We start from the raw sequence: 72,089 nt of genomic DNA, 5'->3' as shown, positions 1-72,089 counted from the left end.
CGCTCGATGTGCGATTATCCACCGTCATCATCACCACCTCCATCACCTCCGAGGATATAATCATATGGGTATGGGCACTCCCCTTGGCAACGACCAAGCTTGGGGGAGGTGCCCTGGTATCGTATCACCATCACAACTCCTATCTTTACCGTTTTTCTTAGTTCGATCCTTTTAGTAGTATCTTGATTTAGTAGAATAAAGTCATGGCATGATCTAGTTTTGAGTTTTGCTTTATGATCCTTCTTTGTAATTGAGTCCGTGAGCTATATAATAAAGATTAGTGTTGAGTCAAGGGCTTGATTATTTTGCCATGATCTTGGGTGAATAGAAGAAAAAGAATAAAAAGAATCAAAGAGTTCATATTGATCTTATTGAAAGTAATGACTTCACATAGAAAGAGTATGATGATTAAAGGTTGTTGGGAGTTGGCAAATATAGCTTTGGTCATCATTGCAATTAATAGGAAGTAATAAGGAAAGAGAGGTTTCACATATAGATATATTATCATTGACATCTTTTATGATTGGGAGCACTCACTAAAATATGACATGCTAAAGAGTTGAGGTTGGACAAGGAAGACAACATAATGAGTTATGTTTTCTTATATCTGAGATAAACTATGTTGTCATGGATCCTCTAACGTGTTGACCTTGCCTTTCCCCCTCATGCCAGCCAAATTCTCAGCACCAAGTAGAAATACTACTTGTGCTTCCAAATACCCTTAAACCAGTTTTGCCATGAGAGTCCACCATATCTACCTATGGATTGAGTAAGATCCTTCCAGCAAGTTGTCATCGGTGCAAGCAATAAAAATTGCTCTCTAAATATGCATGACTTATTAGTGTGGAGAAATAAACTTTGTACGAACTTGTTGTGGACGTAATAAAAGCGACGGACTGCATAATAAAGGTCCACATACAAGGGGCAATATAAAGTGACGTTCTTTTGCATTAAGATTTTGTGCATCAACCCGAAATGCACATGACAACCTCTGCTTCCCTCTGCGAAGGGCCTGTCTTTCATTATTATCCTCTACCTTATGCAAGAGTCACGGTGATCTTCACCTTTCCTTTTTCATTTTATCCTTTGGCAAGCTCAGCATGTTGGAAAGAACATGATATATATATCTAATTGGATGTAGGGGAGCATGGATTATTATTGTTGACATTACCCTTGAGGTAAAAGGTTGTGGGGCAAAACTATAAGCCCCTATCTTTCTTTATGTCCGATTAAAACTTCGTAACCACAAGTATCGCGTGAGTGTTAGCAATTATGAAGGACTAAGTGATACTTGAGTATGTGGACTTGCTTTTAAGCTCTGACATAGACTCTTTCCGATGTTATGATAAATTGCAATTGCTTCAGTGACTGAGGTTATAATTTGTTGGTGCTCAATAATGTTTCTGATTCATGCTTTTGGCTTTGTGAAAAGATCATCACTTGAACATAACTAATCATATGACAAAATCTATATATGTTGCTATTATGGAAATAATCATGATGCCTTCATGCCCGTATTTTATTTTTATCGACGCCTCTACCTCTAAACATGAGGACATATGTATTGTTATCGGCTTTTCGCCAGAGGACAAGCGAGGTCTAAGCTTGGGGGAGTTGATACGTCCATTTTGCATCATGCTTGTATACCAATATTTATTGCATTATGGCTTGTTATTTCACGTTATGTCACAATACTTATGGCTATTCTCTCTTATTTTACAAGGTTTACATGAAGAGGGAGAATGCCGGCAGCTGGAATTCTGGGCTGGAAAAGGAGCAAATATTGGAGGCCTATTCTGCGCAACTAAAAAAGTACTGAAACTCCAGGAATATCTTAAAATAAATAAAGAAAAATCATCGCCAAAGATGAAGGCCAGGGGGCCCACACCCTGCTCATGAGGGTGGGGCGCCCCACCCCCCTAGGGCACGCCCCCCTACCTCGTGGGCCCCCTGGTGGCTCTCCGACGCCCATCTTCTCCTATATGAAGTCTTTCAATGAGAAAAAATAGAAGGCAACCTTTCGGGACGAGACTCCGCCGCCACGAGGCGGAACCTTGGCGGAACCAATCTAGGGCTCCTGCAGAGCTGTTCTGCCGGGGACACTTCCCTCCGGGAGGGGGAAATCATCACCATCATCATCACCAACGCTCCTCTCATCGGGAGAGGGAAATCTCCATCAACATCTTCACCAGCACCATCTCATCTCCAAACCCTAGTTCATCTCTTGTATCCAATTCTTGTCTCCAAGTCCGGGATTGGTACTAGTAGGTTGCTAGTAGTGTTGATTACTCCTTGTAGTTGATGCTAGTTGGTTTATTTGGTGGAAGATCATATGTTCAGATCCTTTATGCACATTATTACCCCTCTGATTATGAACATGAATATACTTTGTGAGTAGTTATGTTTTTTCCTGAGGACAAGGGAGAAGTCTTGCTATTAGTAGTCATGTGAATTTGGTATTCGTTCGATATTTTGATAAGATGTATGTTGTCTAGCCTCTAGTGGTGTTATATGAACGTCGACTACATAACACTTCACCATTATTTGGGCCTAGAGGAAGGCATTGGGATGTAATAAGTAGATGATGGGTTGCTAGAGTAACAGAAGCTTAAACCCTAGTTTATGCGTTGCTTCGTAAGGGGCTGATTTGGATCCATATGTTTCATGCTATGGTTAGGTTTACCTTAATACTTTTGTTGTAGTTGCGGATGCTTGCAATAGAGGTTAATCATAAGTGGGATGCTTGTCCAAGTAAGGGCAGTACCCAAGCACCGGTCCACCCACATATCAAATTATCAAAGTACCGAACGCGAATCATATGAGCGTGATGAAAACTATATAGCTTGATGATATTCCCATGTGTCCTCGGGAGCGTTTTTCCTATTATAAGAGCTTGTCCAGGCTTGTCCTTTGCTACAAAAAGGATTGGGCCACCTTGCTGCACCTTATTTACTTTTGTTACTTGTTGCTCGTTACAATTTATCTTATCACAAAACTATCTGTTACCACTTATTTCAGTACTTGCAGAGAATACCTTGCTGAAAACTACTTATCATTTCCTTCTACTCTTCGTTGGGTTCGACACTCTTACTTATCGAAAGGACTACGATAGATCCCCTACACTTGTGGGTCATCACAATTGCCTTGGCAAAGGAATCCAGACTTCACAAGAGAACCAAGCACATCAAGAGACACTTCAATTCCATCCGCGATCAAGTCAAGGAGGGAGACATAGAGATTTGCAAGATACATACGGATCTGAATGTTGCAGACCCATTGACTAAGCCTCTCTCACGAGAAAAACATGATCAGCAGCAAGACTCCATGGGTGTTAGAATCATTACTATGTAATCTAGATTAGTCACTCTAGTGCAAGTGGCGGACTAAAGGAAATATGCCCCAGAGGCAATAATAAAGTTGTTATTTATATTTCCTTATATCATGATAAATGTTTATTATTCATGATAGAATTGTATTAACCGGAAACTTAGTACATGTGTGAATACATAGACAAACAGAGTGTCACTAGTATGCCTCTACTTGACTAGCTAGTTGAATCAAAGATGGTTAAGTTTCCTAGCCATAGACATGAGTTTTCATTTGATTAACGGGATCACATCATTAGAGAATGATGTGATTGACTTGACCCATTCCGTTAGCTTAGCACTTGATCGTTTAGTAAATTGCTATTGCTTTCTTCATGACTTATACATGTTCCTATGACTATGAGATTATGCAACTCCCGAATACCAGAGGAACACTTTGTGTGCTATCAAACGTCACAACGTAATTGGGTGATTATAAAGATGCTCTACAGGTATCTCCGATGGTGTTTGTTGAGTTGGCATAGATCGAGATTAGGATTTGTCACTCCGATTGTCGAAGAGGTATCTCTGGGCCCTCTCGGTAATGCACATCACTATAAGCCTTGCAAGCAATGTAACTAATGAGTTAGTTGTGGGATGATACATTACGGAACGAGTAAATACACTTTCCGGTAACGAGATTGAACTAGGTATTGAGATGCCGACGATCGAATCTTGGGCAAGTAACATACCGTTGACAAAGGGAACAACATATGTTGTTATGCGGTTTGACCGACAAAGATCTTCGTAGAATATGTAGGAACCAATATGAGCATCCAGGTTCCGCTATTGGTTATTGACCGGAGATGAGTCTCGGTCATGTCTACATAGTTCTCGAACCCGTAGGGTCCGCACGCTTAATGTTCGGTGACGATCGGTATTATGAGTTTATGTGTTTTGATGTACCGAATGTAGTTCGGAGTCCCGGATATGATCACGGACATGACGAGGAGTCTCGAAATGGTTGAGACATAAAGATCGATATATTGGACGACTATATTTGGACATCGGAATGGTTTCGGATGAGTTCGAGAATATACCAGAGTACCGGGAGGTTACCGGAACCCCCCGGGAGGTATATGGGCCTTATTGGGCCATAGTGGGAGAGAGGAGAAGGGAGCAAAGGAGGGGGCGCCCCCCCCCCCAAGCCCAATCCGAATTGGGAGGGCCCCCCCCCCTTCCTTCCTCCTTCCTCCCCCTTCCTTCTCTCCTAATCCAACTAGGGAAGGGGGGAATCCTACTCCCCCCGGTGGGAGTAGGACTCTCCTTGGGCCGCGCCTAGGAGGTCGGCCTCCTCCCCCTCCTCCACTCCCTTATATACGGAGGGGGGGCACCCCATAGACACACAAGTTGATCATTGGTCTCTTAGCCGTGTACGGTGCCCCCTCCACCATAATCCACCTCGATCATATCGTTGCAGTTCTAGGCGAAGCCCTACGCCGGTAGCTTCATCATCACCATCATCACGTCGTCGTGCTGACGAAGCTCTCCCTTGAAGCTCTACTGGATCGTGAGTTCGTGGGACGTCACCGAGCCAAACGTGTGCAGATCGCGGAGGTGCCGTACATTCGGTACTAGGATTGGTCGATCGTGAAGATGCACGACTACATCAACCGCATTGTCATAACGCTTCCGCTTACGGTCTACGAGGGTACGTGGACAACACTCTCCCCTCTCGTTGCTATGCATCACCATGATCTTGCATGTGCGTAGGATTTTTTTTTTGAAATTACTACGTTCCCCAATAGGGTATTCATATTACCTTTGTAGATTACAGCAACTTGATGACGATCTCTTCGTAGCAAGAACGGGCTGGAGACCGTTCAAAGCTTCATCCCCGGCGGAGTCGCCAAAAAGTGTGTTCTCACACGAACACGTCACTGTGTACCTCCAACACCGAGGGTGATGCACCGCAGCTCACGTCGAAGGAGACCAGACCGAAAGCGCGGTACGCAAGCAATCCGGCGGGTGCTTTTCAGGACCCGAAACCCCGCACGCCCGGGAGGGACCCCGTCAGGGCGCGCGGCGGCTATGGGCTGCTCTAGGTCGACCTGATCGCCCCTAGGGCCTCGAGGTTCGCCGCCCTTCAACAAGAAGAACAGACGAAGAACGAGGAAGAAGAAGAACTAGGGTTAAGGAGAAAAGATAAAAGATAAAAAGTCGTAGATGATTTGATCGATTGTGTGTTGTTCAATCGGCCATCACCCCTTAGGTATATAAGAGGCGGCTAGACTTCCTGTGCAAGGAAAAGGCTTGGATCCACGTCCAAAACCCTAGTCAAATTCGGAATCCGAACTTTCCAAAACTGTTTGGTTTACAACCTGGCTGCACATTGCGAGCCATGTTTGAGGCAGTAAACGACTTCGGATGGAAACAAGCCCAAAAGCAATCTTGACCGTTTCGACGAGACAAACAACTTTCATGTTGAAAGTTTTTTATCAAAGGCCATGTTGAGGGAGTTTTCAGCTGTTTTCCGAAGTCTGCGGTAGAAAAATCCAAAACCCGGACAAACATCCTCGGAGTGTCCGGCCATCCTCGGAGAAATCCAAAACCCGGCTGATCATCCCGGAGTGTCCGGCCATCCTGATGAAGCCGTGCATTTTGGGCTGTAACTTTTGCATATGAACTCTGATTGAGACGTTTCTTATATCAAAATCAACCGCTTCAACGAGACGCACAATTTTCATGTTGAAACTTTTTCCATCTGAGGCCATCTTAATTGGGTTTCAAGCCATTCCTTAATCTGGTGTCAACATGAGCATCTCTGAACTTGTCATAACTTTTGCATCCGAACTCCGTTTTAGGCCATTTTCATATCCATCTTGATCTTCTCGAAGAGAGCCATCCCATGGTGACTTTCAACAATATGTTTGAATTAATCTTGACATAGCTTCAAGCTACTCTTTATGATCATGCCACTTTTGAACGTCAACACAACTAATACTCAACTTTCTAGGACTTGATACATCATGGTCTTCTTGTGCTTTGTTGTTAGGTTGGTGTAGAATCCGTCAGCACTAACCAAAGAGGCTCTAGCTTCGAACCTTGCTCTTTTAGTAGTTGGATTGTTGCACGCGTGGAATTGATCGTAGGTACTTCTTCTAAAGATCGCAAGATCCGAATTTTATTGCCCTATGTCGAGACCTGCATTTTGGTTATAGTATATAATATAAGAGTTGAACATAAATGGGCATAAGATATTATTATGCACTTTTACAAAGTAGGTGCTGAACATGTACTATGCCCGCGATGTACAGTCAATGGTCTATGATGCTCAGCATGCATGAATGTAGAGTTTTGATAATGTACACTATTTGTTTGCTTTGATACATAATTTAGCTGCAGTGGCATTGTATATTTGTATTGATAAATGACGAGACTGCTCCAGTCACATATGTGCAATGGCCATGGCACAGGTAGACAGGCAAAGAAGCCGCCCGCCGAGGAGGCGGCTCCCGCTGCAGCGCCGGAGAGGTGATCCGTCCATCAGATGACGAGGTTCCTCAGTTACACCTGCAGCTTAAAAGTTGTTCCTTTCTGTTTTTGCAGATCTTAAATTCAGTGTAGTACAGAACACCCACAAAATCATCACAATGATGCATTGCTCTAATGTATCATCTGTTCATGAACTGACTGCCAAATGGGAAGAAATGTGATGTTCAATTGCCATTGATAATGATCCAGACTTGAGTTTGCACCACCCTTGTGTTACTGAATAGTTTGTCCTTTTTCACTTGTTATTATGCACTAGAGATTTGCAAGGATGCATTGCATTGTTTTTATACTGATTTGATGCACTCTGACTTTGGAATGTGAACAAACGAAAAGATGTGGTAGCACCCGGAGTCCCGACCCTCGGTCATCCTGTGCGTCGAGCATCGCCAAGATTTGTGCTCTGTTCTGACAAACCACAATGAATTTGCAGTTGAAGCATGCATGTCCAGGCCATTTCATGATTTTAATAGAGGTGCTCAGCTCCGACAGCGGTACCGGCTGGTTTCTGTTGACAAGACAAGTCACATCTCTTTTCATCTCTCCCCCACGTCATGTCTCACATGCAGATTCTGCATGCACCTTTGAGCATGCACTAGCGAAACTCTCTCACGGTGTAACAAAGTATCTCCCACTTGCAGACAAAAGTATTTTTTTACCAAGAAATAACCTCTCCCTCTCACACAGGTTCTCTTTCCCACTTGAGTAAAAAACGTTCTTTCTTTCACTTCTCTGAAAAAGACGAGTTCTCTCTCACAGTCACATCCTATCTCTCTCTTTAGATTTTGAAAGAAACATTTTTCTTTCTGTAAATATCCCATGCAGCTTCTCTCTTGGATTTCGATCTGTCTTTCTCTCAGCGCCAGCAGCTGCAGTGGCCGGGTGAGGCTCGTTGTACAAGAAATCCCTGCTCCCATAATTACTATTCACACAGACCTGCTAATGCAACTGGCGGTCAAGACAGGACACAGATCTCAAAGTTTAGTATTCTTGGTGAACGCTCAGATAAGCGGGAGTCTAGACCCCCGGGTCCTGAAAATACATTCTCACAACCTGCGAACAAATGGGATTTTCAATTGGCATTGATGATTCAGACTTTAGTTTGCTAATACTGTAACTGACATAACTTTGAGTGTTACTCGGCTATACCAAGTGGATTGAGATTTTTGTTATCCTGATGTCATGAAAGCAAACTCTGTTCAAGGTTCCTTCTTTATCTTAGGCTCAATATAGTGCTCATAATCTCAATTGAATAGAAAGCTTATGGTTGGAGTGTATTTTAGTTGACCAACATGGCAACAGAGATATCCAGTCTCATGCTTTATTCTTCATGTAATAATTAAGTTTGTTTGTAGCTAACTTAGTCCACTCTGACGCTCATGCTTGATACAAAGGTATGAACATGACGTACACTGACCATGGAAAACGTTTGGACCTCATTTAGAAAGTACATGTCATTGAGGTAGCTGAAAAATAATTTGTTGGCCAAGAACCATCGAACCTATGGTGCACTTCTGAACTGTTATTGCTCATCTAAAAAAGAAGAGAAAGCAACATACCTTTATCACAAGATGGACGAGCTCGGCATCAATCAACAATCTGATGTCCCTTTACATGAAGTAAGGCCAATCAAAAGAAACTTAATGGCCTTGATATAGAAGGTCACATAAATATCTAGATTGATCATTAGTGGTCCTGGGGCTGTTTGGTAGAGTTCACTCCATAATACTCAATTTCCTCCTGCTTGTATCATCACCATCGTGTAATGTAGCATAGTACTCCCTCCGTAAAAAAATGTAAGAGCATTTAATTCACTATTTTACTGACCTAAACGCTCTTATATATTTTTATAGAGGGATTTTGGTGACCTAAACGCTCTTATATTTTTTTACAGAGGGAGTACTATGCACAAAGACACGTCAGCAGTAAGCTCAGCACCTAAATTACATGAATGTTGGCTCAGGGTTTTTTACTTCTTAAAAAGGTGATTTTGTTTCTCCTGGTGCATTGTTATTTGTACGGATAATTATTCTATAATTTCTGACCTTATGCAGGTTAACAGAAATGTCACGCATAATTGGTATCGAACTACAAAATATTTATGTCTCCGTTGCAACTCACGACCTTTGCTAGTTAGTAACAAAACACTTTGCTGAGCTAGGAGAGATTACCAAGGAACTGAACCAAGCTATCGAGGACAAGAAGCTCCTCGAGTAAATGAGGAAAGAAGCCAGCACTGACTCTGAAAGGAAAAGCCTGAACAAGGAAATTCTTGAGCTCACAAAAGCCCTCACTGTCATGAGGAAAAATAAGATTGAATGGCACTCACGGCTGAAGTTGGATGTTTCTGAGATGTGTGATCGAAGGAATGATGAGATCAAACGTCAGGCAGATCTTGCTCGACGAAGATTAAAGGAAGAAAAGCGCCAGAAAGGCATTGGCAAAAGCTAGCAAACCAAAGGCAATCTCAGATCACCGTGTTCAGAGTACAGAAATTGATGCTCCCATTGATTCAAGTGCTCCTCTACAGCAGATACCACCATCCCCTTGTCACGAGGAAGATACCATGCAACAAGTTGAGCTTGCGGTAGTCATCATTCCTACAACTGCTGCTCAAAAATCTGATGTGATGGATGTCTTTTTGAACAAGACTGGCAAAGAAAATGTCGTGCCCGAGCAACAAGCCCCAGAAGAGAAAATTGATAAAGAGATTGAGATGGAGAAGGCAGTTTCATCCCCGCTGAAAGAAATGCAAGTTGAGCGCTTCAGATCCAACGAGGATGACAAGATTGAGGGGGAGCAAATTGCTACCCAAGGAAATACCACCCCCGGTCACTTCATCTGGTGCCCCCACCCAGATGGAAGTTGATCCTGCTCCTGCTTCTACTGCTTCACAACTAGAAGAGGAAGAAAAGAAAGCTGAAGAGCCCATGGCTCACGAACAAGTCGTACCACCAGTTGGGCCCCAAGAAATCAAAAAAGAAGATGTTAAGACCCAAGTGTCCGAAGAGGTTGTCGTGCCTCCCACCATTGAGAGTTCACCGAAAGAAAAGGCCCTAGTGCCCGAGAGCTAGAAAGCCGTTGAAGGAGTTCCAGCGAAAGAAATTGAAGGCCAGACTAGTGCTCAAATGCCATCAGGACCAGAGAAGATGAAAATTCCTCTTGCTCCACTAAAGCCAATCAATGAAAATGTGCTAGCATCTGATGATGTTCAGCTGATGGAAATTAGCGATGAACAAAATCGAAAGAATCCCCAGGAGTCATTTCCTCTATATCCGGTTGAGTATGGCCCAAATGGTCCTGCATTCAATCAAGAGCTTCAGTTTTCGAAGCTAGCTTTCTTTGGGGTCAGCCCATACGAAGGAGAACGAACCTCACTATCACCCAGGTTTTGGACTGAAAAGCTGATACGTCTCCAACGTATCTATAATTTATGAAGTATTCATGCTGTTATATTATCATTCTTGGATGTTCTACAATCATTTTATAGCAACTTTATATCATTTTTTGGACTAACATATTGACCCAGTGCCCAATGCCAGTTGCTGTTTTTTGCTTGTTTTTTACATTGCAGGAAATCAATATCAAACGGAGTCCAAACACCGTGAAACTTTTTGTGGATTTTTTATGGACCAGAAGACATCCAGTGGACCAGAGAAGCACCTGGGAGTGCCCTTGTTGGGGATCGTAGTAATTTCAAAAAAAATCCTACGCACATGCAAGATCATGGTGATGCATAGCAACGAGAGGGGAGAGTGTTGTCTACGTACCCTCGTAGACCGTAAGCACAAGCGTTTATCAACGTGGTTGATGTAGTCGTACACCTCCATGATTCATCCCAATCAAGTACCGAACGTATGGCACCTCCGTGTTCAGCACACCTTCAGCTCGATGACGTCCTCGCCTTCTTGATCCAGCAAGAGGGGCAAAGTAGTAGATGAGTTCCGGCAGCACGACGACATGGTGACGGTGTTGGTGAAGAACAATCTCCGTAGGGCTTCCCCTAAGCACTACGAAAACTATGACGGAGAATAAACTAGAGGGTACAGGGTTGCCGGCACACGGCTTGGTGTTTCTTGATGTGTCTTGGGTGCTAGCCCTACCCCTCTATTTATATGTTGAGCCTTGGGGTCGAAACTTGGAGTAAAAGCCTCTGTCGGCATATCCGTATCGCCAAGCTTGCCTTACACACCAAGGAAAGTCCCATCCGGACACGGGACGAAGTCTTCAATCTTGTATCTTCATAGTCTAGGAGTCCGGCCAAAGGTCATAGTCCGGCCATCCGGACACCCCCCAATCCGGGACTCCCTCAGTAGCCCCTGAACCAGGCTTCAATGACGACGAGTCCGGCGCGCAGATTGTCTTCGGCATTGCAAGGCGGGTTCCTCCTCCGAATACTTCATAGAAGATTTTGAACACAAGGATAGTGTCCGGCTCTGCAAAATAAGTTCCACATACCACCGTAGAGAGAATAATATTTGTACAAATCTAATATGCTGACGTATTCCGTAGCGTGACATCATGCCATGGCCAAGCCTTTATTCGAGTCGTTTTACTGTCCCACCTCAGCGCGTTTAGCGAGGGGGTTTCCTTGGCACGTCTTGTCGAAGCAGAGATCGTGTCCCCTTATTCCGGGATTCTCATCAATACGGGCGTGGGTAACCCAACCGTGCCATTAATCACAGTGCTTGGGAGATAAGCGAGTTTTACCAGGCTGGTGGGGGCACACAGTTTCGTCCGCCCATATAAGGGGATAAGGATCCACCTTTTCCATCTACGCCTTCTTCCTCCTTTTCTTATCCATCTCTGCGCACTCGAGCTCCAGCGCCCAAGTCCGCACTTCCCACCTCAACCTCCTCCAGCCATGTCTGGAGCGGGAGGCAGGTGGATGGCTTCCTCCGTCACGGAGGGGCACATCAAAAAGTTAAGGAAAGCCGGATACTTGTCCAACCACATCACGCACCGGCTCCCAAATGAGGGGCAGCTCATCCCCACCCCCAGGCCCCATGAGAGGGTGGTGTTCCTCCCCCATTTCCTCCACGGACTGGGCTTCCCACTCCAACCATTTGTCCGGGGGCTCATGTTCTACTATGGCCTGGATTTCCACGATCTGGCCCCGAACTTCATCCTCAACATCTCGGCGTTTATCGTCGTGTGCGAGGTCTTCCTCCGCACCAAACCCCACTTCGGCTTATGGCTGAAGACCTTCAATGTCAAGCCGAAGGTAGTGGGTGGCCGGCAAGCGGAGTGCGGAGGCGCCATGGTGGGCAAGATGCCCAACGTCATATGGCTCGAGGGCTCCTTTGTGGAAACCATCAAAGGGTGGCAATCGGGGTGGTTCTACATCACCGAGCCGCGTGACCCTGAATGGGCAGCGGCCCCCGAATTCCAATCTGGCATCCCCACGCGGCTCACCTCCTGGAAAGAGACGGGCCTGTTGTGGGGTAATTCGGAAGAGGTGACCGAACTCCAAACCTGCGTCCAAAACCTGGTGGACAAGAAGGTCAAACTTGTCAACGTAGTCCAGGTCATGCTCTTCCGCCGGATCCTCCCATGTCAACGACGGCCTTTTAACTTGTGGGAGTTCAACCCAGCCCAGCACCAAACTTTGTCCAGGCTCTTTGACACAACGCATGAAGACGCCTGGAAGGTGCTATTCAAGGGCTCCGAGGTTTCCCCTCCCATTACCGAGGATCGCGGATTCTGCGCGAAGCGCCAAGCCAGTGCAGTAAGCTTGTTCTACCCTTTACAGGATACTTGTTTTTCATAGTTTGACTCTATGCGGGATCTAAGCTCCCGCTCCTTTGGCAGGACTGGAAGAAAACGTCCGGACAGATTGACTGTCCGGCTCCTTTTCCCGAAGGCCCAGCGGATGCACGCTTGGCGAAGCTGCTGGTCCCGGCACCTCACGTGGTGCCGAAGAAGAAGGCCAAGAAGAAGGCCACGAGAACTCGAAAGAGTTCCCGGCGCCTGGTGGTGTCGGATTCATCGCCCGACGACCCCAAAGCGCACTCCTCCTCCGAAGACGAGGAGGAGGAAGAAGAAGCCTCTCCCCCTCCAACGGGGAGAGGAAAGAAAAGGAAGGCCGCCCCAACTGGGGAGGACGGAGGGTCCAAGAAGGGAAAGACCCTTCTTCCGGACTACTCCACCAGCGCCGATGACGGCGGAGAGGAGTGGCCATCCAGGGCCAAGCCCCTGGCGAAATCGTAAGTATCCGGATACCAGAATAACTCATGGTGTTCCTTTATTGCACAGTATCTTCTGACGCCGAATATAATCATGCAGTCCGCCCCAGGCCCGGCTCGACGCTTCGTCGAGCGGCTCCCTGGACTCATCGGATGTGAATAGTCTTTCACTCCCGACTGCTACCTCCCCTCGCCCTACGGACGAGGCCGAGGTGGAGTCCCAAAAGAGGCCAAGCCAGGAGGAGGTGGTCCTGGAGGCGCCGCAAGGCGACCTCCCGGACTCCAGGCGCAAAGGGGATAAAACCCCAAAGGGCTCTAAGTCCGGCCCTGGGCCGGACACCGCACCGGAACCTTCAGTGGTTCCGGAGTCCGGCAGGCGGCCCTGTAGTAAGAAGGGCAAGCCTACGACGCCGGTGACCTCCGTCCAACCGGAGGCACCGGATAATTTGCTGGAGGTGCTTAACAGCGCCTCCATCGACGAGGAGCACCACACTATTATGAGTGCGGTGATCCAGAAGGTTCAGTCCACCAAGAGCGGGTTGACGGAAGCCTATGCTAGCCTTCTAACAGGCTTTGATGTATGCATTTAAGATATGTAAAAATATTACCGCATAGACAGTAGCCCCTGATGCTCAGTTTGGTGTTTGGAAAGAAAAGCCGGACTGAGGATCTAAAAAGATATACGCAGGAGTCTAACATAAATATGTCAATATGGGAATGTAGGCTGCGCTGCTGGCCTCTACCGCACTGACTGCGGAGGTCGATGCATTGAAGCAGAGCCTCGAGCGGTCCGAGAACGAGCTCGGCCTTGCCAAGAAGCAGCTCGAGGACAAGGAAGGCAAGTAGTACCTTATGTAAATATATAAAAATATTTGGTTGCAAATAATGACAGGACCAACGTGAGTGTTACAGGGGCCACAACCGAGGTGGCGACCCTGAAGGAAGCGTTGTCCAAGGCCGAAGACAATGCGGCCATGGAGCGCATCGAGCGAGAAAAGCAAGAGGCGCGGGTGGCGATGGTGCATCAAGAGCTCCACGCTCTTGAGAAGAAACACGAGAGTTTGGAGCTTGACTCAAAGACTCGAGAGTCCGAGCTTTCCTTGGCACTTGAAAGCGCCAAATCTGCCAAGGCCGAAGCCTAAAAAGCCCTCCAGGAAATTGAGGCGATGAAAAAGATAGCGGTGGGTAAGGCATTCTTTATGCAAAGCAAGCACGTGAAAGTGAATTACTTGTTACTTACCCGAGTCCGGAGCTCTCCAGGAGCATTCGCAGATCTGCCCCGCAGTGTGTCCGACGCTGCCGCATTCCACCGAGCCGAGGAAGGGAGCTCGACGGAGAAGGTGTTCTGGTCCCAGTATGCTGAGGCCGGACACCTGGTGCCCTTGAGCGACCAGCTGAAGCAGTTGGTCGAACTCCATAAGGCAGCCGAACAGGCCATGAAGGGCCTTATAGGCCGGCTATGGCCTGGGGAGGCCATGCCTGGGAGTTACTTTGGGCTGGTGAGGCGGCTGGTGGATGCCTGTCCATGGCTTGAAATCATCAAGCGCTCCGTGTGCATGGAAGGCGCCCGTAGGGCCCTTGCCCGTGTTAAAGTGCACTGGGGCAAGATGGATGCTGAGAAGCTGGTGACAGATGGGCCACCAGAGGGGAAGGAGCATCGCAAGCCCGAATTGTATTATGAGGGCGTCCTAAAGGGTGCCTGCCTTATGGCGAATGAGTGCTCCAAGGATGTAATTTTTGAGTAAACTCGCTCGTGTTATCCTGTGCGCTGAAAACTTGTTCATATGCGCTAAGCAACGCTTTTTGAATTTAAAATATTACCTTCTGTGCGGCCGTTTATTAAATCTGAGAGATGCGAGTCATCGGCTTCTACCCCCATGCCACGAGTGCTAGGGTGTTCAGGATAAACCTGAGCGCTCTTGTTCCCATTCTTGGGTCCTTCGAGGGAGGCGCTCAGCACAACGAACAAGGCAATCGGACTATAATGCTTTATCACTCTCACTTAGCCATAGAATTCTATAATTTTAAATTTCAGCGAAGCCCCTAGTATTCGGAAGACCGAGTTCGGGGCGCTATCCACGCCTAGGCCGGACAAAGCCAGCTCCTCTCTCTAAGCGGCATAAGTCTTTAGGGACTCAAAAACCTCTCGAACTATCATGACGGTCAGTTTTAGCTTTCTCTACTGAGGTGCTTAACCCATCTCAACTGGGGCACAATCGCAGTAGTTCTCCCAGCGCTACCTTAGCCGATATAGCGGAACGTAAGGTACCAAAACATGGGAGCCGGGAAAACCCAACTATTGACCCAAGACATGATTCGGAGCCGATGCATATAATGCTATAAGTTCGGGGTGCCGCACTCGTGAGAGTTTTCGGACTTCTCACACCATTTTCTGGGATACTTGAGCCCCTGGTGTATCGGCCGTACCAAAGTGTACGGTTGCATAATGTCATAACTGAACATATTTACATAAAAAGTGAATAGACAAGAGCTATGTATTGTTTATTAAAAGGCTGCTATGAAAGCAGAACGATACAAATAGTGTGATAAGCAAGAGATGGGATTATTTGACATGTCCCCCTCTAGAGGCAAGCTGTGAGACTTTAAGTAAGACAGGTATTTAGCTCGTTATAGAGACCACCTGGACATTCGACGTGGCTTGCTGTCTCCCTGGCTGTTGCATCGTGTGTTCGGCGATTGTACTGCCGGACAGGCCTTCCGGAGAGTGGAGTCCTGAAAGTAAGAAAAGAGAAATGACAAAATCGGGAGCCCCTAGTGCGGTTGAGCCGCATTTTGGGCATGCAGTGGTTGTGCCCCTCCCCTTATGCCCATGGTATTTCCAGAGCGTAATTATGTATGTGTGGTACTGGTTTCGCAATCTCGCGAGGGCTAGGGTTGGGGCCACACTGCTATGCTTGCTCGGAACGTGCCAGACGGTCTTGTTGTAGGTTACTCCGGGCGCACTTGATGGTGTCCGGACGTTTGACAGCCGGACTGGAGAATTGCCTTGAGAGGCTACTTTGTACTTCCGCCGCGAGGGCCGCCGTATGCTCCTCCGTTCAGAGAGAGCGTTCGGTGTTTCCATTGACCATAATGACTCCTCGAGGGCCTGGCATCTTGAGCTTGAGGTATGTGTAGTGTGGCACCGCATTGAACTTTGCAAATGCGGTTCGTCCGAGCAGGGCATGATAGCCACTGCGGAATGGGACTATGTCGAAGATTAACTCCTCGCTTCGGAAATTATCCGGGGATCCAAAGACCACTTCGAGTGTAACTGAGCCTGTACAGTTGGCCTCTACACCTGGTATGACACCTTTAAAGGTCGTCTTTGTGGGTTTAATCCTTGAGGGATCTATGCCCATTTTTCGCACTGTATCCTGATAAAGCAGGTTCAGGCTACTGCCGCCATCCATGAGGACTCTAGTGAGGTGAAATCCGTCAATGATTGGGTCTAGAACCAATGCGGCGAATCCGCCATGACGGATGCTAGTGGGGTGGTCCCTTCGATCAAAAGTGATCGGGCAGGAGGACCATGGGTTGAACTTTGGGGGGACTGGCTCCAACGCATATACGTCCCTGAGTGCACGCTTCCGCTCCCTTTTGGGGATGTGGGTTGCGTATATCATGTTCACCGTCCGCACTTGTGGGGGAAAACCCTTCTGTCCCCTATTGTTCGGCGGCCGGGGCTCCTCCTCGTCATCGCTATGCAGCCCCTTGTCCCTGTTTTCGGCACTTAACTTCCCTGCCTGCTTGAACACCCAACAATCCCTGTTGGTGTGATTGGCTGGTTGTTCGGGGGTGTCGTGTATCTGGCACGAGCGATCGAGTATTCAGTCCAAACTGGACGGGCCCGGAGTATTTCTTTTGAATGGCTTTTTCCGTTGACCGGGTTTAGAGCCTCTGAATCCAGCATTAACTGTTGTATCCTCTGCGTTGTCGCCGTTAATGCGGCGCTTGTGCTTGTTGCGACACGACCTGCCATTGTTGTCCTTGGTATCCGAATTACCAGGGCTCTTGTTCATGTTATTACTACGAGCTAGCCAGCTATCTTCTCCCGCGCAAAAGCGGTTCATGAGTGTTGTGAGGGCTGTCATGGAATTCTGCTTTTCCTGTCCTAGGTGCCGGGCAAGCCATTCGTCACGGATGTTATGTTTGAAGGCTGCAAGGGCCTCTGCATCCGGACAGTCGACTATTTAATTTTTCTTGATTAGGAACCGTGTCCAAAATTGTCTGGTTGATTCCTCTGGCTGCTGAATTATGTGGCTTAGGTCATCGGTGTCTGGTGGTCGCACATGGGTGCCCTGGAAATTGTCGAGGAATGCGGATTCCAGGTCCTCCCAGCAACCAATTGACTCTGCTGGCAAGCTGTTAAGCCAATGCCGAGCTGGTCCTTTAAGCTTGAGTGGGAGGTATTTGATAGCGTGTAGATCATCGCCGCGGGCCATGTGGATATGAAGGAGATAATCCTCGATCCATACCACAGGATCTGTTGTGCCATTGTATGATTCGATGTTTACGGGTTTAAAACCCTCGGGGATTTGATGATCCATTACTTCGTCTGTGAAGCATAGTGGGTGTGCGGCGCCTCTGTACTGGGCTATATCACGACTTAGCTCATATGAGATTTGCCTGATGTGTTCGGCCTGGCCGTATTTGCCATATCCGGCGTGACGGTTATCGTCACGTGTCGTGGGGCGCCCACGCGATCCATAGATCGATCTTGTTTGCCTTACCTTGTCCTCCAATATGTCTCGCAGGTCTGGCGCATTTCCCCGTGCCTTAATATTTTTTGAGCAACGCCGGGGTGTGGCTTGAGTGGATGGCCGAGAGGCCTCTCCGCCGCGGCCACGAGGTGGCCGGTCGGCCGCATCGTGCGCTGGTGATGCAGGTTTAAGTGCTTCCTCCTCTAATCGGGGTAGCAGCCTGCGCTTTGGGTAGCTCTTGGAGGGGCGTTCGAGTCTGTACTCTTCGGCCGCAAGGACTTCAGTCCATCTGTCGGCTAGCAAATCTTGGTCAGCTCTAAGTTGCTGCTGTTTTTTCTTGAGGCTGCTTGCCGTGGCCATAAGCCTGCGTTGGAAACGCTCTTGTTCGACGGGATCCTCAGGTACGACAAATTCGTCGTCGTCGAGGCTTGCCTCGTCTTCGGAGGGAGGCATGTAATTATCGTCCTCCACCTCTTTGTCTGCCGCTCTCTCACGAGGGATGGCTTCTCCATCCTCCTGTGCTGAATCCTGCTGGAGGGGGTTGTCTTTGGCACTGTCCGGGGTGTTATTATCGAATTTCTTTGTTGTCCGCATCCCAACCTTGCTGACGATAGTTCGTCCAGGGCTCTCCTGATAAAGAGAGAGACTTTAGTGAATTCAGGATGTCGCCGAAGGGCGAGTGCTGAAAGATGTCCGCGGCGGTAAACTCCATGATCGGCGCCCAATCGGGTTCGATCGGCAGGGGCGCAAAAGGTTTGGAGTCCGCAAAGGAGTCCGGCACCTTGGAGTCACGGACTTCGCAAAGGACAAGGCTGGTATTCGGCTAGATCGCCGTAGAGATTGCAGCCCCCAAGGCAGTGTCCAATCATCCATCCTCGATTGGCGCGGTCGGCTCCGAGCTAAAGGTCAGAGCGGACACTGGGGCGGCCTCCGGGGCATTGTTCGGCGGCAGAGCTAGATCATGCCCATCGCGACAGTGCGGCGCGCTTGGCTGTGGCTCGAACCCGTCGAAGATCAAGTATCCGCGGACGTCGGCCGTGTAGTTCAAACTTCCGAATCTGACCTGATGGCCAGGGGTGTAGCTTTCGATCTGCTCTAGATGGCCAAGCGAATTGGCCCGCAGTGCAAAGTCACCGAATACGAAGATCTGTCCAGGGAGAAAAGTCTCACCCTGGACTGCATCATTGTTGATGATCGGAGGAGCCATCGGGCCTAAAGGTGACGGCACAGATGAACTCTCAATGAAAGCACCAATGTCGGTGTCAAAACCAGCGGATCTCGGGTAGGGGGTCCCGAACTATGCGTCTAGGCGGATGGTAACAGGAGACAAGGGACACGATGTTTTTATCCAGGTTCGGGCCCTCTCGATGGAGGTAAAACCCTACTCCTACTTGATTAATATTGATGATATGGGTAGTACAAGAGTAGATCTACCATGAGATCAGAGAGGCTAAACCCTGGAAGCTAGCCTATGGTATGATTGTTGTTCGTCCTACGGACTAAAACCCTCCGATTTATATAGACACCGGAGAGGGCTAGGGTTACACAGAGTCGGTTACAATGGGAGGAGATCTACATATCCGTATCGCCAAGCTTGCCTTCCACGCCAAGGAAAGTCCCATCCAGACACGGGACGAAGTCTTCAATCTTGTATCTTCATAGTCCAGGAGTCCGGCCAAAGGTCATAGTCAGGCCATCCGGACACCCCCTAATCCGGGACTCCCTCAGCCTCCACAAAGTCGGTTTCACCCGAAAGGCAAGAGTCCTTCTCGGACTCCAGGGCCAGATGCCAGGGATCCCGGCGTCTGGACCCAGACGCCAAGGACCCTGGTGTCTGGCCCATGGACTCCGCAAAACTTCCTTTTGCGCTTTCCAAAAACCTTGTGGGCTTTCCCCTTTGGCCCAAATAAAGTGTTCTTGTACCCAAACATTTTGGGAAACATCCGGAACCCCTTCCGGTGAATTCCGAAACCTTTCCGAAGACCAAACACTATTATCCCATATATCAATCTTTATCTCCGGACCATTCTGGAGTTCCTCGTCATGTCCGTGATCTCATCCGGGACTCCGAACAATATTCGGTTGCCAACATACATAACTGATATAATACTATGTTGTCAACGAACGTTAAGCGTGCGGACCCTACGGGTTCAAGAACTATGTAGACATGACCGAGACACCTCTCTGGTCAATAACCAATAGCGAAACCTGGATGCCCATCTTGGCTCCTACATATTCTATGAAGATCTTTATCGGTCGAACTGCATAACAATATACGTTGTTCCCTTTGTCATCGGTATGTTACTTGCCCGAGATCCGATCGTCGGTATCACTATACCTAGTTCAATCTCGTTACCAGCAAGTCTCTTTACTCGTTCTGTAATGCATCATCCCGTAACTAACTCATTAGTTACATTGCTTGCAAGGCTTATAGTGATGTGCATTACCAAGAGGGCCCAGAGATACCTCTCTAACAATCGGAGTGACAAATCCTAATCTCGATCTATGCCAACTCAACAAACACCATTGGAGACACCTGTAGAGCATCTTTATAATCACCCAGTTACGTTGTGACATTTGATAGCACACAAAGTGTTCCTCCGGTATTTGGGAGTTGCATAATCTCATAGTCATAGGAACATGTATAAGTCATGAAGAAAGCAATAGAAATTTACTAAATGATCAAGTGCTAAGGTAATGGAATGGGTCAAGTCAATCACATCATTATCTAATTATGTGACCCCGTTAATCAAATGACAACTCATGTCTATGGCTAGGAAACATAACCATCTTTGATTCAACGAGCTAGTCAAGTAGAGGCATACTAGTGACACTCTGTTTGTCTATGTATTTACACATGTACTAAGTTTCTGGTTAATACAATTCTAGCATGAATAATAAACATTTATCATGATATAAGGAAATACAAATAACAACTTTATTATTGCCTCTAGGGCATATTTCCTTCATCCCCGAGGGGGGCACAACCCACCAGGGCGTGCGTGGGAGCCCAGGCGCGCCCAGGTGGGTTGTGCCCACCTCGATGGCCTCCCGCGCCCCCTCTTTGCCCTATAAATCACCAAATATTCCAAAAACCCTGGGGGTAACTCTAGATAAGAAGTTCCGTCGCCGCAAGCCTCTGTAGCCATGAGAAACCAATCTATAACCCGTTTCGGCACCCTACCGGAGGGGAAGATCGTCACCGGTGGCCATCTTCATCATCCCGGCGGCCACCATGATGAGGAGGGAGTAGTCCACTCTCGGGGCTGAGGGTTTGTACCAGTAGCTATGTGTTTAATCTCTCTCTTTCGTGTTCTTGATGGCACGATCTTTATTTATCGGGGGCTTTATTAATGTAGTTGGATCATATGGTGTTTTCCCCTCTCTATCTTGTTGTGATGAATTGAGTTTTCCCTTTGAGATTTCGTTTTATTGGATTGAATACTTTTATGGAGTTGAGAGCACTTGATATATGTCTTGCATATGAATACTCGTGGTGACAATGGGGTATCATATTGATTCACTTGATATGTGTTTTGGCACTCAACTCACGGATTCCCGAGGTGACATTGGGGTAATCTATGCATAAGGGTTGATGCACGTTCTCGTCTTTGTTTCTCCGATAGAAATCTTGGGGCACTCTTTGAAGTTCTTTGTGTTGGATTGAGTATTATGAATCTGAAATTATTTGGTGTTATTTTAGTATGAACTCTTGGATAGATCGATCGAAAAGAATAGCTTTGAGGTGGTTTTGTACCCTACAAACGATTTCTTCTTATGTTCTCCACTAGATAGGAACTCTGGAGTGATTCTTCATCGCACGTTGAGGGAAGGTTATGTGATCCAATTAGATTAGCATTTTTGACAGATTGCACTAGCGTAAGTACGGACCCTAGTGTTGGGAAACGTAGTAATTTCAAAAAAAATCCTACGCACACGCAAGATCATGGTGATGCATAGCAACGAGAGGGAAGAGTGTTGTCCATGTACCCTCGAAGACCGAAAGCAGAAGCATTAGCACAACGCGGTTGATGTAGTCGTACGTCTTCACGATCCGACCGATCAAGTACCCAACGCACAGCACCTCCGAGTTCAGCACATGTTCATCTCAATGACGTCCCTTGAACTCCGATCCAGCCGAGCATTGAGGGAGAGTTCGATCAGCACGACGGTGTGGTGACCATGATGATGCTCTACCGACGCAGGGCTTTGCCTAAGCACCACTATGATATTATAGAGGTAGAATATGGTGGAGGGGGCACCGCACACGGCTAATAGATCTCAAGGATCAATTGTTGTGTCTAGAGGTACCCCCCGCCCCCGTATATAAAGGAGCAAGGGGGAGGGGGCGGCCGGCCAGGAGGAGGCACGCCAGGGAGGAGTCTTACTCCCACCGGGAGTAGGACTCCCTCCTTTCCTTGTCCAAGTAGGAGAGAGGGAAGGAAGAGAGAGAGGAGAGGAAGGAAAGGGGGGCGCCGCCCCCCTCCTTGTCCTATTCGGACTAGAGGGGGCGGGGGCACGTGGCCTACCCTGGCCGCCCCTCCTCTGCTCCACTTTGGGCCCATGTGGCCCATTAATCCCCTAGGGGGGTTCCGGTAACCCTCGGTACTCCGATATACATCTGATAACTCCCGGAACCATTCCGGTGTTCGAATATAGTCGTACAATATATCAATTTTCATGTCTCGACCATTTTGAGACTCCTCGTCATGTCCGTGATCACATCCGGGACTCCGAACTATCTTTGGTACATCAAAACATATAAACTCATAATATAACCGTCATCTAACTTTAAGCGCGCGGACCCTATGGGTTCGAGAACTATGTAGACATGACCGAGACACGTCTCCGGTCAATAACCAATAGCGGAACCTGGATGCTCATATTGTCTCCCACATATTCTACGAAGATCTTTATCAATCAAACCGCAAAACAACATACGTTGTTCCCTTTGTCATCGGTATGTTACTTGCCCGAGATTCGATCATCGGTATCTCAATACCTAGTTCAATCTCGTTACCGGGAAGTCTCTTTACTTGTTACGTAATGCATCATTCCATAACTAACTCATTAGATACATTGCTTGCAAGGCTTATAGTGATGTGCATTACCGAGAGGGCCAAGAGATACCTCTCCGACAATTGGAGTGACAAATCCTAATCTCGAAATACGCCAACTCAACATGTACCTTTGGAGACACCTGCAGAGCTCCTTTATAATCACCTAGTTACGTTGTGATGTTTGGTAGCACACAAAGTGTTCCTCCGGTAAACGGAAGTTGCATAATCTCACAGTTGTAGGAACATGTATAAGTCATGAAGAAAGCAATAGCAACATACTAAACGATCAAGTGCTAAGCTAAGGAATGGGTCAAGTCAATCACATCATTCTCCTAATGATGTGATCCCGTTAATCAAATGACAACTCATGTCTATGGTTAGGAAACTCAACCATCTTTGATCAACAAGGTAGTCAAGTAGAGGCATACTAGTGACACTATGTTTGTCTATGTATTCACACATGTATTATGTTTCCGGTTAATACAATTCTAGCATGAATAATAAACATTTATCATGATATAAGGAAATAAATAATAACTTTATTGTTGCCTCTAGGGCATATTTCCTTCAGTCTCCCACTTGCACTAGAGTCAATAATCTATATTACACAGTAATGATTCTAACACCCATGGAGCCTTGGTGCTGATCATGTTTTGCTCATGGAAGAGGCTTAGTCAAAGGGTCTGCAACATTCAGATCCGTATGTATCTTGCAAATATTTATGTCTCCCACCTGAACTTGGTCCCGGATGGAATTGAAGCGTCTCTTGATGTGCTTGGTCCTCTTGTGAAATCTGGATTCCTTTGCCAAGGCAATTGCACCAGTATTGTCATAGAAGATTTTCATTGGACCCGATGCACTAGGTATGACACCTAATCGGATATGAACTCCTTCATCCAGACTCCTTCATTTGCTGCTTCTGAAGCAGCTATGTACTCCGCTTCACATGTAGATCCCGCCACAATGCTTTGTTTAGAACTGCACCAACTGACAGCTGCACTGCCATGTAGAAAGTCTCATCGTAGTCAACCCCTTGAACTTGTCGAAAACCTTTTGCAACAAGTCGAGCTTTGTAGACAGTAACATTACCATCAGCGTCAGTCTTCTTCTTGAAGATGCATTTATTCTCAATGGCTTGCCGATCATCGGGCAAGTCAACCAAAGTCCATACTTTGTTCTCATACATGGATCCCATCGCAGATTTCATGGCCTCAAGCCATTTTGCGGAATCTGGGCTCATCATCGCTTCCTCATAGTTTGTAGGTTCGCCATGGTCAAGTAACATGACCTCCAGAATAGTATTATCGTACCACTCTGGTGTGGATCTTACTCTGGTTGACCTATGAGATTCGGTAGTAACTTGATCTGAAGTTTCATGATCAATATCATTAGCTTCCTCACTAATTGGTGTGGTTCTCACAGGAACCGGTTTTTGTGTTGAACTACTTTCCAATAAGGGAGCAGGTACAGTTACCTCATCAAGTTCTACTTTCCTCCCACTCACTTCTTTCGAGAGAAACTCCTTCTCTAGAAAGGATCCAAATTTAGCAACAAAAGTCTTGCCTTCAGATTTGTGATAGAAGGTGTACCCAATAGTCTCCTTTGGGTATCCTATGAAGACACATTTCTCCGATTTGGGTTCGAGCTTATCTGGTTGAATTTTCTTCACATAAGCATCGCAGCCCCAAACTTTAAGAAACGACAACTTTGGTTCCTTGCCAAACCATAGTTCATAAGGCATCGTCTCAACGGATTTTGATGGTGCCCTATTTAACGTGAATGTAGTCGTCTCTAAAGCATAACCCCAAAACGATAGCAATAAATCAGTAAGAGACATCATAGATCGCAGCATATCTAGTAAAGTACGATTACGACATTCAGACACACCATTACGTTGTGGTGTTTCGGGTGGCGTGAGTTGCGAAACTATTCCGCATTGCTTCAAATGTAAACCAAACTCGTAACTCAAATATTCTCCTCCATGATCAGATCGTAGAAACTTTATTTTTTTGTTATGATAATTTTCCACTTCACTCTGAAATTCTTTAAACTTTTCAAATGTTTCAGACTTATGTTTCATTAAGTAGATATACCCATATCTGCTCAAATCATCTGTGAAGGTGAGAAAATAACGATACCCGCCGTGAGCCTCAATGTTCATTGGACCACATACATCAGTATGTATGATTTCCAACAAATCTGTTGCTCGCTCCATAGTTCCGGAGAATGGTGCTTTAGTCATCTTGCCCATGAGGCATGGTTCGCAAGTACCAAGTGATTCATAATCAAGTGATTCCAGAAGTCCATCAGTATGGAGTTTCTTCATGCGCTTTACACCAATATGACCCAAATGGGAGTGCCACAAATAAGTTGCACTATCATTATCAACTCTGCATCTTTTGGCTTCAACATTATGAATATGTGTATCACTACTATCAAGATTCAATAAAAATAGACCACTCTTCAAGGGTGCATGCCATAAAAGATATTACTCATATAAATAAAACAATCATTATTCTCTGATTTTAAATGAATAACCGTCTCGCATCAAACAAGATCCAGATATAATGTTCATGCTCAACGCTGGCACCAAATAACAATTATTCAGGTTCAAAACTAATCCCGAAGGTAGATGTAGAGGTAGCGTGCCGACCGCGATCACATCGACTTTGGAACCATTTCCCACGCGCATTGTTACCTCGTCCTTAGTCAATCTTTTCTTAATCCTTAGTCCCTGTTTTGAGTTGCAAATATTAGCAACAGAACCAGTATCAAATACCCAGGTACTACTGCGAGCATTAGTAAGGTACACATCAATAACATGTATATCACATATACCTTTGTTCACTTTGCCATCCTTATTATCCGCCAAATACTTGGGGCAGTTCCGCTTCCAGTGTCCAGTCTGCTTGCAGTAGAAGCACTCAGTCTCAGGCTTAGGTCCAGACTTGGGTTTCTTCTCTTGAGCAGCAACTTGTTTGTCGTTCTTCTTGATGTTCCCTTTCTTCTTCCCTTTACCCTTTTTCTTGAAACTGGTGGTCTTGTTGACCATCAACACTTGATGCTCCTTTTTGATTTCTACCTCCGCAGCTTTTAGCATTGCCAAGAGCTCGGGAATAGTCTTGTTCATTCCTTGCATATTATAGTTCATCACGAAGCTCTTGTAGCTTGGTGGCAGTGATTGAAGAATTCTGTCAATGACACTATCATCAGGAAGATTAACTCCCAGTCGAATCAAGTGATTGAAATACCCAAACATTTTGAGTATGTGTTCACCGACAGAACTATTCTCCTCCATCTTGCAGCTATAGAACTTATTGGAGACTTCATATCTCTCAACCCGGGCATTTGCTTGAAATATTAACTTCAACTCCTAGAACATCCCATATGCTCCATGACGTTCAAAACATCGTTCAAGTCTCAGTTCTAAGCTGTAAAGCATGGCACACTAAACTATCGAGTAGTCATCAGCTTTGCTCTGCCAGACGTTCTTAACGTCGTCAGTTGCATCTGCAGCAGGCCTGGCACCCAACGGTGCTTCCAGGACATAATTCTTCTGTGCATCAATGAGGATAATCCTCAAGTTACGGACCTAGTCCGTGTAATTGCTACCATCATCTTTCAACTTAGCTTTCTCAAGAAACGCATTAAAATTCAACGGAACAACAGCACGAGCCATCTATCTACAACAAACATAGACAAGCAAAATACTATCAGGTACTAAGTTCATGATAAATTTAAGTTCAATTAATCATATTACTTAAGAATTCCCACTTAGATAGACATCCCTCTAATCATCTAAGCAATCACGTGATCCAAATCAACTAAACCATGTCTGATCATCACGTGAGATGGAGTAGTTTTCAATGGTGAACATCACTATGTTGATCATATCTACTATATGATTCACGCTCGACCTTTCGGTCTCAGTGTTCCGAGGCCATATGTGTATATGCTAGGCTCGTCAAGTTTAACCTGAGTATTCTGCGTGTGCAACTGTTTTGCACCCGTTGTATTTGAACGTAGAGCCTATCACACCCGATCATCACGTGGTGTCTCGGCACGAACAACTTTCACAACGGTGCATACTGAGGGAGAACACTTATACCTTGAAATTTAGTGAGAGATCATCTTATAATGCTACCATCAATCAAAGCAAAATAAGATGCATAAAGGATAAACATCACATGCAATCAATATAAGTGATATGATATGGCCATCATCATATTGTGCTTGTGATCTCCATCTCCGAAGCACCGTTATGATCACCATCGTCACCGGCGCGACACCCTGATCTCCATCGTAGCATCGTTGTTGTTTCACCACCTATTGCTTCTACAACTATCGCTACCGCTTAGTAATAAAGTAAAGCAACTACAGGGCGGTTGCATTGCATACAATAAAGCGACAACCATATGGCTCCTGCCAGTTGCCGATAACTCGGTTACAAAACATGATCATCTCATACAATAAAATATAGCATCATGTCTTCACCATATCACATCACAACATGCCATGCAAAAACAAGTTAGACGTCCTCTACTTTGTTGTTGCAAGTTTTACGTGGCTGCTACGGGCTGAGCAAGAACCGTTCTTACCTACGCATCAAAACCACAACGATAGTTCGTCAAGTTAGTGTTGTTTTAACCTTCTCAAGGACCGAGCGTAGCCACACTCGGTTCAACTAAAGTTGGAGAAACTGACACCCGCCAGCCACCTATGTGCAAAGCACGTCGGTAGAACCAGTCTCGCGTAAGCGTATGCGTAATGTCGGTCCGGGCCGCTTCATCCAACAATACCGCCGAACCAAAGTATGACATGCTAGTAAGCAGTATGACTTGTATCGCCCACAACTCACTTGTGTTCTACTCGTGCATATAACATCTACGCATAAAACCAAGCTCGGATGCCACTGTTGGGAAACGTAGTAATTTCAAAAAAAATCCAACGCACACGCAAGATCATGGTGATGCATAGCAACGAGAGGGGAGAGTGTTGTCCACGTACCCTCGTAGACCGAAAGAGGAAGCGTTAGCACAACACGGTTGATGTAGTCGTACCTTTTCACGATCCGACCGATCAAGTACCGAACGCACGGCACCTTCGAGTTCAGCACATGTTCAGCTCGATGACGTCCCTCGAACTCCAATCCAACCGAGCTTTGAGGGAGAGTTCCATCAGCACGACGGCGTGGTGACGATGATGATGCTCTACCGACGCAGGGCTTTGCCTAAGCACCGCTACGATATTATCGAGGTGGAATATGGTGGAGGGGGGCACCGCACACGGCTAATAGATCTCAAGGATCAATTATTGTGTCTAGAGGTGCCCCCCGCCCCCGTATATAAAGGAGCAACGGGGAGGGGGCGGCCGGCCAGGAGGAGGCGCGCCAGGGAGGAGTCCTACTCCCACCGGGAGTAGGACTCCCTCCTTTCCTTGTCCAAGTAGGAGAGAGGGAAGGAAGGGAGAGAGGAGAGGAAGGAAAGGCCCCCCCTCCTTGTCCTATTCGGACAAGAGGGGAAGGGGGGGCGCGAACTGCCCTGGCCGCCCCTCCTCTGCTCCACTTTGGGCCTATGTGGCCAATTAATCCCCCGAGGGGTTCCGGTAACCCCCGGTACTCCGGTATACATCCGATAACCCCCGGAACCATTCCGGTGTCCGAATATAGTCGTCCAATATGTCAATCTTCATGTCTCGACCATTTCGAGACTCCTCGTCATGTCCGTGATCACATCCGGGACTCCGAACTGTCTTCGGTACATCAAAACATATAAACCCATAATATAACCGTCATCTAACTTTAAGAGTGCGGACCCTAAGGGTTCGAGAACTATGTAGACATGACCGAGACACGTCTCCGGTCAATAACCAATAGCGGAACCTGGATGCTCATATTGGCTCCCACATATTCTATGAAGATCTTTATCGGTCAAACCGCATAACAACATATGTTGTTCCCTTTGTCATTGGTATGTTACTTGCCCGAGATTCGATCATCGGTATCTCAATACCTAGTTCAATCTCGTTACCGGCAAGTCTCTTTACTCATTACGTAATGCATCATTCCGTAACTAACTCATTAGCTACATTGCTTGCAAGTCTTATAGTGATGTGCATTACAGAGAGGGCCCAGAGATACCTCTCCGACAATCGGAGTGACAAATCCTAATCTCGAAATATGCCAACTCAACATGTACCTTTGGAGACACCTGTAGAGCTCCTTTATAATCACCCAGTTACGTTATGACGTTTGGTAGCACACAAAGTGTTCCTCGGTAAATGGGATTTGCATAATCTCATAGTTGTAGGAACATGTATAAGTCATGAAGAAAGCAATAGCAACATACTAAACGATCAAGTGCTAAGCTAATGGAATGGGTCAAGTCAATCACAGCATTCTCCTAATGATGTGATCCCGTTAATCAAATGATAACGCATGTCTATGGTTAGCAAACTCAACCATCTTTGATCAACGAGCTAGTCAAGTAGAGGCATACTAGTGACACTATGTTTGTCTATGTATTCACACATGTATTATGTTTCCGGTTAATACAATTCTAGCATGACTAATAAACATTTATCATGATATAAGGAAATAAATAATAATTTTATTATTGCCTCTAGGGCATATTTCCTTCACCTAGGCCTCATTTTCAAGTATTGCAATATCGTTTGTGCTCCGTTTTATCAATTGCTACCTTGCTGTTTTTTATTGTTCCTATCAAAAAATTCAATATCTACTATCATTGCTATGCTTTTATTACCATATCTTCGCCAAACTAGTGCACCTATACAAATTACCATTGTATTTGGTGTGTTGGGGACACAACCGACTTTTTATTATTTGGTTGCAGGGTTGTTTGAGAGAGACCATCTTCGTCCTACGCCTCCCACGTATTGATAAACCTTAGGTCATCCACTTGAGGGAAAATTGCTACTGTCCTACAAAACTCTACGCTTGGAGGCCCAACACAAGTCTACAAGGACAAGTTGAGTAGTAGACATCAAGCTCTTTTCTGGCACCGTTGCCGGGGAGGTGAGTGCATGAAGGTGCATCTTTAGATCTTGCAATTGAATCATTTAGTTTCTTGTTTTATCACTAGTTTGGTTTATAAAAATAAAACTACAAAAAAATGGAATTGAGGTTGCATCATATTATTGATCATCTTTATAATATCTTTCTTGAAAATGATGGATCGGAAAATTGTGCTCAATTGTTAGAAGAAGAAGTCAATAAAATGTTTGGCACAAAATATTTGAATGATGAGCATGAGTACAATGTTGTTAGTATGAATTCTTTGAATATCCAAGATGTTAATGATGATTGCACAAGTCATGACAAAAATGTTTCGTATAAGCATGTCAAATTTTTTGGAGTGCATAAAGTTTGTGAAGACGTGCCTTATAGGGAAGATAGATTTTGTAAGAAGCATAAACATGATAGAACCAATTCTTTGCTCATAGTGATAGATGAATTTGCTACAAAATTGTGTTCTCTTTGTCCTATTACTTGTGAACTTTGCAATAAGGATGGTCATGTTAATTTCCAATGGATGATTTTTCATGATCGAATCATATCCAAATATTGCAATAACCTGATCACCCTAGAACTTTATAATGAACTTTGTTTATTTTTGGGGACTGGAGAATTGACACATAAAAATAGTTGGTTTGAAGTATTCATTCTCATGGACGACATTGAAACTATTCAAAAAAATCTATATGTTTTGCAAAAAATTGCAATGAGAATGCTTATATTGCCAACTATAGAAAGATGGGGAAACCAATAGAATATAAAAGGAATACTAATGAAAGGGTAAATATTTCCACTTTCCCTCCTATTTTCTCTCATGATGAAATAGGTGACGAGAAGGAGCTTCCTATTCAACCAATCTCATCAATATGAAGCTCGAAATAATTAATTAAACCCACACATGAGGTGGTGAAGAAGAAGAAAAGAAGAAAGAATAAAGGTAAAAAGGTATCTCTCCCAAATAATGTTGCTCCTATTATTGTTGTGCCTCATGAAAATGAGTAAAAAATAATTGTGGAAGATGATGCACTTGATGACGATATTGCTTTTTGTCTTATGGCACAATGTCCGAGAGCACTATTGATGATGATTTTGTTATGCCTACTGCTTGTTGGGATGATTATGATTGGGAAGATAATGATACTTCTTATAATCTTGGAAATATTTTTGGCACCAACTTGGGAAATTATGATGATAGCAATTGTTATACCGTTGGTGCTATTCATACTATTAATGATGAGAGTAATTATGCTTATGATATGCCAATCCACAAGCTTGGGGATGCTTTGTTTGATGAGAATGACATGTTTGAGAATTTAATTGCTGCAATTAATGTTTGTCCCAAGCTTGGGGATGCTATGTTTAATGAAGATGATCTTTTTAGCCCCCCTACTTTGAATGATCAAATTTGCTATGATGATTGCATGCCTCCTATCTATGATGAGAACAAAGTTGCTACTTATGATGATTATTGTGATGATACTTGTGTTATAAAAAGTAGTGATGATTATATTTATAAAACTTGTCATAGTTATGATTACATTTCTCCTGAACATTACTCTTTTGATGTGGAAACAGTTTATAGTATTCGAGTTTCATATGATACTCCCACCATTGTGAATGAGAAGAAATTTTCTTATGTGGAGAGTAATAAAATTTCTACGCTTGTGGATCATGAAAAGAATGATTTATGTGGGCGTTATATTGATGAATCTATTCATGATGCTACTGAAAATTATTATGAGAGAGGAACTTATGATTCATGATGCTCTCTTTATGTTCCAATTCTTATCTTTTATGTGATCAGCATTGAAATCTTTCATGCCTAGCTAAAAGGCATTAAAGAAAAGCGCTTGTTGGGAGACAACCCAACACTTTTACCTACTTTTTTTGTGTTCATGTGATTATGCTACTGTAGTAATCATCTTTTATTTCTTTTATTTCAATAAAGTGCCAAGTAAAGCCCTTGGGATAGAGTGGATGGTAGTTGACTTGAATCTGTGTAAAAACAGAAACTTTTGCGCTCAGTCCAAGAATTTTAAAAATTCACTTGAACCTGATTTTGATCTAAATTTTTTACAGGCAATATATATACAAATTCTCTATGTTGTCCTAATTTTTCACAATTTTTGGAGTTACGAAAGTCTGATTGGAGTACAGATTACTTCAGACTGTTCTGTTTTTGACAGATTCTGTTTTCAATGCATAGTTTGCTTGTTTCCTAGTTTCTATGGCTTATATTGCTCAATATAAATTGCAGGAATGATAACTTACAATAGGCATTGTGTGGAAAAAATTATGAATCTTGTCTTTGACAGTACCAAAGTGAAATGGTTTGCTCTTTATCATACTAACCTATCTCATGATGTTCCGTTAAGTTTTGTGTGATTGAAGTTTTCAAGTTTTGGGTGAGATGTTGATATGAGGAGAATAAGGACTGACAAGACCCTAAGTTTGGGGATGCCCAAGGCACCCCAAGGTAATATTCAAGGAAGATCCAAGCAACTAAGCTTGGGGATGCCTCGGAAGGCATCCCCTCTTTCGTCTCCAACATTATCGGTAACCTCACTTGGAGCTATGTTTTTATTCGTCACATGATATGTGTTTTACTTGGAGCATTAATTTATTTTGTTAGGATTTGCTTTATGTTATTTAGAATAATGGTTTCCATCTTTTATTTCAATAAAAGTGGCAATGGCAGCCTTTGCCATGCTTATTTTGCTAATCTACATGTTGTTGTTTCAAAACAGAAAGTTTACTGTTGTTGAAAAAATTCTCTAGAAAAGTCAGAATGTGATAAAAGGTTGAAAGTTTTTGCATAGTAAGCTTTAACAAATTTTCTACAGTGCTGTAATTTTTTAGAATTGTTTGAGTTAGGGAAGTATGAAGAATATTGCATTCTTTACATATTGTACTGTTTTGACAAATTGCTGTTATGTGTGCATTGTTTGCATATGTTTGCGTGTTTAATTATTCTATTTGAGGATAGGAGTATTAAATATGCAGAGGCATTTAGTGTGCAATGTTAAATTATAATTTTAGTGATTTGCTACAGTAGAGGATGATAAGGTTATTGCATTGATTTATACTAACTTATCTTACGAGTTCTTGTTGAGTTTTGTGTGGATGAAGTTTTTAAGATTTAGGGAAACCGTGATATAAGAGGAATGAATAAGACACAAGAGATCAAGCTTGGGGATTCCCAAGGCATCCCAAGTTAGTATTTCAAGAAGTCTCAAGTATCTAAGCTTGGGGATGCCCCGGTAGGCATCCCACCTTTCTTCACCAACAATTATCGGTTAGTATTGGTTGAGCCTAAGTTTTTGCTTCTTCACATGATGTGTGCTATTCTTAAAATGTTATTTGTTTTGTTTTGCTTGCTTTTTTAATAAAATACTTAGATCTGAAAGTTCTTTTAATAAGAGAGAGTCCTCAATTAGCTACCCATTTACTTAACTACTCGTATGATCTTCACTTATATCTTTGGAGTAGTTTGTCATTTACTCTCGTGCTTCACTTATATTCTATGAGTAAATTGTTGAATGAATTGAATATCATGAAGTTGAAATTATATGTTCATATCATGCCTAGTGGTAGCTTCACATTGGGTTTAGAAAGTGAAATCTTTTGAAGCTTGACAATCACAATATTGGTCATACAAGCAATTCATGAATGATTAGTAGAAGGAAGAGAACTTTCGCGTGCAAATACACTATCTTGGAAATATTTTGTGATTGTGAGCCCCATCAAAATATTATATGCCAAAATTGTTGACGTTGGACAAGGAAGACAACATAATGATTTATGTTTGTTCATATTCACATAGAAGTTATAGTGTCATAGATCCTTCAACATGTGGTGCTTGCCCCCCATCTTTGCTAGCCAAAAATTCCGCACCAAGTAGAGATACTGTTCGGGAATGTAGCATGCAATTTCAAAAAAAAATCCTACGATCACACAAGATCTATTTAGGAGATGCATAGCAACGAGAGTGGGAGAGTGTGTCCACATACCCTCGTAGATCAAAAGCGGAAGCGTTAGTATAACGCGGTTGATGTAGCCGAACGTCTTCGCGATCCAACCGATCAAGTACCGAACGTATGACACCTCCAAGTTCAGCACACGTTCAGCTCAATGACGTCCCTCGAACTCTTGATCCACCAGAGGGTCGAGGGAGAGTTTCGTCAGCATGACGGTGTGGTGATGGTGATGGTGATGTGATCCGCGCAGGGCTTCGCCTAAGCGCTATGTGAATATGACCGGAGGAGTAAACCGTGGAGAGAGACGCCGCACACGGCTTGGAACAATTGGTGTGTCTCCAAGGGGTGCCCTTCCCACATATATAAAGGAGGGAGAGGCGGAGGTCGGCCACCAGGGGCGTGCCATGAGGGGCAGAGTCCTACTAGGACTCGAGTCCTAGTAGGATTCGCCCCCCCCCCTTTTTCCCTTCTCATGGAGGCGGAAAGAGGGAAGGAGAGGGAGAGGGGAAAAGGAAAAGGGAGGCACACCCCCTTCCCCTTGTCCAATTCAGACAGCCCAGGGGGGGCGCCAACCCCTTGTGGGCTCCCCTCTCTCTTCCCTATATGGCCCATGTTGGCCCATTACTTCCCCGGGGGGGTTCTGGTAACCCCTTGGTACTCCGATAAATATCCGAAACGTCCCGAAACCATTCCGGTGTCTAAATACTATTGTCCAATATATCAATCTTTACCTCTCGACCATTTCTAGACTCCTCATAGTTTTCGTGATCTCGTCCGAGACTTCGAACAATCTTCCGTCACCAAAACACATACTCATAATACAAATCGTCATCGAACGTTAAGCGTGCTGACCCTACGGGTTCGAGAACTATGTAGACATGACCGAGACACATCTCCGATCAACAACCAACAGTGGAACCTGGATGCTCATATTGGTTCCTACATATTCTACGAAGATCTTTATCGGTCAAACCGCAATGACAATATACGTCATTCCCTTTGTCATCGGTATGTTACTTGCCCGAGATTTGATCTTCGGTATCTTCATACCTAGTTCAATCTCGTTACATGCAAGTCTCTTTACTCGTTCCGTAATATATCATCTCGTAACTAACTCATTAGTCACATTACTTGCAAGGCTTATCATGATGTGTATTACCGAGAGGGCCCAGAGATACCTCTCCGATACTCGGAGTGACAAATCCTAATCTCGATCTATGTGAACCCAACAAACACCTTCGGAGACACCTGTAGAGCATCTTTATAATCATCCAGTTACGTTGTGACGTTTGATAGCACACAAGGTGTTCCTCCGGTATTCGGAAGTTGCATAATCTCATAGTCAAAGGAATATGTATAAGTCATGAAGAAAACAATAGCAATAAAACTTAACGATCATTATGCTAAGCTAACGAATGGGTCTTGTCTATCACATCATTCTTCTAATGATGTGGTCCCGTTCATCAAATGACAACACATGTCTATGGTCAGGAAACTTAACCATCTTTGATTAACGAGCTAGTCTAGTAAAGACATACTACGGACACTGTGTTTTATCTATGTATTCACACATGTATCAAATTTCTGGTTAATACAATTCTAGCATGAATAATAAACATTTATCATGATATAAGGAAATATAAATAACAACTTTATTATTGCCTCTAAGGCATATTTCCTTCATCTGCAGCATTAGTAATGTTGCAAAAAAATCAATAACACATGTATAAAGGTGAATATTCTTTTTTTGCAATATTAGCTTTGTTGCAGAAATTAGTTTCAATTACTTTTTCTCTGAAGCGCAGTGTGCATGGGCCAGCCCAGCGCAGAAGCGCCATGTGCGCCCGTTCCTCAAGTGGCGCTGAAGGTGCCACTTAGGAGCTCCCTTCTTTTATTTTATTTTTTTGAGAACTAAAAGCTCCCTAAATAAAGGAGGCGCTTCCTATTTAGCGCTTCAGGCGCCCGTTTGTATGTATTTGGCAAACGGCCGCCTGCAGCCCTCCGTCCTGGGCCGGCCCAACTAACATGTTCTCTAGTTTTCTGAAACGCAAAAATGTGCCCACGAGGAGAATCGAACTAGGGATGTCCCGCGTCTACTTGCAGTGCACTAACGATCTGTCCACTTAGGCTATAGTGATAAGTTACATACATTTCCTTCTTTTATTCTTTCCACTTTCTTCTTTTCCTTTTTCCTATTCGGTTTTTTATTTTCAATTTTTTTTTCTTATTCCTTCTTAGATGAAAAAAAATTCAAATTAGTGAACTTTTATTCAAATCGATGAACTTTTTTTCGAAATTGATGAGCTTTTTCCATTTTTGGATAAGTTTTTTTTTATAATCAATGAATATTTTTCATAATTCAAGAACCTTTTCGAAGTTTGATGAACTTTATTAAAACTTGTGAACTTTTTTTTCAAAATTGATGAATTTTTTTCAAAATGGATGAACTTTTTTCCTTTTTTGATGAACTATTTTTGAAAACCGATGAACTTGTTTCATAATGCGATGAATTTTTTGAAGTTTGATGAACATTTTTCAAATTTGATGAACTTTTTCAAAATTTATAAACTTTCCTTCCAAATTTAATGAATTTTTTTCAAATACGATGAACTTTTTCTAGAATAAGTGACCGATATATGTTTTGTGAATTTAGTTTTAGATAACTAATATCGGATATATAATACTTCCTCCATCCCATAATGTAAGACGTTTTTTTGACACTACAGAGTATATATTTAGTGTACTACTGTAAGAATGGTCAAATAGTGCTTCTTTCGGTAAATGGAAAAGTATGGCAGCTCGTTCTAGTGGTTGCGGCAACCAACAGTTTGGTGGTTACGTCCCGAGTTCGAATCCGCCTTCTCCCAACTAGTAAGCTTGCACGTGCAACGCACGTCTCTACTAATTCATTTTTCAGAGATACATCTACTCCCAATCAAATGCAGCTTGCCTACCTGTCTCTCATACTATCATATTCTTATAGTAGTTCTTAACAAGAATGAATGTCGGGTTTGGCAATGTCAGATGCCAAGAATGCACTCACACATTTTAAAGGAAATATAGTGCATATGTTTTAAAGGAAATATTATTTCCAACCAAACGGCATGCACAATGGTTGCTCTTTTACCCTGGAGATACATTCATCCTGATCATCTTGTAGACTGTCTGGCCTACAATTTCAGTATGTACAAGTACAACACCGTTGAGCAGGATCTCTACTATTTTCTGAAAAGATTCCTTTATAGTTTATTCAAACTGAAAAGGATCTTTATCTATTTTCTGAAAAGGTAAGCTTCACTAAACAGATGAGAAACTTGCAGGTTCCATTCAAGAGAAAACTTGAGACATATTTTTCTATGCATTGATCTATCAATGATGTTGACAACAAGGAATAGTGTTTCACCCAGTACCTCAAGCTTGTACTGCACTGCATTGGACAATCATGACATTGGGGTTTGTAAGAACTTTACATTCCAGAGAATCCTAAGATAGACTACTTTGCCCAATCCACCAATCATCGAATGGAATCCTTACCTCAAACAACCAGTCAATCAGAAAAATACGCCTTTTCTCATTGATATTAGTTTGGTGTGTCATGTAGGTGGGGGCTAACAACTCAAATCGTACAGCACAACGAATTTGGCAATGAGATTATTATTGCCATACAAGGTCAGAACTCTGTAAATAACTTCGACGGGGTTCCAAGCAGATAATTACCTTGGTCCGTCTGTAGAAGCTGTAAATTTCAGCGACATATTCGGCAATTGCGAGGGAGTTCCTGACGTCGCAGCTGTCGATGTCAGGTGCTACCTGGTAACAAAAAGAACAAATATGCTGAAATATGAACAGAGATACTTCAAAAGCAGGATGCTGACCATGTAAATGTCTAAAGATCAATTAAATCTTCCATCAACTTATATGAACCAGTTGTTCACAAAATGTCATGCCATCGTGACCCAAAGGCATGTCACCCAGACAAACTTCGACTAACTATAATTAGCATGTCCAGCATGTCATCTACCCTGCTCAAAAAGAGAACGCGCATCTTTCACTAATAATTATAGGATGCTTTGCTTTTCATAGACACAACAGGCATTGCCGCAGTCATACCACCAGTACTACATATAATCCCCCAAATTTAAAAGATCGCTAGTAAAGTCGCTTCTGGCAGTCTGGGGCACCACTGTAGCAAGGTAGTCTGACGATTTCGCCATCTGCAGAAACGACGTTGTTCCAGCCAATTGGAAGAATGAGTTCGACTGCTGATGCACAGAAACAAACGCGGCAGTTCCTTTTGTGGATAAATTAGGCTATGATCAGAGGCATTAAAATATTTTACAGTTTAGTTTAATGCAACAGAAAATAAGATAATTGTCAGATCAGACAAGGCACACTTCTAGCAAAAAAGAGAGAAGTCCACACTAAAGAAGCATGTTCCTAGTATGTACCTAGTAAAATATAAATGCTACTAATCAATATAACTAAACTATTATTCCGTGAGCAAAAGGAAATCATGGATGTAGCTAGAAAGAATACGCATGTGTCTAGAAAAAAGGAAGCAAACCTCAAGCAACAGAAGACCAAGATGCAGCAACACAGGAGATCGTAGAACCTGCTACATAAACAGAGATGAAGCAGTCAGAGCAGGTAAAGAGAACTTCATGCCCCAAGGCATTAAAATATTTTACAGTTCGTTTTGCAAGTTCAAAATTGACACCATGGCGGCCCAGAAGCATAGAGTAAAACACCAGCATGCTATGCATGTCTACCATGTTTCACTTTGAAATAAAGCTCGATTGCAACTGAAATATCTCTCCTTGTATCTCCTATATCCCACATACCTAGATTAGCAAGTTAGAATGTTGTTATTTACAAAGAAACACCACAACAACCTAATCAACTATATCCCTTCTTTAATAATTTCCTTTCTTCTCTGTAGTTCTAATTTTTCAACATGGCACAGTGATTCATCCCTATTTAAACTTGCACTGAGATCTAAATTTAGTGTGTGGCATATATGTTAATACACCCAGCCTAAAATCTGAGAAGAGCAAAAACAACAAAACTGAGAAAGTTCCCTTCTTTATTCTAAGTTTCGGCGAACTGGCAAACTCATATGTAGGCAACTCAAGTTTTGCGCCTCCTGCAAGAACTGAACTTCCTCAACAACCTCACAAATGTAGGACAAGTCAGGCAAGAAACAAATGCATATCGATGCATGAGCTGAGAAACCGATCATATACCTTTAGATTCAATGACGCAATTATCCTAGAAAGATCTTAAGCCTAGAGAGCCCTTAAACTGAACGAAAAACAGCAAGTCTGCATATCAATCAACGACACAATCGACAGTTTGCTAGCAATCGACAGCGCCGGTGAAAGAATGCCCTTCTCCGTGGTAGCCAAGCAAGCCCATGACATTCTTGTGGTTTAACTTGGACAAGTCTGTTATATGGAAGTACAACTATTGGAGTCAAATATGAACTGAACAATGTGTATTTATTTAAGCTGAAGGTAAAACTGTATATTACGGCTTCCTGTGATGTGATTCGTATTTTTCTAATCATTCCAATCAGTCCATAAGTTAACCAAACATTTGACCCCTAATCACAAAGACCGTATGTGCATATAAACAAAACAGATTAAAATCTTCTTAGAGTTACCAAGAGGAGTGAGCAAAGAAGAGGAGAGGTGCAGCGGGGAGAGGACATTTTTTAGCACCCTGTGTGTGGGATGTAGGGCACAGAGTTTTCCACCTATCCAAAAATTCAAAAGTTCTATGTTTATTGTTTACATAATGTATGATTTAACTGAAGGCTAAGCCACTGAATACCATAAAACTGCACTACCGAACAATTTCAGTAAATTATTCTAGTTTCATGGCAACACCACAAAAATCTTACAATCACAAAATTCACTATGCTTTAAAAAGTGTAAAAATTAAAAAGAAAAAATCATGATTCCATAACAACCAACATAAATCAAAGAGAACACAAATCAAAGGAGAACATGATTCCAACATGGTATCCTGTAAGCTTATGGTTAATACGAAAGATTGAGTAAAATGAAGTGTCAACAGAAACAAGATCAGTACTAAATTATTAATTTGCTTACCTGCAATCCATCTTCAGAGATCACCCTAAACAACGGTCGTAACTTCTATATATTAATTCCTCGGTACTTCCATTTTGTAAGATTATCTGTTCAAGTATTATATGTACTCGTTAGAAAAATACTCATGAAAGTACACTGTTCCAAAATGAAACAATAAATTTGACGCAAACTTAATGACAGTCTGAGTTTGAGAATAGGTTTAGGGTTTTCCGTGGGGCAATGCCTCTCCACGTCCTTCTATATATATATGATCAGCATACAAGTTACATATGTACATAATACGTGTACATGACACGCTAGACCTATTTTAACATACCCCCTCAATCTGAACTTCTACTCTGTACAAGGTTTAGATTGGTACTAAAACGGTCTAGCATCTGTCGAGTGGCTGGTTTGGTAAACACGTCAGCCAGTTGATCATTAGAAGAAATGAACCTGACATCAAGAGCTCCAGAAGCAACACGCTCACGCACAAAGTGGAAATCAATCTCAATGTGCTTGGTGCGTGCATGAAAAACTGGGTTGGCAGTCAGATATGTGGCTCCTAAATTATCACACCATAGAACAGGAACACGCTGCTGGGAACCACCAAGCTCCTTGAGTAGTGATTCTACCCAAATGGCCTCAGCAGCTCCATTTGCCAGAGCCTTGTACTCAGCCTCCGTACTAGATCTCGAAACCGTCGGTTGCTTCTTAGAGCTCCAGGAGATGAGATTTGGGCCAACAAAGATGGCAAAGCCTCCAGTGGATCGTCGATCATCAGGACACCTGGCCCAGTCTGCGTTAGTGAAAATACTAATGTTGTTGGAGACAGCCTTCCGAAACTTCAGTCCAGTTTGCAATGTTCCCTTTACATAGCGCAGGATGCGCTTAACAGCTTCCCAATGAACATCAGTGGGCTGTGAGAGAAACTGGCATACCTTGTTCACTGCAAATGAAATGTCTGGGCGAGTGAGAGTCAAATACTGCAATCCACCAACGACACTGCGATACCGGAAAGAATCATCGGCATCGAGAGGCTGTCCAGACACCCGTGCAAGCTGGTCGGAGGTAGACAACGGTATGGAAGTGGACTTACAATTCTCCATGTTCACACGGTGTAAAAGATCCAAGGCATACTTCCGTTGTGTCAAGGTCATACCCCCTGAATTGTACGACGCTTCCAAGCCAAGAAAGTACTCCAACGGCCCAAGGTCCTTAATAGGAAAGGTGGCCGCAAGTGAATGAACAAGACCGTCAACTGCACGTGGAGAAGAGCCAGCAATAACAATATCATCCACGTAGACAAGCATGTATATCTGAACATCCTGATGGCGGAAGAAAAATAGAGAGGCGTTGGCGCGAGAGGGAACAAACCCCAACTGGAGAAGACGAGAACTGAGCCGAGCATACCATGCGCGAGGGGACTGTTTGAGTCCATAGAGAGCCCGCTGCAACTTGCACACATGAGAGGGATACCGAGCGTCCTCAAAGCCTGGTGGCTGCTGCATGTAGACATCCTCAAACAAGTAACCATGAAGGAAAGTGTTGCTGACATCAATCTGACGAAGAATCCATCCGCGAGACACAGCTAGAGCAAGAACCAGGCGAACGGTGGCTAGCTTGACAACCGGACTGAACGTATCACCATAGTCAATGCCAAGCCGTTGGGTGAAACCACGCGCGACCAGACGAGCTTTATGCTTGTCAATGGAGCCATCCAGATGATGCTTGGTCTTGAAAATCCACTTGCTCCCAACGACATTAACATCACGCGGACGAGGCACAAGAACCCAAGTCCTGTTGCGACGCAGAGCGTCCAGCTCATCCATCATGGCGGTGCGCCAAGCATGCTCACGGAGGGCATCGCGATGAGAGACGGGCATAGCATGAAAAGCACGGCGGCGAGGGTCGTAGCGGACAGTTCCATCAGTGGGAACAAGCGCACGACGAGTATGATCGCGAGTGCGCGTGACCATGGTGTGGCCTGGAGCAGCTGGAGGCATCGCGGTTGAGGGGACAGGGCTGCCCTCAACAGAAGGCGACGCGAGCTGATCGGACGGCGAGGAGGGAGCAGCAGCCTCCTGCATTGAGAACGACGTGGCAACAGGCGATGAAGTGGCCGGCGCTGGCGCTGATGATGGGCCAGGGGAGGCCAGCGCGATCGCTGGGCTGGGGACGTGCATGTGCCATGCACGTCGATCACCGGGGAGGTCGGCGCGTCCGCAGCGGGCTGACCAGCCGAGCGGCCTGCAGAGGGCGGGGGCGTCGCGGAAGATGGGCCGGGCGACGAGGCAGCCGACGAGCCGGGCGACGTGCATGCGCCATGCACGTCGATCGCCGAGGAGGGAGGAGCGGCGTCATGGTATGCCTGCACAGAAGCAATATGGCCTGGAACAGGCGGATCAGTAGACAGGTAGGATAAGTCGTATTTACGCATATGGTCACCCGTAACCGGCTCATTGAAAGGAAACGAGAGACCATCAGCCAAGGAGGATATATCGACGGTGACCCTAGGTGTGGCATATGGAAACACAGACTCATCAAACACAACATCACGGGAGATGTAGATACGACCCGTGGAGCGGTCGAGACATTTGTACCCCTTATGCAGCTGGCTATAACCTAAGAACACACACATAGTGGACCGGAAAACAAGTTTGTGAGTGTTATATTTGCGCAAGCTAGGCCAGCAGGCGCACCCAAAGGTGCGGAGAAAGGTGTAATCGGGTTTGACTTTAAGAAGGCGGTACACGGGTGTATCTTGTTGGAGAACAGGTGTAGGCATGCGATTAATCAAGTAACATGCAGCAAGGAAAGCTTCGTCCCAATACCGTAAAGGGAGAGACGAATGAGCCAATAAGGCCAGACCTGTTTCCACAAGATGACGGTGTTTGCGTTCAGCAATCCCGTTTTGCTGAGAGGTGTGTGGGCAGGACACACGATGAGAGATCCTAGTGCGTTGGAAATAGCGATGTAATTTGTGGTACTCACCACCCCAGTCTGACTGAACGGATATGATTTTAGTGCGGAGAAGACGCTCAACATGAGCCTGAAAAGCATAAAATACTTGCTCAACGTCAGACTTGTGCTTAAGAAGATATATCCAAGTGAAACAGGAATAATCATCGACAAAGCTCACATAATACTTATAGCCTCCGGAAGAGGCAAGAGCAGGCCCCCAAACATCAGAATGAATTAACTCAAGAGGCATAGTAGAAACATGAGTGGATAAAGTATATGGTAATTGTCGACTCTTAGCATGCTGACAACCATCACACACTGAAAAATGACGTTCAGAAGAACACACTAAATCATTGCTCTTAACAATGTATTGAACAATTTTATTGGAGGGATGACCGAGACGCTGATGCCACTGGGACGAAGTGGTCTTGACACTGAGAGACGCTTGGCGAGTGGAGGAGGACGACGCGCGACCAAACGGGATGGGGTAGAGGCCGCCACGACTTCTACCGCGAAGAAGAATTTTCTTCGTGGCTATGTCCTTAACAAGGAAAAAGAAACGGTGAAATTCTACAAAAACATCATTATCAAGAACAAGTCGATAAACGGACAATAGTTGTTGATGTATATGTGGAAGACGAAGAATATTGCGTAAACGCAGAGATGAACCGGGTATAGTGGAATGACCAATATGCGAAATAGACAAACCTGCACCATTCACCACTTGCACTTGATCCTTCCCGCCGTAGCGCTCATGGAAGTGAAGACGGTCAAGATCACTCGTCAGGTGATCCGTCGCACCGGTGTCCAGGATCCAGTGCGGCGGTTCATGCGTGGAGGCGGAGTTGGAGGCGCGGTGGTCGCGGTCATAGCGGCCGCGACAGTCCGTCGCCTCATGCGACAGTCCGTCGCGGTCAGTTCTTACATATCGGGCACCTAGGGCGCCAGCGACGGCGGCCACCCCCATTGCCTCCTCCATTGCGGCCGTTGCCGCCGGTGTTGCCGTTGTTATGGCCAGGGGCACCGCCCTGGGCGGGGCCGTAGCTTGCCGATCCAGGCGGAAGAGAGGCGGCGGAGGAGCGGCCGCCACTTGGGCGTCCGGAATCGGGCACACGACCGGCGTGATCGTGGTAGGCCGGCCGGGAGGCGGCGTTTGCGGAGGACTGCCAGTCCTCAACTTCCGATTGCTGCTGCTGGAGGGCCTCGTAGTGGAGGACGCTGGAGTAGAACGCCAGAAACGTGACTTGCACGCCGGCGAAGTTCATCGAAGCAGCGATGGGGTTGAACGCTGAGCCGAGCCCGGTCAGCATGTAGTCGATGATCTCGTCATCGTGAAGAGGAGAACCGGCGGCGTCCATCGAGTCGGCGAGAGATTTAACCTTCTGCATGTACTCGCCGGCAGGTCTATCTCCTTTGCGTAGCGCCTGGATCTGGCGCCGAAGGTTGCGCACGCCGGCGCTGTTCTCGGCGGCGAACATGGTGTGCACGGCAGCCCATGCAGCAGCCGCCGTCCTGCAGCCGATCAGCTGCGCGGATATCTCCACGCTCATGGAGCCGAGGAGATGCCCGAGGACCTTTTGATCAAGAGTCCACCACTGCTCGTATTCAGGGTTGGTGATGGTACGAGCCGTGTCACCGGTGCCTGTCGTCACGGTCGGCTCCGGCGCCTTGGCCGAGCCATCGAGGAACCCGTGGAGGCGTACGCCGGCGAAGTTGGGGAGGGCGAGAGCCCTCCACAGCATGAAGTTACTGCGGTCGAGAGAGACCGCGATGGGTGGAAGGACAGGAGCGGGAGCCGATGCCGATGGTGGCGCGATAACGGGGGCGGACACGGTGAGGGCGAGGGCGGAGGACGCGGTCATCGCAGCGCCCGATGAGGAGGACTGATCGGTGGCGGGCGACTTGGACATCGCGGCGGCCGCGATGAGAGGCTAGCGGCGGCGGAGGGAGGAGAGGCGGCGGCGGCTAGGTAGGCTCTGATACCAAGTTTGAGAATAGGTTTAGGGTTTTTCGTGGGGCAATGCCTCTCCACGTCCTTCTATATATATATGATCAGCATACAAGTTACATACATACATAATACGTGTACATGACACGTTAGACGTATTTTAACAGTCTGAAGCTGAAATCCTACCTTCAGGCTATATACACATTTTATTATGGAATGGTCTGAATCAAAACTACCCTTCTAGTTAAGAAACTAACACAATAAGGGATCACTATACACTAAGAGGAAGGACTAAAGGATAAAATGCAGTCAAATAAATATTAACACACAAAGCTCAACCAGAACCAATAGAAGGGGCGGCAAAAGATGTACAGCTCAACTGAATGTTGGGGTTTTTCCATGGACCGCAAGCTAATCTTTTATTTGGCTGAGAAAATTACAGTGATGTTGTCTACACAACACTGATTACTCTTCCACCATGACCAGCTCTTACAGTTCAATGAGATAAATGGCACGAATACATCTATTTAACTATTGCACACAATATATTGAAAATCATCACCACGGTCCATATGTATTATTGGTTGGGCTATACAAAATGTGAAATATGGTCTTGTCTACTGTAATTCAACGACTGGGATTCTAATCATTGTGTTGGATCAATGATACAATTTTGCTAGGTAACACTTCAGTAAACATGAGGAAAGTGTTTGGGGAATTGGACAAAAATAGTACCTTTAGAAAAACTGAAAAGACCTCCAACGCTGGAAATAAGCTCTCCAACCTGTATGTAAAGTTGCAAACACTATTGATTTAATATGAACTGAAACAAAAACATAAATCAAGAGAAGTGAAGAAGTGCATACCGGACCATGCCTAAACACCGTCAGGGTTCGGTCTTAAGTCAGGCCTGCTAAACCTCCTACACACACACACACACACACACACGCACGAAAAGTCGACTTACGAAGGACCGAATGGTTGATTTAGTCTAGCTGAAATTGACACACCAAACTGAGCTACATATTACAATTCAAAAATGGAAATAGAAATATATATGGTTAATGTGGATGCAACAAAAGAGTTTTTTCTAAGAACAGAAGACCTGACATGGAGAAAGCAAGGTTCAGGAACACAATACAAAGGCATGCACCACTCCCAGTTTATCTGAATCCATAATTGTGCATACACTGAATTTGCATATCAAGAAGAATGAATATTGGACATCAACAATATGAATCACTGTGCTACTCGTACGTCATCAACAAGACTGAATCAATGTCAAGGATAGCTGACCGGGAGGAGGGGATCTAAGTGGCCCGTCGTATTGGCTTCCAGGTGCTTAAGGTGCACAAAGATATAGGGCTTGAGGATGTATCCTCCTCTGCTGCGGAGAGGTTACCTATTTTGGCGAGAGGAATTGACGAATTGTCGCCGTGTCGCCCTTCGCCGGCGCGGCGGAGCTGGTGCGGACGGCGCGGCGGCGCGGGAGGCACGGCTGTGTCCTGGCGGCGCTGGTGCGGACGGCGCGGCGGGGCGTGGCACGGGAGGCACGGCTGGCGCGCGGACGACGCGGCGGTCCGAGCGGCGCTGGTGCGGACGGCGCGACAGCGTGGGTCCGGACGGCGCGGCGGGGCGTGGCGCGGGAGGCACGGCTGGCGCGCGGCGGTTCTCCGGCGGCGGTCGAGGCGGTGGCCGGCGCGGCTACAGCAAGAGCGCGGGCGAGGGGTGGGGTGGCGCGAAAACTGCTGGTTGCATTGCGAGAGGGGAGCGACGTGGTCGGGATGTTAACCCAGTGGCAATGATCGGTAAATAATTAAGTAATGGCATGATGGGTAATTAAAGCGTAAAACGTGTTTAGTATGCTGGAGAAATGTAGACCACCAGATTGCAGGTTTCGATGGATAGGATGATCTGGTTCTCCGTTCTCTCTTTCTTTTACAGTGGTAGTAGATTATAATACCTGACAGAATCTTTTTGCTTTCCTTAGCAGGTTGCTGGCTGACCTGCTACTATCTCTTGTGAGCACCAGTAGCGCCAACTGGCGTAATCGGAGCACTCGTTACAAAGAACACTCCACCTTTTCAAGTCGTGATAAGTGGCGCACATGCAGCGCGTCACTTGTCGCGACTTGGGAATTTTCTTTTTTTTTAGATCTGTTTATTGAAAATGTTTTATCTCTTAAACTGTGCGTCCAAATCTTGAACCATTTTCACTGTTGGATTCCTCATGTCGAGATCTTCAAAACTAGATCCCATGTTAATAGGTTTTCACGAATTTTTCTTTTCACAAAAAACCGGACAAAAAAACGAACCGGGAGCACGGTTTTTTCCCTTTCCGAAAGAGGCACGCCCGTGCCTCTCTCGAAATCACAACCGTGCCTCTCGTGGAAGCAAACTCGTGACTCTCGTGGGAGGGAAAAAACAGAAAACACGTATTTTTTTCCGTTTTCGAGAGGCACGGCTGTGACTCTCGCGAAAGCACAACCGTGCCTCTCACGGAAGCAAAACCGTGACTCTCGCGAAAGAAAAAAAAACAAAAAACGCGTTTTGTTTTTCCTTTTCCGAAAGGCACGGCCATGACTCTCGCGAAAGCACAACCATGCCTCTCGCGGAAGCATAACCTTGACTCTCGCGAAAGAAAAAAAAATGTGTTTTTTCCGTTTCCGATAGGCACGACCGTGACTCTCGCTAAAGCACAACTGTGCCTCTCGCGGAAGAAAAACCATGACTCTCGCGAAAGAAAAAAAGAAAACGCGTTTTTTCGCGCAAAAAAAATACGGAAATTTTTTTTAATCAAAAAACTATGGAAGACCGGGGGAAAACCAAAACGTAAGAAAAAAACGTTTAAAAAACCGAAAACGCATGTGGAAAAAATATCCGGAGGGAGCGTCACCGCGACACGTGGCGAATGGCTGAGAGCGCGCCAAGTGGCGCTGATCACTGCGAGGCTCCCGAGCGCTCGTTAACTAGTTACTCTCACGTGTAGGCGTCAAAACGACCCAGCTTCGCTGAAGATCATCTTCCCGACGCCCCGGTTTGGGCCGACCCACGTCGCAAGGCTGCTTCTTCTTCTTCTTTGTTTTTTGTTTTTGTTTTCTCTGTTTCAGTTTCTATTTCTTTTCTTTTCCTTTTTTCCTTTTCTATTTTTTCATTTTTCATCCATTTTTTGTGTATTATACAAAGTTCATTTTGTATTTATATACAAAGTCCACCATGCATTAACAAAAATTTCAGCGTATATTTAAGAACTTGTTCAACATATCTTTGCAAAATATTCAATGTGTATCCGACATTTGTTATATGTATATCTACAAAAAAAATTATTGTGTGTTCCAAAATTTGATCTGTTCAACATATTTTTGCAAAATGTTCAATGTGCATCCGAAATTTGTTCAATGTATATCAACAAAAATGTTCAATGTGTTTCCAATATTTGTTTAACGTATTTTCCAAAATGTTCAATGTGTATTAAAAAATTAGCATATATATTTATATTTCTTTAGTGTTTAAAATAAGGTGTATTTTTAAAATATGAATTTATACTTTATTTTATCATCATAGAGAATATCCAGGAAGATCCAATAAAACGCAGGAAAAAGGGGGAAAATACTAGCTGTGATGAGCTTATGCGTATGGGCCGGCCCATTTACACATTCCTTCAGCGAAGGCACAGCTGTTTGACGCCTGAGCGCATCAAATAGGAGCTCCCTTCAAAATAATCGCCAACATGCGCCAAGGAGGGGGCACGTCCTGGGCCGGCCGGTCACCTATTTCCAACTTTTTCCCTGATTTTTTCCCTTTTTTCTGTTTCATTTTCCATGCTCAGTTTGGTTTTTATTTTCTTTTCCTTTTAACCTTTTCCCATTATTTTCAATTTTTCTTTCAATTTATGTTATCCATCCTTTTCACTTTGTGAACACTCTTCGATGGGTACATGAACATATATCAACATTTGCATGAATATTTGTCTTCAAATTTATGAACCTCTCTCTTTAACGCACATAAGAAAATTCAAATACATGAATATACAGTTTTATATGCATTGACATTTTCCAACTACGCGATGAACATTTATTATACATGCATTAACAGCTACATGTATTTATGTGATTATTTATTTTAATTACATGAAATTTTATTATACATGACTACATTTTTATACCAAAAATGTAAACATGAGATGAACATACTTATTGCAAATATATGAGCATTTACATTGAGATACTTGAACATTTGTTTTAATTTTTCTGCAATATATAAAAGTTTCGATATCAAAACTTTGTAAGAATATTTTCTGAAATGTATTCTTAACCAAATAAAAACAAATGTAAGCTTATTGTGATGTGCATGTGTATAATGAGGCATCGCAACTAAAAAAACAGGAGGAACCATACCATCTGAACGAGGCCAACTTTTTTTTCGAGAGGGCTAAGGTCATATATTAAAATTGTGCAATCCTTGTTAGACCATCCTTACCAGCAGAAAAGAAGACCCGCGTCTTGTGGGTATATCGACACCATCTTTCTCCTACTCATCGACGCCATTTTTCTCCTACACTCACCTACGATGCGCTATAGGCAAAGCTCGATGCCGCCTCTGAAGGTGTGTTTGGTAGCATGTATGAACCTAACCTAGTTGTTCTCCTCTAAAACATGCTGAGTGTAGACATGCTGAGTCCATACATTTGCTGTTGTTTGGAAGCGGTGTATGCGCTGAGACATGCTGAGCTGAGACTTTGTTTGACAGCCTGCATGTGTTTAGACATGCTGAACAATTTTGAATTCCGAATAAAATTTTTGAATGGTGAACAAAAATTTTAACATATTTTGAAATTCTGAACTTTTATTGAAAATTTCAACAATATTTTAAATCCTAAACATTTTTCAAAATTTAAATAAAATTTGAAATTCGGAACATGTTTTGAAAATTTAAGCATATTTTGAAATTTTGAACTTTTTTGAAAACTTTAAAAATTTAAATTCTGAATATTTTATAAAAATTTAAACAAAATTAGAGATTTTGAACATTTTTTGAATTTTATTCGAAAGTCTAAAAATTTAAAGAAAATATGAAATTCTGAACATTTTTGAAAATTTAAACAAAATTTGAAGTTTTGAATTTTTTTTGAAAATTTAAACAAAATTTGATATTCTAAACATTTTTTGAAAATTTTAAAAATTTGAAATTCTGAACATTTTGAAAATTTAAACAAAATTTGAAATTCTGAATGTTTTTAAAAATTTAAGCAAAATTCAAAATTTTGAACTTTTTTAAAAAATTTAAACATATCTAGACGTGGTCTCGTGGGTAGGGACGATAATCGAGGCGAGCATGGCTGCCTCCATGCACTCCCTCTGGGGTGCATGAGATGGGCATGGTTGAGGGCCCTTTTTTGCATCAGATGAGCATTGTCCAGATGAGTACATGCATCCTACCAAATAAGCAAAAGTGGGTCGGATTAGGAAATTTTGCCCTCATGCGCCCTACCAAACACATCCTGACAACCTCCGGAACACACTTGGGGCTAGGAACATTGTTGATGCAACAATTATAAAATCATAGGTCAGAGCCAGAAGAAGCTAGCGACATTGAACTAAGGATCAAATTGTCATCACAAAATGGCGGCGGAGGGGGTTAGACAATCATCCTAGATCGAAAAAAAATTCTATGAGACCAGGTCTTACGGGCCATCACGTCAGACCCGCTTTGATGGATGACACGTGGCACTCACAATTAGGGGTGGGCAAAAAAGACCGAGGACCGAAAACCGCACCGAAAAAACCGGGACCGAAGCCGATTAAACCAAAAACCGAAAATTCGGTGTTCTGTTCGGTACTGAACTGGAGAAAACCGAATTCCGTTTGGTGATATCGGTTTCCATGCACGATGCACCGAAATGACCGAAAACACCGAACTGCAGGCTAAAAAGTGAATGAACCCAGAAGCCCAACAAAGAAAAGTGGCCCAGCAGGCCGACATCCTTCACACGCATCGTATTGGATCCATAGAAAAGGATCGTACTTCCACACAAGGATGACACACCGAGGGACTCCCGATTCCCCAATCCTAACCTAGCCGCCATGCTTCCTCCTGCCCTCGTCCCCAGTAGACGGCAGCGCGCCAGCGCCACAGCAGCTTGACCGCCTCGCAGCCAGCGCGAGGCAGCTTATTTCTTCCCTCCCCTCGTATCTTCTTGTTCCACTGGATTGCATCTTCTTCCCTTTATCTCTTTTATCACCGACTGGGAATTGTTTGTTTACTTTGTTCATCCCTTGACGAGAAGTTGAGTTGTTCATTCCCTTTATCTCTCTTATCACCGACAGGCATGCTACTGGTAGGAAGATTTGTTTTTGCGTTCTTCCTTTCTTCCACCGCTCATTTTTTCTGTCAATTTTCTTTCTTCCATCACCTGGAAGCCCTGCTATTAAACATGTTCGGTTTCCTTGGGTTAAAACCGATAGCCGAACCGAACTTTCGGGGTACCGAATTGTCGGTCAGTTGATTTCCTATTACCCGAGCGGTTAGCATTTTCTAAGAACCAAAATTGTAAAAGGACCGAAGCACCGAACCGTTCGTTTCGGGGGAACCGAATGCCCAGCCCAGTCACAATCTCAAAGCACCAACTCCCACTTAATTTGTCCATTAATTTCCAATCCCGAGCGGTAATCCCAACTTTGCAATTCTAACAACATGGCCACGCTGTCCGGCCGCCACCGACGAGGTCATCTGGCGCCGCCCTAGCTCTCATGGGGATGGAGGTATGAGTTACGTAGGTACTCCCTCCTTTTCGTTTATAAGGCTCAATTCAAAAATCTCACCGACCAAGGTAGATGGTGAGTGGTGAAATACGTTTTGTAGTTTGCAAAAGTACCTAATTAATGTTCTTGTTTTTCTCAAAAAATTATGTTATCAATGCATTAATTGCAATGCATGCATGCATAAAGTACATACATTGATCAATTTTCTCTCAATACTTGCATGCAATGATTTAATGCACCTTGGAATCTGAACATGTGATGGGAAATAACCAAATTGAGCTTTATAAAATGAAAAAACTAAAATTTTGAGATAAACCCTATAAACGGGAAAGGAGGGAGTACCTCAAAGGCTTCCCTTCCCAACAAAGGTCGCCAGACGAACGCAGCCCAAGTCCATATAGACAAAACATAGACAAAAATGTGGCCAAGACCTGAACTGACCTAAGCTCCATACAGCATCCACTGACAATCAGCTTCACCGAAACTGAGGACAGAACAATGACATATTGGAGAGAACTTTTATTCCATCACCCCACCACTACCGACTAGACATCTAAACTAAGCACTAGCAAAGCAATTGAATTTTTTGCTCTACGGGGTCTTCCCAACTGTTTTTGTCGACAACAAAAGAAAACAAATTATACAAGCATGCACGATGGCTGAACCAAATATGCAAGTGAACAGTTCAAATATTTGCTTATTATTACTATTATAGATTTACCATCCTTGTTTGCCACATACTATAAATTTAGACAGTCATATTAGTCAAGTGTTTGATTGCTTGATAGTTGCCACAAGTCCATCTTAAGACTACGTCAAACCAAACTTGTAAGTCTTAGCCCGCTCATCAGACACAACTCTGTGACAAGGTCGATCTAAGGTCCAGATGAACTGGAATGAGCATAACAGCCCCGAGGCAAAGTCGACCAAGTCACCTTCACTGAGAATAACGCAAAATCAGTCTTCATTTTTTGTGCAGATGTCCCATGGTTGTTCGCCTTGAAGGAACAATGATGTTCAGCAGGACTGGATGACCCCGGTGCCAACTTGAACTTCAATGTCATCCAAGAAGATATCACTACAGCAACCACAGACCTCTTCAAGCCACATGACTCACCAATGGTGCCATCGAAGAGCCGGATTTCTTCATTCAACCCACTGGTAAAACAACCAACACACAAACTGAAACTATTTTGCACTTCCGATATGAGAACTTCTAGTGTCGCTCAACTGCATATTCAAGACGTGATGCAGTCATGTCCACTGCTCCGCAATCGCCATATATGCGACTTGTGAATGCGTGGCAATTCTGGAAGTCTTTATTGACTATTATTAAAGCACCATCGATCAGCTGCAGATCATGCTTTTCTTCTTCAGCAGTCTTGATCCTCATGTCATATTCGATTACAATATTGCCATGTGAATCTATCCCTCGCTTAGGGCCAGCCATGTTGATAAGAGAACCCTACAAAATCATTATCAGTACGTAGCTCTTCATACAGAAGCAAGACAAATCTAAAGCTAAATACTTTCCTTCTGATGTTTCACTTCACCAATACATGAAGGGATATTTTATAATGGATAAACAAGATCTTTGCCATGTATATCAAACTGAATAATTAGAAAATGCATAACTGTGTTAAGAGGAAAAACTGGCTCACACTATTTATTTCATTTGTTTCAAATTCCAAATATTAACTGCATAAGTGTGTTGTAATGAAAACAAAACGAAAAGGTTTGTCTGCTTACCCTAATCAAGTATACAATTATTTGACCCGCGAAATATTGCAGTCTAAATCAGTCCCTGGGGCAATTAGGAGGTGATTTTGGCCATGCGGCAGCATCCACCTAACAGGCCACGTGGTCAGAAACCGACTCCAAAACTGACCAGGGGCTGATTTAGACGGTACTGAACACTTTAAGAGGCCAAATGCCTGGTTTTATTATACTCAAAGGGGGCTACGTAGATGAACCTCAATACTTGGGGGTGTTCAGGAGACATATTCCTTAAAATAATTGCAGATAAGTAATGGATGTGCACCTGCTCCAGGATGATGGGATCATCCCTCTTAACATTGACCACATAATTAAGCAATCGATCCAAATCATCCCGCACTGCTATGTATCCGTACAACTCTACTGACCCACAACCCACATGAATGTTAGCCAGCCTTAATGAGAAAACTTGGAACATGCCACTAGGTGCATGCTGTATGCAAGTTCCATCAAGGAAGCAGCAATTCGGGGGATCTGTCAACATCATTGGCTCCAACCAAGCTTCACAAAAAAAATTACAATGTAATTGGAAATTAATACGGTAAACAAATATTTGCCACATGAAAAGTAAACATGCCGCTTGAGGATTTGATAGCTCTATTGAAAAATTTCCTTTTCATACAAGTGGTAAGTATTTGTGCTCTATTTAATGTGCTCCCTCGAAATGTGTTTCTTTGAAGAAAACACAAAGAAAAGGAGAGTAGTATTTAATCACCTAAAAAAGGAAAAGGCTGATTTTACTATCCCAAAATATTTCATAACTCCCCAAAGTACTTGTAGAACCACTATGGCCCAAAAACTATTTAAATAGGTTATTTCAGCCCTTAATGGAAGTTTCTTTCGCTAACCTTTCTGTAGAAGTCCTCTTTTAAGTTGATTCTACCAAAGGTAGGTAATATCATCACTGTATGTTACTCCCTCTGTCCCAAAATGAGTGTCTGAACTTTAGTACAACTTTGTACTAAAGTTAGTACAAAGTTGAGACACTTATTTTGGGGCAGAGGGAGTGTAAAATAATTTCAAATTTTACCATAACTATTTGCATAATTTGGGAGCACCTAAACCTGGCACTTGGAATACAAAATCTCTACTACTACTATATATGGAGAGTTTCCTCGTCCGTCCTCCCACTATGCAGAAAACAGCACTAAAAACCACAAGTGAAAGGGAAACAAAACAGTGACCCACATACGCACAACTCCAATCGGTTGGGCAAAAGAAAAAACATTACGCACCCCAAAAATTCTCCATGTGCTGCAACATCCCGATCCATCAACCACCAGTGCATGCGCAGCTCTACCCCCTCTACCACCGACCACCGCCACCACGATTCCGCCATCACCGGTGACCAACGAGCCCATTTTGTCTGCTGCCCCTGCCGATGAGAAATATGAGGATGCCTAGCGATGACATTTGCCCCTCCCCTTCTCCTTCCTCCTTCGTTGGCGCATGCCGATCTAGCATCATCCGCATGGAGGAGGATGCATCTTACCGGATGCCCAGATGCGCCCAGTTCATGCGAAGGGATCCCTCATTGCTGCCACCAGTAAAGGCACACAGAGACAGTGGTCTGCTTTTCCCCTGTTCTCTCATCTGTGTTCCCGTCCCTTCCTCTCTACTCGTTCAAATTCTGGGCATGGAGGCTACTTTGCTTGTTCTGACACAAGTTCATCTCCTAGGATTTGTGGTGCATAAGCCAGTGCCAGTGGTGCGAATATGCGGTGCAGGTCATAGAGGGGAAGCACAAGGCCATACTGGCCGCAAAGAACATGGAGGGTCACGGACTGAGGTTGCAATTCAGCCTGCTCAGCATGGTGGCAACGGACGCAAGTCCACTCAGCGTTATCGAGAGGGAGAAGTTAGCGACTAGCGCAGCGCGCGATATTCCTCGTCTCATTTCTCCATTTTCTGTGGCTTGATTCAGATTAAGGGCTGGGAGCAAATAGGAAATGTTGAATAATGAAAGAGTTAATCTCCCATCCTCCTCCTTTATTGCTTGATGTTTCATGTGTCCAGTGTCCTACTGTCCTACTGTCCTGCATGTCATATGTTCAAAGATATGCCTGGGAGAAGCACCATTGGCATGGGACCATGGCATAATCAATCTTATTAATTCAGTTACAGGCCAGATGTATGTTTCAAACATAGAGGTAAACATATATGCATATCTAGCCTAACAAATATATGCATTTGAGCCGCGACCGACATAGTGTTGGATTTTCAGCCTAAGGTTTCCCCTTTCTATCACTCTATTTATGTGAATATGCAAGTGTCATGTATATGTGCATGTGGAACTTGGTGGACGGGCATCAGTGTTTATTTGAACAAGCTTAAATCAAATATACACGCAAGAATATGATGTCTTGGTTCTTTTACTTCTGCACCATGCTAATTACTACATACAATATCTGTTCGATCTGGGCACCATGTAATTTAAAATTGGTAAAATCTCAACTGATTCGTATGGACACCATAAAGAAGCATGGCAGGCTTCTTCATCTACCTTGATTTTCACCTTGTTCGAGAATTTCAAGTGCTGCTGTGAGAACATATTTTAGACATCAATACGATCATTTTGCATTCCATGCTTGTGCAATATATGTTTGCTCAAATGAACTGGTCCTAACACTTGGACATATCTGTTATGTTTAACTTTCCTTATAACAATAGCTATTGTAAAGAAATAACTAGGTGCCAATTAACTTACATATACCATATGTATTTGGTTGGTGCCTTTATTTGGAAAAATATAAATGCTTAATTTCTAAAACATCTTACGAGTAAAAAATATTAAAGCAATACGAAGATATAGCTGATGGGGTAAACAATGCCCTGAATTTGTCTTGCAAAAGGAGGCTCATCTTACACTGACTTCTTACAAGGTGATGTTGGCAGATGTTTTTCATCAGTCATGCTTAATATAGAGTATAAAGGTGGATCAGAAAATAGTTTCTCATTGATAGAGCAAACAATGCCCTTTTATTTTGACTCGTTCTTTTATTCAAGCATAAGCTCAGTTTCAGCTGCCTAAGGTGGCCACAGGTTGTACCTACAATTTTCTTCTTTCAACTTTCCGTCAACGAATCATCTAAGACGAAATTCGGGTTAATTGGAAGGTTTATTCTTACACTAAATTTTGACATGGTGGTTCTTCTGGTGGTTTAACAAAAAAAACTATTGTAGTTCACGATCTTCCAGTGTAATTTACCAAATTTAACATCAAGGGACTTTGCTGTGAACTCATAAGTTCTATATGAAAAGAAACCAGATTGGAATAAGTGGCGAGTATTTCTTTTTCTTTGGATAGGTTGTTGTATGGCAGAACAATTGGGGTGAAAGCTAGGATACTTCCAATGGTATGAAAATAAAATTCGGGTGAATCCTAAGCTGACATCTTTAGATAGTAGGACGATGCTTTCAAGGTTAGTCTCTCTGTGAGCATAAATATTCTATTGATTCCGACCCATTGCAACGCACGGACACTTCGCCGGTACATGCTAAACAGAATAAAGAGTTATGAACATATTCCACAGGGAAGGGCATGACGGCACCTCACCAATTTTGAACATAAAACTTCTGAGGAGCAAAATAAAGATTGATATCATTATGAAGTGAAGTGAACCAATTTTAGAAAGAAAAAAAAACAACTTGGGGAGGGGATGGTAGGTAAAGGTGGATCAGAAAATAGTTTGGGAATTATATGAACAACCGAAAAAGTCTGGCTTTGATATAATGTCCAATGATTCACAACAATGAGTAAGATAACAGTGGCACAAGCTTAAGGCACAACCGTTTAGCAGTCTATTACTTTTGCAAACACCCAAATGCATCCCCTGAGTACCATTTGACAAGATTTCCGTTTATCTATAGCAATGCACTGGTATTTAACTTGCAAAAGTAAACAGAGTACAAAAGAATTAACCTCAAGAATTGTCAGAAATATATAAGGAAAAGAGATATTCATCACTTACTCTCATTTCGGTCAGCAATACGATACTCCTTTTTCCATGCATGCTTGCCCTTATATATAGAACCATCACGGTGGCTGCTTTTGGGAAATATATCCATAGGAACTACACCGTCAAGGGGGGGATGAGCCACCTGTGCATCCCAGCCTTTTACTCCACTGATGCTGGCCATGTTGCCAGATCGATGAGAAAATCTGTCACAAAAGAGCATAAAAAGCCAATCTCAGTATCTGCCACAGGTAAGATGGTATCATCAGTCATGATTGCAACCGTGAAGTTAAAGCTTAAATCCATTTCTATATCTTTCGGCCTTTTTCCTCTATTTTGGGGGTCAGATGAGATTATCTAAAAGATTACCCAGTTTGCCTTCAAAAATCAACAAAACGGTAAGTAAAACCCAATCTTGGCCATAATCCAGATCCATAACAATAGCAGCCAATTAAAGGCGCAAACTTTAGAATCAGAACAAGAAAACACACCTGGAAACATGACGGACAGGTGGATTAGGAGGCAAAACTCCTCATGGTGACACCGGACGAGGCGGAGTAGAGGCCTTGAAAGAGAGAAGTGGTCGCGAAGGGAAGAAGAGGCGGTGCTTTGGGGGAGAAGAGGTGGCAACGTCAGCGCGTCGGAGGAGAGGAAGAATCGAGCGGAGGATCTGCATCTGAATACGAACAGCGACCTGCGCAGCGACGACAGAGGCCGACGGTGGCCTAGGGAAGAAACAGGGAGACGGGGGGGCGGGCGCCGTCGGCCACCGAAGTGGGGGTGGGGTTGCCGAAGGCAGAGAGAGCGGAGGTGCGGCCGCCGCACCCAGGCCGGCCAAGTAACGGTGACAGAGGGAGCCAGCGAGGGGAACGAGCAGCGGAGGATGAAAAGGAGCACCGGACGGTATCTTGGGCCGCTTGCTATGCATCGCACGGAGCCACGGACTTGATGTGCTTTCTAAGGCCAACTCCACCGCGCGACCCTATCCTATCCGCTCCCGTCCGTTTGAGGCAAAAGGGACAAAAGAGACGGCCTAATGCGCGGGCGCAAACGGACTTTGTGTCCGCTTTGTGTCCGCTTTCGACCCATCCCCGGCCCAAACTTGCGCTGGTTTTGGGGTGAAACGAACAGCGCGCGGACGGACGGGACGCGCGCGCTTGTCCTCCCCTGGCCCGTCTGTCGGTGGGAGAAACCAAAACCCTCCCACGCCCATTTGGCGCCATTTGCCCCAAACCCTCCCGCCTCCCTCCCGCTGCCCCCTCTCTCCTCCATCCATGGCCGACGCCCCGCCGAGTCCCGGCGGCCTGGCCGTCGACCCGCCCGCAAAGGTGAAGAAGAAGGCGCCAAGGAAACCGCGGTCGGAGTGCACGCCGGAGGAGATCGCCAAGTTGGACGCGGAATCGGCGAAGAGGAGGGAGCGGAGAGCGGTCGTCAAGCTCAATGTCGCCGCGGCCAAGAGAGCCGTCATGCGCGAGGAGCTGGATTCAAAAAAGATGGTTGTTCATCCAACAAGAGTGCAACAAGTATTGCGCCGCATTTAAGAGCGTTGAAGCACGGCCCGTGAGTGATCTCGGCGTTGGGGACATGGTATGATCTCCTATTTCTAGCCCTTCCCTTGCTACGGACATGAGACTTTGGCCGTGTACATGTTTGCATGTTCACTTGTTGTTATTGATCATGTGGTGTAGGCATTCCAATCTTTGGAGGCATTCAAGGCCCGACACAATGACAAGTCATTCACTCTTACGCATTGTTGGACGCTCATCAACATGTGCCCTAAGTTCAAGGACCAATACCGTGAACTACAAAGGAAGAGAGGACTGAAGACGGCCAAGTTCGCCGGAGGTGGGGATGGTGAGGCGTTGAAGAGGCCGAGGGGCAAGACCAACTTCAAGGTGGACGACATACGTGACGCCTCATCCATGGCCTTGCATGAGACTTTGCATGGCATGATGTCCCAAAAGGATGTGAGGGACGAGAAAAAGCAGCAAAGCAAGGACGAGCAAATGAAGCAATACCTAGACCTTCAAAGACAGAAGTTTGAGATGGAGGAGGCGGCCAAGAGGAGGAAGCTCGACATGAAGGAGGCAGCCCGGCAAAGGCAGCTCGACATGGAGGAGGCCGCCCGGCAAAGGCAGCTGGACATCGAGGCCGACAACGTCAAGGCCAGGCAGAGGCAGCTCGACATCGAGGCCACCAATGCCGCCACCAAAGCGAAGGAGGTGGCCCTTACGATCATGAGCGTGGACTTGTCGAAGATGAGCGACAAGACGAGGGCCTGGTTCGAGGCCAGGCAGAAGGAGATGCTCGACGCCGAAAGCCTGAACTAGGTCATCCGATCGGCGTGGCCGTTCTTTTTGAGGCTGGCATGGGTGCCGCCCGCCCGTCGGGGCCGCTGGCAGTGTGCCGGCGAGAAAACATTCATTTTGGAGGCCGGCTGTGTTGCCGGCCGCTGGCTGTGTTGCCGGTGAGAAGAACTATTCATTTTGGAGGCTGGCTGTGTTGCCGGCCGCTGGCTGATGCCGGCGATGGATGTGTAGGCCGGCGTGATGAACCGGGGACGATGGCTGAATTAGTTTTTTTAGTGGACGCGGACAGGATGGGGCAAATGGATGCGGCTGCGCGCTGCGCGCACGGCCACCGGATCCCAGGACACGGCCCCAAACCCCTACCCAAACGGACAGAATCCGGACAAAACGGACGTCCGTTTGGGGTCGCGCGGTGGAGTTGGCCTAAGGACATCTCCACCGCGCGACCCTAAAACGTCCGAGTCTGTCCGTTTGGGTCTAAACGGACAAATAAAGCGGCCCAACGCGCAACCTCATCCGTAAAAAGACGTCCGCTTCTGGTACGCTTTGCCCCATCCCGAGCCCAAATTTGGTTCGCATTTGCGGTCGAACGGACATCGAGCGAACGCTTTCTCGTCCGCCCCGTCCGCGCCTGGACCCACTTGTCACCCGCTCATCACTCCCATCTGTCTCTCCCTCCCCTTCTCTCTCTCTCTCTCCTCATCATAGCAGCTACAGCATCGGCGGTTCCTCGGCAAAACACGGCAGGGCCGGCGCTGCTGGGGGCACGGCGGCGTGGGCCGGCGCTGCGGCGGCGTGGCAAGGGCGCGCCGGCGGGCGTGGCCCCGGCGAGAGAGCGAGGCGCGGCCAAGCCCAGCGGCATGGACCGGGACCTCGCCTCCTCGTTGAGCATCTCGGCCAGTGGCGCGGCGCCGGTCACGGAGCGGTACGGCGTGCCGCGGAGGCCCTGCGGCCGCAACACGCGGTCCAGGCGCCGGGGCCTCCACCACGCCCATTCCAGCGCCCGCACGGCGCACCAGGCGATGGCCGCGACCGCGACCACGTACAGCAGCTCCCGTGGAAAAGAACCCGGCGATCCTATCACGCTCGTCGCCGGGGAATAGGCCGGAGCAGCCAGCACAAGAGGAATGGGGTTGATTAATGCTTTGCTCTCCCACGACGCGCCGCACGCGCTCCAGCTCGTGCAGCGGGGGCGGGGGTGGGGCCATGAGCGGCTGGGCGGCGCCATGGGGAGCGGTGGTCAGGGGAGGGAAGGGGAGCGGGACGGAGCGGGCGGGCGGGCTCGGCGAGCGCGGCGCGGCGACGAGATTCCTGGGGCGGTGGGGCGGACGTTTTTGGGTCGCTCTGTCGCGGTGGGCGCCTCAAACATAAGCCAGACACGCATGTCCGTTCTCGTCCCCATTGCCATCCCAAACGGACGAAATCCGGACAAGACGGACGTCCATTTGGGGGTCGTGTGGTGGAGTTGGCCTAAGAGCATCTCGAACGGCCGCGCTAAATAGGTCCACGCCGCAAATTTATCATTTTTAGCGCGCGCGTAATCGGTAGCGGGGCTCCAGCGACGCGTAATAAGCGTGTGCGGCATATAGAGTTGGACGCGCGGTCTGAATCACCATCGCGCGCTGTGTATTTGGTGCGCCCGCTTCCGCGCGCGGCACACTCGAGCGCTCGTGCCGCACTCTCTCCGCCGCGCCACCTTCGCCTCGCACGCACTGCCGCCGGCGAATTGTGACCCGATGGGCGCCCGCGTCGGCACCCCCTCACCCCTTCCTACAGTCGCGACCCCTCCACCACCGTCGCCGCCACATACCCTAGCGCGGGGAGCTTTGGCTTCGCCTCCGCCAGACCTCCTCCGAGCACCGGCATCGCGCACGGCCTCTTCATGCCGGCGGCGAGTGGCGGCGCGCCGGCGCTCACCCGTAAAGCCTGGGTGCACCTTCGGGCGCCATAGACGGAATGTCTTCCGGTGTGCCTCACACACCTTGGCATGAAGATGTCGTTGAATATCTTGCCAACACCTTCCGAGCTTCACGTGATGAGGATGTGGCGTGCGACAATGAAGAGGAGGAGGAAGAATCGTCTTGAGAGGAGTCAGATGAATCGGAGGAAGATGAGGACGAAGACGAGGACGAGGCTTGATCGTTGTGCCTTTCGCTTGTGTCATGAACTTGATTTGCATTTTGAACTTGGTTGGATGATGTTGTGGACATGAATTTCAACTTGTGCGCATGAACTTTTAGTCATCAACTTGTTTTGTGTGATTTAAATTATATGCCATGTCTTTGTTTTGTGATGTTTGAAATTCATTTTGTGTCCAAAATGTAACATATGGCATGCGCCGGCTGCTCGCACGCGCTGTGTTTTTACGCGCTGCTGGAGCTACGCGCGCTGCATTTTGCCGCGGCCGCTGGAGCCAGTGCTACCTGTCGCGCCAAATCATACGATGGGCGCATTGCAAATTGGTTTTTAGCGCGCCGCGCATTGGGCGGCTGTTGGAGATGCTCTAAGGCCAACTCCAACGCACCACCGCAAACAAACACTCATTTTGTTCGGTTTCTGTCGGTTTGGAGCAGCAAAACGAATGTTTGTGTTTATATACAGTCATTTGCCTGTCAATGCGCCCAACCGGCCCACACATTTAAAAAACTAGATGCTACCCCGCACGTTGTTGCGGGAATCAGTTGCATTATATTTCAGTGAGATTTGATAGTATGCACTATGAACATTGGATTAGTAAATGAGAACTTAAACAATCCATAAATTAATTAATGTATCGTCTTGGATTATTGTATAGTTTTATAATATAATATAACTAGCAATGTGACCCGCACATTTGCGCGGCTAGATTTTTTTGCATGTTTGTATATATGCTATTTTTATTTTGATAGGGCCTGTAGATCAAAAGTCATGGCACTATTTTCATGTGAATATGCTCCATGAGATTATAGATGTTAATATTGAAAGTGAATCGTTGGTAAATTGATAGATGCTAGTAATATATTATAAGCTAATGTTACAAATCTCATATTTCTATCTATTTCTTACTTGAAAATTCATGTATATGATATAAATTGTTTAACCAATGGACTCCAAATAGATTCATATATGTGGTATATTTTGACCTTGAGTAAATAATTATTTCACATGCAGGAGTTCATACAAAAAAATATTGCTTTATTTCTTATTAAAAAAACTTCACATTTCATATAGATTTTCATTTATATGGTATATCGCTTTTAATTTTCATCATGAAATCACATTCGTGGAAGTCACGAAAAAAAATTAAAATCAGAGCTCCAAAATGCGTTTGAATGTAACATTTTCAGAGCATCGATTTTGTTTTTTACCATGCCTTGCACCAATGTGATTTCGTGATGATTTTTTTCATGCACACTAAACATTTAGTGTTTAGTGTTTGCCACAAACATTCCTTAAAGTTTGCCACAAAAAGATATCGTTTTTTTCAAAATTACTGTTCATCTAGGAGCATTTGAGCTCGAGATTTGAAACTCCGCATCCATTGTATTGTGAGAATTTTTGTAATTGCAAAATTGGCATTTTTTTCCTTTGGTGATACTCTTTTTTTCTGGACCCCAATAATGCCCAAACGTTCGGGATTTAAACTTGCCATCCTCGCGTCACTAAATTGCCATCGGAAACGTTCGACTTGCCATGGTCGAATCCTGAACAGGATTTATATTATCAAAAAAAACTCAATGGCTTTGGTGTACTCACGTCATAAAACATGAACGTGTTGGTTTGACATTGCAAGGGGATAATGTCATACGCTGTGAGATGATGTCATTGTGTGTTTTGCCTTATCCGTGTCCAAACAAAAGATTTGTTTGGTTTTGTATACTTTGTAGTGACCTTTGCATTGCACGTGTGGCAAAGAAATCCTTGAGGCACACGTTTCATCTCAATATGTCCTTGCATTTCTTTTTGTTTCAGGTAAACCGGGTCTTGTAGCACATTTTCTGTTACGTGATCAAGTCCATACGTGCTAGATACTTTTCTTTCTAGCATTTCTACATTATGCCATCAAGTCCATACATGCCAGATAAAAACAAAATGTGTCCAACTCATCAAAGGTAAAAGATATGTGTACCTGATGTTGTTGCTCAAACTCTTTTGGATTTTGAATCTCGGTCGTCAAAATCAAGATCGATGGAATATATACTTTTAACCTATATACGGAAAAACAGCATGGCATGTTCGCCTCTTGTTTTGCAGCCAACACTAAAGGCGTCTGCACTAATTTTCTATTTTCTTTTGTTATTATTTTAGTTCCTTTGCTAAACATATAGTTTTATTCTTGACCTACATTTTAAGAATTTTTTGCATTTTATTAAGTAATTCATACTGAGTTTGTATGGGAACAAAATCACTACCCTATTCTTATTCCAAATTTTATATTTATAATGTAAATGCATTATTTGTCCATACAATAAGGGTTCAAAATATTATAACTCGATTTAAATTTAGATATGATAAATGTAACACAAAGTCATTCTAAAATAAAAATTATAGTAGTTTTTATTATTCTAAATTTCGCATACAGAACATAGTTGTATTATTATTTATCTCATATATCTGTCGATTGGACTGATGTGTGTATACCAGCGTTGTTAATCATTATTTATGATCTAATATTCTTTTTTGCCCGCAGCTTTTGTCCCCAGAGGCCCATCAGATCTGACGGAGTATGTGAACTGGGCCTACAGGTGGTAGTTAGCCATTATGAGGTCCGTTTGGTGTTTTCCTCCTATTAGAATCTGAATAGGAATTGATTATCCTTTATTTGCTTGTAACACACGTAATAGTGGGATAGTATAGTTTTAGGTTTACTTTTACGATCGTGGGTGCACTTTCCATCGTAGATATATGTACGTGCCAACTAAAAAAAAGATATATGTACGTGCCAGAGTTCTTGTGTGCAAAATAATGCATACACATAATATTTGTATGTAACGCTTATGTCTTTAAATCTCATCTGTTTATTTTAAAAAATAACGGTCAAGATAATTTAGTCTGTGTGGATAAACGTGATGGCTTGTTTGCCTCTTGTTTTAATTATATAATAGATGCATGATGTGTCTTTACCCATGCATTGATGTGCACTGTTATAAAAAACAAAGTTCATAGTTGGCTTAGATAAAAAAACAAAGTTAATAGTTGGCTTAGCATAGTGAACATTATGGGTGAGTTGATAGATCATATGGCGTCGCTGCAGTTTTGTATAATATGATTGCACTTAATTTTCCCTCAAGAAAAAGATTGCACTTTAAAAAAAATCATGTTATTATTCCATGAAGACTTTGTATTGGTTGGTAGCATTGTCCATGGAATTAGTAGCTAGCAATCAACTATGAAGAGAAAAAAAATATAGAATACATGAAATTCCGAATGAAAAGGCTTATATGCTAGCATTGACAAACCAAATTCCAAAGAAAAAAAATCGCAAATAGATATCACAACATGTAGTGACCTATTGGTATATCAAAAAGTTGGTACTGGAGACACAAAACATGTGCATAAGTACACATATGTAAAATGGGCGAGCAAAATATGCATGTTAAGTGTACATTATTTTGGAATGACACGAATTAGTTTGTAGTATGTTGTGATGGGGGTATTTCTCATTGACTCTGGTGGATAAGTTATGTGTGTTCCTGAAAGTGACTTTTTGCAGCGATTAACATTAGTTGGATTCAAGAATAGAGAAAAATCTGCATCTGTCTGTTGCATATGGGATCCTAATCCAAGGGCAGAGAATATTGTCGACCATCAGTGTTGTGTGAGGTCATATTGATATGGGAATAATACAAAAGAATGTTCAGACTACAATGTATACTTGCAAGCATAAATGAATAAACAATGTCATTGCTAGAGCATCCTGGTCGTGGTATAGAGATAATGACCAATTAATTATAGGTCTCTACTTCGGTATAGAGATAATGACAAAGTAATTATAGTCCTCTACTTCAGTAATTACATCATCAATCTGTATCCTCTGGTTGATTCTCTATTTGGTTCCTCCTTACTATATGGGCTTGAGTGCCATGATTTCAGATCTGAATCTATTATGTTTTTATGAATATATATGTGTTCTTGATTCGATCTTTTGCAAGTTGTAGACACCTATTACGAGTTATGATCCGCATACCCAATGTGACAATAATTGGGATTCTTTCTGGTGATTACCGTAGTTCGAGGAGTTCACGTATTCACTAAGTGCTAATGCTTTGTTCCGGTTCTCTATTAAAAGGAGGCCTTAATATACCTTAGTTTTCTTATGAACCCCGCTACCACGGGAGGGTAGGACAAAAGATGTCATGCAGGTTCTTTTTCATAAGCACGTATGCCTATATACGGAATACATGCCTACATTATATTGATGAATTGGAGCTAGTTCTGTGTCGCCCTAGGTTATAACTACTACATGATGACTATTATCCAACATAATTATCCATCACTAATCCAATGCCTACGAGCTTTTCACATATTCATCTTTGCTAAGTTACTTTCGTTGTTGCTGCTGTTACAATCAATACAAAACTGCTACTGTTATCATTGTCACTGTTACCGTTACTATCATACTACTTTGCTACTAAATACTTTGCGATAGATATTAAGTCTTTCAGGTGTGGTTGAATTGCAACTCAACTGCTAATACTCATGAATATTCTTTGGCTCCCCTTGTGTTGAATCAATAAATCTGGGTAGAATACTCTACCTTCGAAAACTGTTGCGATCCCCTATACTTGTGGGTTATCAACGACCATGAGGCTGGGTCGTCCTTCGGTCATCGTTGCTCCACCAGCTCCATGCCGCTCGCGTTTGTCATCTCGCCGCAAGCAACCTTGCAGCGCAGACGGCCCTACGTCGGTGCCACATCTGCCGGCACTGTTGGGAGACGACGGCGACGCCACTCTCGCGGAGCGATGCCCACCTCCCCAATAATTGGCATCTCTCCGCGATCAGGTGCCAATCCCACCGATGCCGATGAGCAGTAGCACCCACTGTGAGGAGATAGACCGATGTCGCGTCTGCCTGCCGCTGGGATACGTGGCTCCACGATGAGCACGACCTGCGGCGGCAATCCTTTTTTGTTGGTCGTTCTCCGAACCCGCAACGGCTGTGTGAAAGTGCAACTAATCCCTGGGTGGTTTTGGTAATTCTTAACAACATATAGCTCATTGAACTAATGCTCTTTCAAGATGATCATTTCAGAAAGTTCAATGATTGGCATGGCATGGACTGGAGATGTGGACCCTCAAAATGCTAAGGACACATATTGGCAACAAGCTCAAGACTCTACATTTTATTTAAGTGATCCAAGATCACATCGAGTCCATAGGAAAGCCAATACTATTAAAAGGGGATGAGGTGTTGCTTAATAGCTTACTTGCTCAAAATGCTTAGTGGTATGCTCCAAAACCCTCAACCACTTTCTCATTTCCACATATGTCCTAAACCTAAAAGTCAAACTCGGCCCCACCGATTTGATCTATCTGGCGCCACCGAGTTCATTTGACATAGCCACTGCCACAAACCCTAATCACTTCGGTTTCACCGATAGGGATCTCGGTCTCACCGAGATGGGATTGCAAACTCACTGTTTCCTTTTTGTAACATTTCGGTCCCACCGAAATGAGCAAATAGGTCCCACCGAGTCTGCAATGCAAATTCCTTGTTTCCTTTTCATAACATTTCGGTCCCACCAAGATGAGCAAATCGGTCCCACCGAATTTGCCTGACCAACTCTCTATGTGCCTATTACTGAAATCGGTCCCACTGAGTTCATGTGATCGGTCACACCGAGATTACGTTATGCCCTAACCCTAGTGCATCGGTCTCACCAAGTTGACTGTATTGGTCCCACCGAAAAGCCTAACATTTATATTTTGACCTGAATCGGTCTGACCGAGTTTTACCATTCGGTCTCACAGAGTTTGGGAATCTGTGTGTAAAAGTTAGATTTTGTGTGGAGGCTATATATACCCCTCCACCATTCTTCATTCATGGAGAGAGCTATCAGAACGTGCCTACACTTCCACCATTCATTTTCTGAGAGAGAACCACCTACTCATGTGTTGAGACCAAGATAATCCAATCCAACCACAAGAATCCTGATCTCTAGCCTTCCCCGGTTGCTTTCCACTCAAATCATCTTTCCACCATAGCCAAATCTGTGAGAGAGAGTTGAGTGTTGGGGAGACTATCATTTGAAGCACAAGAGCAAGGAGTTCATCATCAACACACCATTTATTACCTTTTGGAGAGTGGTGTCTCCTAGATTGGTTAGGTGTCACTTGGGAGCCTCCGTCAAGATTGTGGAGTTGAACCAAGGAGTTTGTAAGGGCAAGGAGAGATCGCCTACTTAATGAAGATCTACCCAAGTGAGGAAAGTCCTTCGTGGGCGATGGCCATGGTGGGATAGACAAGATTGCTTCTTCATGGACCCTTCGTGGGTGGAGCCCTCTGTGGACTCTCGCAGTTGTTACCCTTCGTGGGTTAAAGTCTCCATCAACGTGGATGTACGATAGCACCACATATCGGAACCACGCCAAAAATCTCTATGTCAACATTGCGTCTGCTCCCTCCAAACTCCTCCCATTTACTTTCTTGCAAGTTGCATGCTTTAGTTTCCGCTGCTCATATACTCTTTGGATGCTTGCTTGAATTGTATTGTGATTGCTTGACTTGTGCTAAGTTACTAAAATCTGCCAAGAACTAAACTTGGGAAAAGGTTAAGTTTTTATTTGGCCAAGTAGTCTAATCACCCCCCTCTAGACATACTTTTGATCCAACAAGTGGTACCAGAGCTTTAGTCTCCATTTGTTGGGGAACGTAGCAGAAATTCAAAATTTTCCTATGTGTCACCAAGATCTATCTATGGAGAAACCAGCAACGAGGGGAAGGAGAGTGCATCTACATACCCTTGTAGATCGCTAAGCGGAAGCGTTCAATAGAACGGGGTTGAAGGAGTCGTACTCGTCGTGATCCAAATCACCGAAGATCCTAGTGCCGAACGGACGGCACCTCCGCGTTCAACACACGTATAGCCCGGTGACGTCTCCCATGCCTTGATCCAGCAAGGAGAGAGGGAGAGGTTGAGGAAGACTCCATCCAGCAGCAACACAACGGCGTGGTGGTGATGGAGGAGCGTGGCAATCCTGCAGGGCTTCGCCAAGCACCGCGGGAGAGGAGGAGAACTTGGGAGAGGGGGAGGGCTGTGCCAGAACTTGGGTGCGGCTGCCCTCCCACCCCCACACATATATAGGGGCAAAGGAGAGGGGGCCCGGCCCCCTCAGATCCAATCTGAGGAGGGGGCGGCAGCCAGGGGGGTTGCCTTGCCCCCAAGGCAAGGGGGCGCCCCCCTTTAGGGTTTCCCCCAAGCCCTAGGCGCCTTGGGCCTTGGGGGGGGGGCGCACCAGCCCACCTGGGGCTGGTCCCCTCCCACACTTGGCCCATGCAGCCCTCTGGGGCCGGTGGCCCCACTTGGTGGACCCCCGGGACCCTCCCGGTGGTCTCGGTACATTACCGATAGCATCCGGAACTTTTCCGGTGACCAAAACAGGACTTCCCATATATAAATCTTTACCTCCGGACCATTACAGAACTCCTCGTGACGTCCGGGATCTCATCCGGGACTCCGAACAACATTCGGTAACCACATACAAACTTCCTTTATAACCCTAGCATCACCGAACCTTAAGTGTGTAGACCCTACGGGTTCGGGAACCATGCAGACATGACCGAGACGTTCTCCGGTCTATAACCAACAGCGGGATCTGGATACCCATGTTGGCTCCCACATGTTCCACGATGATCTCATCGGATGAACCACGATGTCAAGGACTCAATCGATCCCGTATACAATTCCCTTTGTCTAGCGGTATTGTACTTGCCCGAGATTCGATCGTCGGTATGCCGATACCTTGTTCAATCTCATTACCGGCAAGTCTCTTTACTCGTTCCGTAACACATCATCCCATGATCAACCCCTTGGTCACATTGTGCACATTATGATGATGTCCTGCCGAGTGGGCCCATAGATACCTCTCCGTTACACGGAGTAACAAATCCCAGTCTCGATTCGTGCCAACCCAACAGACACTTTCGGAGATACCTGTAGTGCACCTTTATAGCCACCCAGTTACGTTGTGACGTTTGGTACACCCAAAGCATTCCTACGGTATCCGGGAGTTGCACAATCTCATGGTCTAAGGAAATGATACTTGACATTAGAAAAGCTTTAGCATACGAACTACGATCTTTGTGCTAGGCTTAGGATTGGGGTCTTGTCCATCACATCATTCTCCTAATGATGTGATCCCATTATCAGTGACATCCAATGTCCATGGTCAGGAAACCGTAACCATCTATTGATCAACGAGCTAGTCAACTAGAGGCTTACGAGGGACATGGTGTTGTCTATGTACCCACAAATGTATCTGAGTTTCCTATCAATACAATTATAGCATGGATAATAAACGATTATCATGAACAAGGAAATATAATAATAACTAATTTATTATTGCCTCTAGGGCATATTTCCAACAGTCTCCCACTTGCACTAGAGTCAATAATATAGTTCACATCGCCATGTGATTAACACTGATAGGTCACATCGCCATGTGACCAACATCCAAAGAGTTTACTAGTGTCTAAACTAGTTCACATCACCATGTGATTAAGTCTCAATGAGTTCTGGGGTTTGATCATGTTTTGCTTGTGAGAGAGGTTTTAGTCAACGGGTCTGCAACATTCAGATCCGTATGTATTTCGCAGTTCTCTATGTCATATTGTAAATGCTGCTTCCACGCTCCACTTGAAGCTATTCCAAATGGTTGCTCCACTATACGTATCCGGTTTGCTTACTCAGAGTCATCCGGATAGGTGTTAAAGCTTGCATCGACGTAACCCTTTACGCCGAACTCTTTATCACCTGCATAAACGAGAAACATGTCCTTTATTTACTCCAAGGACAATTTTGACCGCTGTCCAATGATCCATTCCTGGATCATTCTTGTACCCCTTGACTGACTCATGGCAAGGCACACTTCCGGTGCGGTACACAACATAGCATTCTTTACAGCCTACGTCTGAAGCATAGGGGACGACCTTCGTCCTTTCTCTCTCTTCTGCCGTGGTCGAGCTTTAACTCTTAACTTCATACCTTACAACTCAGGCAAGAACTCCTTCTTTGACTGATCCATCTTGAACACCTTCAAGATCATGTCAAGGTATGTGCTCATTTGAAAGTACCATTTAGCGTTTTTGATATATCCTCATAGATCTTGATGCTCAATGTTCAAGTAGCTTAATCCAGGTTCTCCATTGAAAAATACTTTTCAAATAACCCTATATGCTTTCTAGAAATTCTACATCATTTCTGATCAACAATATGTCAACAACATATACTCATCAGAAATTCTATAGCGCTCCCACTCACTTCTTTGGAAATACAAGTTTCTCATAAACTTTGTATAAACCCAAAATCTTTGATCATCTCATCAAAGCGTACATTCCAACTCCGAGATGCTTACTCCAGTCCTTAGAAGGATCACTGGAACTAGCATACCTTTTAGCATCCTTAGGATCGACAAAACCTTTCTGATTGTATCACATACAACCTTTCCTTACGAAAACTGGTAAGGAAACTCGTTTTGACATCCAGTTGGCTGATTTCATAAATGCAGCTAATGCTAACATGATTCCGACGGACTTAAGCATCGCTACGGATGAGAAAATCTCATCGTAGTCAACTCCTTGAACTTGTGAAAAACTCTTCGCCACAAGTCGAGCTTCACAGACGGTGACATTACCGTCCATGTCCGTCTTCTTCTTAAAGATCCATTTATCTCAATGGCTTGCCGATCAACGGGTAAGTCCACCAAAGTCCATGCTTTGTTCTAATACATGGATCCTATCTCGGATTTCATGGCTTCTAACCATTTGTTGGAATATGGGCCCACCATTGCTTCTCCATAGCTCGTAGGTTCATTGTTGTCTAGCAACATGACCTTCAAGACAGGATTACTGTACCACTCTGAAGTAGTACGCATCCTCGTCACCCTACGAGGTACGGTAGTGACTTGATCCGAAGTTTCATGATCACTATCATAAGCTTCTACTTCAATTGGTGTAGGTGCCACAGGAACAACTTCTTGTGCCCTGCTACACACTAATTGTAGTGACGGTTCAATAACCATATCAAGTCTCCACCATCCTCCCACTCAATTCTTTCGAGAGAAACTTTTCCTCGAGAAAGGACCCGTTTCTAGAAAACAATTACTTTTGCTTCCGGATCTGAGATAGGAGGTATACCCAACCATTTTGGGTATCCTATGAAGATGTATTTATCCGTTTTGGGTTCGACCTTATCACGATGAAACTTTTTCACATAAGCATCGCAGCCCCAAACTTTTAAGAAACGACAACCATAGTTCAAATGGTG

General features: G+C 44.7%; 1 long non-coding RNA gene and 1 pseudogene across 1 annotated transcript; both read right to left on the bottom strand.

The window, feature by feature from the left end:
* Positions 1-39,203: 39,203 nt before the first annotated feature.
* Positions 39,204-45,767, bottom strand: LOC123066261 (uncharacterized). Its single transcript, XR_006431289.1, has 3 exons — positions 45,689-45,767; positions 45,558-45,606; positions 39,204-39,262 (listed from the first exon to the last, which is right to left on the bottom strand). It is a non-coding gene; the product is annotated as an uncharacterized lncRNA (long non-coding RNA).
* A 6,486-nt stretch (positions 45,768-52,253) lies between these two features.
* Positions 52,254-58,253, bottom strand: LOC123072117 (uncharacterized; annotated as a pseudogene).
* Between the last annotated feature and the right edge of the window lie 13,836 nt (positions 58,254-72,089).

Source organism: Triticum aestivum, chromosome 3B (assembly GCF_018294505.1).
Source record: "Triticum aestivum cultivar Chinese Spring chromosome 3B, IWGSC CS RefSeq v2.1, whole genome shotgun sequence".
Lineage (NCBI taxonomy): Eukaryota > Viridiplantae > Streptophyta > Magnoliopsida > Poales > Poaceae > Triticum > Triticum aestivum.
Note: the sequence above shows the minus strand (reverse complement) of the source record. Positions and strands in the feature narration are given on the sequence as shown.